Genomic DNA, 71,216 nt, shown 5'->3' with positions numbered 1-71,216 from the left:
TGGCTCATGCCTGTAATCCCAGCACTTTGGGAGGCCAAGGCAGGTGGATCACCTGAGGTCAGGAGTTAGAGACCAGCCTGGCCAATATGGTGAAACACCCTCTCTACTAAAAATACAAAAATTAGGCAGTAGTGGTGGTGTGTGCCTGTAACTCCAGCTACTAGGGAGGCTGAAGCAAGAGAATCGCTTGAAACCAGGAGGGTTCTCCACCTCTTATATGGACTTCAGTCACACTGGTTAAGGGCCCACCCTATGCCACTATGGCATCATCCTAACTAATTACATCTGCAAAGACCCTATTTCCAAACAGGACATGGCCTGAGGAACTGGCAGTTAGAAAACATATCTTTTTGGAGGACAGAATTGAACCCACAACACTTGGGGTGTATTCTCCACAGTATCAAAAACATTGTTCTGCAGAAATACATATAAAACCAACCTAGTGGTTCCTGAGGACATCAGCATCACCTGGGAGCTTATAGGAAACGCAAATCCTTAGGCCCTGACCCAGAAGTACTGACGCAGAAACTGCGGAGATGGGGGAGAAGGGAGAGAAAGACAGCACTCTGTTTTTAACAAGCCTACAGCCCATTCTTCTTACCAGCTACACAGTTTGACTCTCAACTCTATCAGACTGTCTAGGCAGTTCTAAAACTCCCTTCAAGGCAATGAAAAGAGCAGGAAGAAAATTCTAAGCAGCAGGTGGCCTGGGTTACCCTACTCCTTACACAGGGCATTGAGACAGTGCATGTCTGTCCTCCTTTTCCATGTGGAGCTCCTTGTTGCTAGGGCTTCCATTCAAGAATCAATACCACAATAAACTAGAAAAGTCAACGAGGATGAATAAATACATGGTTTCTTACCCTGTGTGACATCAACTCACAGGGAGGAGCACAGATGGGTCAACCGTGCCAAAAAAGCTCCACACAAGCAAACTCAAACGAACACCTTCATTTTCACTTTTAGCGTGGGCACAGGTCTCTCCAAAGGCCCTTCCACACCATCCACCAAGTCGAGTTCACCAGAGCACCTGGAGCCCTACCCTGATTCTGTTTACTTCACTTGCATTTGGGGTCATTATGATGTCATTGCCATAGGGTCAGGGACTTAGTGACAACAGAATGCACAATCCAGCCATGACCAAGACTTGTGTCTCTGCAGTGCTGAATCCCACCTTACTCTTAGAGAGCCTCATTCCTTTGATTAAAGAATGCAGATCACGCCACAATTCTGCTTGCTTTCTAATTTGTATCTCTTCCCAGTAGTTCTGGTCAGCCTGCCTGGTTTTTCCCGATTTTACTGATTATGCTCCTTTCATGTTTTCAGGCCACTAACCTGCCTAGCTTTGCCATAGTCTGAGATGGCAACTGTAATCCATACATCTCATTTAACACAAGCTACAGATGTATTGGAAAAACTTGTTTAACAAGTACCATAACCTTTCATGAAGTTTCTCGGGGTTTTGCCTGTACAAACATCTCCTATAATCCTGATTATAGCCTATTGTGACCCTGTCTCTGCTTGCCTCAAAACAATACGCCCTCCCTCCCTCTTAACTCCACCGCTGAGTCTCTTGTAAGCTACTGTACACATTTCTCCTCGTTGCAGCAGTCATCTATCACCTGGGTTGCTCCTTGAAGATTTTGGTTCCTATATCATTATCATTCACTCCAGTTCTACTGTCATAACACTTGGAGCGCTTATAAATGACTCATCACTTTTCCTCCTTACTTCCAATTATCTTCCTCTCCATAGGATCAGAGCCACTCACCTCCATCCATGATCATATTTGCAACTTTAGCATTATCAATCCAACAATAGTCTCAACTTCAATCACCTAATTTTCTGATTATCAGCTCCTGTGTTTGCATCTCACTTCCTCTAGTGAACTAAAGTCAATAAATTGTCAGCTGCATCAAATAACTCGTGGATACTGCTACTCTCTCACTACTCTTCACCCTTCCTTACCAGCTTACATTACATGGTCCTACTTTTTCTTTTTTTTTTTTTTTCCAAGATGAAGTCTCACTCTGTCTCCAGGCTGGAGTGCAGTGGCATGATATCGGTTCACAGTAACCTCTTACCCCCAGGTTCAAGCAATTCTCCTGCCTCAGCCTCTCGAGTAGCTGGGACTACAGGCATGTGCCATCATGCCCAGCTAATTTTTGTATGTTTAGTAGAGACAGAGTTTCATCATGTTGGCCAGGATGGTCTCGATCTCTTGACCTCATGATCCGCCTGCCTCAGCCTCCCAAAGTGCTGGGATTAGAGGCATGAGCCACCACGCCCGGCCATATGGTCCCTCTTTTAATCATCTACTTGCAAACACCCTCTACTCCCACACCTTGCTATCACTTTTAAAATCAGCTTTATCAAGGTAAATTTACATACAACACTCATTTATTTTTAGTGTACAATTCAATTACTTTTAGAAAATGTGCAGAGCTGAGCAACTAACATCAGATGTTAGTGATAACACATCTAATGTTAGAACATTTGCACTACACCTTTAGCAAACTTCATTTCCATTTGCAAGCATCCTTCATTGCTACCGTCTTCGCCATAGGACCATAAATCTAATATCAGTTTCTGTAGACTTGCCTTTTCTGGACATTTCAAATAAATTGAATTATACAATATATGACTTCTTTTATTTACTATAATGTTTTTGAGGTCCATCCACATAGTCACTCATATCAGTACTTCATTCCTTTTATTGTTGAATAATATTCCATTGTACGAATATAGCAGATACTGTTTGCCCAATCATCAGTTGATGGACATTTCAGTTGTTTCCAGTTTTTGCTATTTTGAAAAATAACAGCCGGGTGCAGTAGCTCACACCTATAATCCCAGCACTTTGGGAAGCTGAGGCAGGTGTATCACCTGAGGTGAGGAGTTCAAGACCAGCCTGGCTAACATGGTGAAACCCCGTCTCTACTAAAAATACAAAAATTTGCTGGGTGTAGTGGTGTATGCCTGTAATCTCAGCTACTTGGGAGGCTGAGACAGAAGAATCGCTTGAACCTGGAATGCAGAAGTTGCAGTGAGCCGAGATCGTGCTACTGTATTCCAGCCTGAGTGACAGAGCAAGACTCCATCTCAAAAAAGAAAGAAAGGAAAGGAAGGAAAGGAGGGAGGGAGGGAGGAAGGAAGGGAGGGAGGAGGGAGGGAGGGAGGGAGGGAGGGAGGCAGGAGGGAGGGAAAAAAGAAAAAAGATGCTATGAATATTTACATGTAAGTCTTTATGTGGACACATATTTTAATTTTCTTAGGTATACCTCAGAGTAGAACCACTCTGTCATATGGTAAAACTGTGTCTAACTTTTTAAGAAACTGGAAAACTGTTGTCAAAATGGCATTTTACATTTCCACCAACAATATATGAGGGCTTCAGTTTCTTACATTCTCCCCTGTATTTGTCCATTTTGTGTTGCTATAAAGCAAGCTTGTCCAACCTGCAGCCCAACACAAATTCATAAACTTTCTTAAAACATTATAAGATTTTTTGCATTTTTTTAGCTCATCAGTTATGATTAGTGTTAGTGTATTTTATGTGTGGCCCAAGACAATTCTTCCAATGTGGCCCAGGGAAGCCAAATGATTAGACACTCCTGCTAAAAAGGAATATGCAGATTTGGTTCACAGTTCCACAGGCTGCACAAGTATGGTGCCAGCATCTGCTCAGCTTCTGGTGAGGCCTTAAGAAGCTTAGGATCTTCGCAGAAAGTGAGGGGGAGCCAGCACATCACATGGTGAGAAAGAGAGTGGGGTGGCAGTCAGGGCAGGTCTCAGACTCTTTTAAACAATTAGATCTCACCATGGCTCATTACCACCGGGAGGGCGCCAAGCCATACATGAGGGATCCACCCCCATGACCCAAATACCTCCCACCAGGCCCCACCTCCAACACTGGAGACCACATTTCTTTCTTTCTTTTTAAATTTATTTATTTTACTTTAAGTGCATACTATATCTGGCATTTCTCCCCATGTTTTCCCTTGGAGGGGACAAATATCCAAATTATACCATCCTTCAACACTTGTTACCAGCTTTTTATTACAGACATTCCCTGGGGCATAAAGTGTCAGTGCCATCTCATTGTGTTTTAATTTACATTTCTGTAATATCTAACGGTGTTTTCATATGTTTATTGAACTGTTTTTTTTTTTTTTGAAGACCGAGTCTCACTCTGTCACTCAGGCTGGAGTGCAATGGCACGATCTCGGCTCACTGCAACCTCTGCTCCTGGGTTCAGGCGATTCTCCTGCCTCAGCCTCCCAAGTAACTGGGATTACAGGCACACACCACCACACTCAGCTAATCTGAACTTTCATTTACAGTCATGCACCATGACATTTCAGTCAATGACAGACTGCACATATGACAATGGTCCCATAAGATTATAATACTGTATTTATTTTTACTGTACCTTTTCTATGTTTAGATACACAAACACTTACCATTGTGTAACAGTTGCCTGCAGTATTCACTATAATAGCGTGCCGTACAGATCTATAGCCTAGGTGTAATAGGCCACACCATATAGCCTAGGTATGTAGCAGGCTACACCATCTTGGTTTGTGTAAGTACACTGAGTGATATTCACACCATGAAATCACCTAATGATGCACTTTTCAGAACCTCTCCCCATCACTCAGTGACACATGACTGGTTCTTTGGTTTAATATCAATTCATATATTTTTAGACAAATTTATTGAGATATACTTTATATACATGTGATTCACCCATTCAAGTGTACAAGGCTTTTTGTATATTCATTAATGTAAATCACCACACCACATCACTACTAAGTCAATTTTAAAACATTTCATCACCCAAAAATGAAACCCAGTACCTATATCTACTACCAATGACCCCCCATCCCCCGACCCTTCATCCCCCAGCTCTTGACAACCACCAGTCTATCTTCTGTCTCTACATATTTACTTTTGTGGAATATTTCATATAAATGCAGTCACATAATACATGGTCTTTTGTGACTGGATTCTTTCATTTAGCATGTTTTCAAGGTAAACCCATGTTGTAGTGTGTATAAGCATTTGATTTGATTTGATTGTTAAACAATATTCCATTGTATGCATGGACCATATTTTATTTCTGCATTCACCAATTGGTGGACATTTGGATTGTTTCTACTTCGCAGCTATTAGAATAATGCTTCTATGAACATCTGTGTACAAGTTTGGGGGCAGGGGAAAGTTTTCATTTCTATGGTATATACCTGGGAGTGGAAATTCTGAGTCATATGGTAACTATATGTTACACCTTTTTTAACTACCAGACTGTTCTCCAAACTGGAAGGACCATTTTACATTCTCACTAGCAATGTATGAGAGCTCCAATTCCTCTACGTCCTCATCAACACTTTTATCATCTGTCTTTATGGTTACAGCATCCTAGTAAGTGTGATGTGCATCTCATTGTGCTTTTGATTGGCATTTCCCTGATAGCTACCAATGCTGTGCATCTTGTCACGTGCTTATTAGCAATTTGCATATCTTCTTTGGAGAAATGCCTGTTCAGATCTTTGGCTTATTATTATAGGCTGAACTGTGTCCCCTAAAATTAATATAATGAAGTCATAATATCCAATATCTCAGATTGTGACTGTATTTCGAGACAAGATCTTTAAAGAGATGGTTAATTAAAATGAGGTCATTCGGGTAGACTCTAATCCGATGACTGGTATCCATATGAGAAGAGGAGACGAGGACACAGACACAAACAGAGGGAAGGCTGTGTGAAGACACAGGGAGAAGCCACTATCCACGATCCAAGGAGAGGGGCCTCAGGAGAAACCAACCCTGCCAACAGGTAGACCTTAGATTTGTGCCTTCCAGAACTGTGAGAAAACACATTTTTGTTGTTTAAGCCAGTCTATGACATGTTGTTATGGCAGCCCTAACCAACTAATACAACTACTTTTAAAACGTCTTTGGGGTTTTTTTATTATTACTATTTTAAGACAGGGTCTGGCTCTGTCACCCAGGCTGGAGTACAGTGGTGAAAACATGGCTCACTGAAGCCTTGACCTCCTGGGCTCAAGCAATCCTCTCACCTCACCTTTTTGAGTAGCTGGGACTACAAGTGCCTGCCACCACACCCCATACCTGCTTAATTTTTTTCCCTTTATTTATTTATTTTCGTAGAGATGGCAGGAAGAGGTCTCACTATGCTGCATAGTCTGGTCTCAAACTCCTGGACTCAAACTATCCTCCCACCTAGGCCTCTCAAAGTGCTGGGATTACAGGCATCAGCCATCAGTCCCAGCAAAATGTCTTTTTATTACTGAATTGTAAGAGTTCTTGACCAGGCGCAATGGCTCACCCCTGTAATTCCAGCACCTCAGGAAGCTGAGGCGGGCGGATCACGAGGTCAAGAGATTGAGACCATCCAGGTAAACATGGTGAAACCCCATCTCTACTAAAAAATACAAAAAATTAGCTGGGCGTTGTGGCGCGCGCCTATAGTTCCAGCTACTCGGGAGGCTGAGGCAGGAGAACTGCTTGAACCCGGGAGGCGGAGGTTGCAGTGAGCCGAAATCGCTCCACTGCACTCCAGCCTGGAGCCTGGTGACAGAGTGACACTCTGTCTCAAAAAAAAAAAAGAGTTCTTTATATATTCAAGATACAAGTCCCTTATCAGATAAACGATTTGCAAAAATTTTCTGTCATTCTATGGGCTGTCTTTTCACTTCCTTGATCATTCAAATCTTTTAACTATTTTTAAACTATCTGTCTAGTTTAATAATAATTGGGGCCGGGCGCATTGACACTTGTAATCCCAACACTTTGGGAGGCTGAGGCAGGCAGATCACCTGAGGTCAGGAATTCAAGACCAGCCTGGCCAACATGGCAAAACCCTGTCTCTACTGAAAACAGTGGTGGCACACACCTTTAATCCCAGCTACTCGGGAGTTTGAGGCAAGAGAATCACTTGAACCTGGGAGGCGGAAGTTGCAGTGAGCTGAGATTGTACCATTGCACTCCAGCCTGGTGACAGAGCGAGACTCTGTCTCAAATAAATAAATATATAATAACTGGGTTGCTAGAGTTATTTGTATATTGTTGGCTACAATCCTATTTGAATATATGATTCATAAATATTTCTCCCAGTCTGTGACTTTCTAAATGGTGTCTTTTGAAATGAAAGTGATTTTAATTTGAATAAAGTCCAATTTATCTGTCTCTTTTTTTCCTTATTACGTTTACTTTTGATGCCATATCTAAGAATTGATTGTCTTGTAGGGTCTCGGAAAATGGTATCCGAAAATGAAGGCCACAGAAACAGCTCTCTCTGACTTTCTCTTACCCTTTCTGCCTCTGGCCCCTCCTTTAGGCTAGCCATAGAAATTAGAATCCCTCTTCCCCAACAGATCATAGAAACCAGAACTCCTTTTCTCCAAAGCCAGAATTAAAACCTAAACACATTACTCTAAATTTCCTGTATCTTTCTGTACAAAAACAGGTCATTAAAAATGATGTGACCTACCTTGTTTAACGGTATGTCTTAAGACCTTCATTCCAGAGAGGGTCCTGCCTGAGAGTCAAAAGGAAGGAACGCATGTTTAGGGAGGCCATGAACAATCTAGACAGACAGGCCCTGCTGTGTTTCCCCTTTCCCCATTCAGCCTATCAGTATCAGATCACACCCTTTGCATCCGGTCAGATTTCTAAATGGCTGTCCATATTTTGTTGAACCTGAGTGTAAAAATGTGCTCTATCACCTGTATCTTTGAGCCTCCTATTTCAAGTAAAACTATGATCAAACAAATGTGCATGCCTTTTCTATCAATCTGCCTTTTGTCAGTGATTTTCAGCAAACTTTCAGAGGGCAATGGGGAAGTTTTCCCTTCCCCTGTACATCCCAAACCAAATTTCTTGTTATACTTCTTATATTTAGGTCAATGATCTTTCTTGATTTTTATGTATGATGAGAAATGACTAAACTTATCTTTCTTACATGAGGATATCCAATTATTCCAGCACCATTTGTTGAAAAAAACTATCCTCTCCCCACATTGAATTGTCTTGGCACATCTGTCAAAAATCCATTGATAATGGGTTCAGGTGATCCTCCCATCTCAGCCTCCCATATAGCTGGGATTACAGAAATCACTTGAGCCCATTTAAAAAAAAAAATCCACTGATGGTGGGCACAGTGGCTCACACCTATAATCCCAGCACTTTGGGAGGTTGAGGCAGGAGGGCTGCTTGAGCCCAGGAGAGTTCGAGACTAGCCTACACAACATAGGAGGACCCCATCTCTACAAAAAGATTTAAAAATTAGCCAGTGTTGTGTCAGATGCCTTATAGTCCCACCTACTCAAGGGGTTGAGGTGGGAGGATCACTTGAGCCTGAGAGGTTGAGGCTGCAGTGAGCCGTGATCTTACCACTGCACTCCAGCCTGAGCAACAGCGTGAGATCCTGCCTGAAAAAAAAATCCACTGACCAAAAACATTCTAGTATTTATTTCTAGAATCTCAATCCTGTTTGATGGGTCTACATGTCTAATTTTATGCTGTGACCACATTGTCACTGCGCAATGTGGAGTGTCCCTATATTTATTTAGATTATTGAAAATTTCTTTCTGGAATGGTTGTAGTTTCCAGTGTACAAGTCTCACATTTATTTTGTTAAATTTATCTCAAATATTTTATTGTTGCTGTGGTTTGAATTTGTTCCCCCAAAATTATGTGTTGGAAACTTATCCCCAGTGCAAGTCTGGGGAGGTGGGGCCTAATGAGAGATAAGGTGGGTGCAGTGAACACTGTTAGCATTGCAGTGAGTTTGTTATAAAAGGAGGGAATTCAACTCCCCTTTTCTTTCACTTTCTCTCTCTCTCACCCTCTCACCTTCCACCATGGGATGACATAGCAAGAATGTCCTCACTAGATGCCAGAAACTTAATATTGGACTTCCCAGCTTCCAGAACTGTTAGCTCCAGTTTATCAGTTTTTTCCCGCATGGATTATGGTTACACTGTTGTGTCTAAAAATTCTGTACCTAACCCAGATCATGAAGATTTTCTCCTGTTTGCTTCTAAAATTTTTACACTTTTGTGCTCTACTTTCAGTTCTGTAATCCTTTCTGAGTTAATCTATGTGTACAGTGTGAGGTTTAGGTCAAAGATTATTTTTAATGCATGTCTAAATGCTCCAATACCATTTGTTGAAAAGGCTATGCTTTCTCTACTGCTTTTGCACCCACATTTAAAATATTTTAACTAGTCATATTTCTGTGGGTCCATTCTAGACTCTTTATTCTGTTCCACTGATGTATATTTCTAAACCACCAATACCAATACCTCCACCAATATCAGTCTTGATTACGCTATCTTTAGAGTCTTAAATTGTGTAAAGTGAGTCAAAGTTTTCTAGTTTGGGAAAATTTGGTTTAGCTATTCCAGTTCCTTTGTCTTGGATAAGACTTTAGAATCCACTTGTCTACATCTACAAAACAACCCTTCCAGGATTTTGACTAATTTTTTTTTGTTGTTTGTTTTTTTGAGATGGAGTTTTGCTCTTGTTACCCAGGCTGGAGTGCAATGGCACAGTCTTGGCTCACCGCAACCTCTGCCTCCTGGATTCAAACAATTCTCCTGCCTCAGCCTCCCGAGTAGCTGGGACTACAGGCGCGCGCCACTATGCCCAGCTAATTTTTGTATTTTTAGTAGAGATGGGATTTCACCATGTTGACCAGAATGGTCTCGATCTCTTGACCCCGTGATCCACCTGCCTCGGCCTCCCAAAGTGCTGGGATTATAGGCGTGAGCCACCGCACCCGGCCTGATATTTTGTTAAATCTAAAGATCAACTTACGGAGAATTGACAACTTGACAATGGTGAATCTTCCCATCCATGAATATAACATGTCTCTTGTCTATTTAGGTCTTTTATTTCTTTCATCAGTATCTTAGAGTTCTGAGTACAGGCCCTATGCATTTGATTTATACCTAAGGATTTCATTATTTTATAAACTATTGCAAATGACATTGTTTTTTAAGCTCAGCTTTCAGTCATACATTGCTATTGTATAGAAACAATTTTTGTGTATGATCTTGGATCCTAAAATCTTGCTAAACTCACTTATAAGTTCTTGGATTTTGCTTTATTTATTATTTATTTTTTTATTTTTTAACAGATTCTTATCATGTGTGGCTAATTTTTGTAATTTTATCCAGACGGGGTGTCACAATGTTGCCCAGGTTGGTCTTGAACTCCTGGTCTCATGCAATCCACCTGCCTTGGCCTCCCAAAGTGCTGGGATTAGAGGCATGAGCCAGCTTGGATTTTGCTTTTTACAGCTTCCTTTGTATGTTCTACATATTCAATCATATCCTTCACATACAGAGACAGTTACACTCTTTCCTTTATAATATGTATGCTTTCTATTTCCTTTTCTTGATTTATTGCAGTGGCCAGGATTGCCAGTCCTATGTTAAATAAGAGTAGTGACAGCAGACATCCTAACCTTGTTTTGATCTTACAGGGAAAACATTTGGTCTATCACCATTAAGTATGAGGATAACTGTAGTTTTTTCAAAGTTGCCCTTTATGAATGAGGTTGAGGAACGTTCCTTCTCCTCCTAGGTTGCTGAGAGCTTGTATCATGAATGGTTGTTGTATGTTGTCAAATGCTTTTTCTGCATTAATTGGTATGGTCAGATGGTTTTTCCTCTTTGGCCTTTAATCTTCCTTAATGTAGATTACATTGATTGATTTCCAAACACTGAACCAGCTGTAACCCCACTTGGTCATGATTCTTTCTGTATTATTCTTTCTATATATTGCTGGATTTTATCTGCTCATATTCTATTCAGGATTTTTGCTTCTATGCTCATGAGGAGTATTGGTCAGCTTTTATTGTTCTGTCTTGTCCCATTTTGAATAAACACTCTTTTCTTTGATAATGAAAACTTCTTAAATGAAATGCATGACCAAAAATCCTATAATTATCATTACTATTTTGAAATATTTTATTAGTTTTTATATGTTAACGTAGGTTTCCTCAATAAGACAAGCCACTACCCAGGCCTTGTTCATGGTGTTTGACTGCAAGTAAAACCATTGGCCCCTCTTGAGCCTTGTGTACACAACATAGATAATGGTGGAGCATGTTCTTTTGAGATCTTTAATCAATTCTGTCAGAGACCTCTCATATATATATATATATATATGAGAGAAATTTTTTAATTTTATATTTTTATGCAGAAATTTTAATTTTATATATATATATATATTTTTTTTTTTTTTTGAGACGGAATTTTACTCTTGTTACCCAGGCTGGAGTGCGATGGCGCGATCTCGGCTCACCGCAACCTCCGACTCCTGGGTTCAGGCAATTGTCCTGCCTCAGCCTCCTGAGTAGCTGGGACTATAGGTACACGCCACCATGCCCAGCTAATTTTTTGTATTTTTAGTAGAGACGGGGTTTCATCATGTTGACCAGGATGGTCTCGATATCTTGACCTCGTGATCCACCCACCTTGGCCTCCCCAAGTGCTGGGATTACAGGCTTGAGCCACCGCGCCAGGCCTAATTTTATATTTTTTAAAAATATACAGGAGGTATATATGTGCATATATATATATATATTTTTTTTTTAAACAGAAATGAGTATCAATAACACAGCACAAGCCAACATTTACCTTGCACTTCGCATCTGGTATTCAGCTAAGCAATTTAAAAATTACCTCTCTTAAACAAAACTAGGTTTTTTATCTGTACATGGTAGATGATTCAACAGGCTACATAACTAGCTAGTGGTTTCACAAAGTATATAAAGAGGTAAGCTACATCTTGCATCCTGACTCCAAAGCTTATACTTCTAAATTGCTACCACAAGCTTTCAGATACTGTTCTGTACCCTATTTTTTCATCTAACATCTCCACTTTATCCTTTTTAATGTTTGTATCATATTCCATGGTAAATGATGTTTTCCAAAATTATTGCAATATATTCCATAAAATATGCTCTCCCAGCAGTGTGACTCTGATACTCCTCCCAAGAAGCATAGTTTATGTTCCCTCCCCTTTGAGTTTGGATAGATTTGACCATGGAGAAAGAGACGCTAATTTTCTTTTTTTTTTTTTTTTTTTTTTTGAGACAGAGCATCACTCCAGTCACCTAGGCAGGAGTGCAATGGTGCAATCTTGGCTCACTGTAACCTCTGCCTCCCAGGTTCAAGCAATCCTCCCACTTCCGCCTCCCCACCTGTTTAATGTGTTTAATGTGTGTGTCACCAGACCTGGCTAATTAAAAAAAATTTTTTTGTACAGACAGGGTTTCACCAAGTTGCCCAGGCTGGTCTTGAACTCCTGGGCTCAAGCAATCCACCCACCTCAGCCTCCAAAGTGCTGGGATTAGAGGCATGATCCACCATACCTGGCCGAGATGCTGTTATTCCTGATGCTAGGTCACAAGAGGCAATAACGTTTTCTCTGCCTGGTTGTCCAGAACCCAGGCAACATGCTGAAGAGGCCCATGCAACCACATAAAAAGGTCACATGTAGATGTTCATATGCAATCGCCCTAGCTGAGGTCCCAGCCAAGAGCATCGACCACCCAATTTGTGATGGAGCCTTCAGTTGTGTTGTCTGATGGAAACATGAACCATACATGTAGGCTACATATGTAAATTTAAATTTTCTAGTAGTCACATTAAAAATCAATTTTAGAAATACATTTAGTTTAACCTAACATATCCAAAATATAATCAATATAAAAACCATTAAGATAGCTTAGTTTCTTTTTTCATACAAAGTCTTCAAAATCTGATGCACATTTTATACTTAGAGTACTATTTTCAATCAACACACTAGTCGCCATTCAGACTGGCCTCACTTCAACTGCTCAATAGCCACTTGTGTCTACCATTCTGTGGCCACTTCAGATGAATCCACTGACCAACTGTCAATTCTAGCCTTGAGCTTTCCCAACTAAAACCCCAGACATCATGGAGTTACAAAGCTGCTCCTGCTGTGCCCTTTCTGAATTCTTCACTCACAAAGTCTGTGAGCATAAAAAATTGGCAACTAAGTGTGTGATGGTTTATTATGCAACTGTAGTAACTGGGATACTAGCTAATGAGAGTTTTATAACTTCTTTAAACATTTCTCTACTTAGATGTTTCTCCCACCTCTTCCCAGGATATTATAACCAGTGATGATGAGCAATACAAACTCTGTAAGTTAGTCAAATTATTTCCTTAAATGTTTGAGGATGGCATTTCTGGGTCAACGAGAACATACATTTTGTAGATTTATATTCATGTTGCCAAACTATTATCCAAAGCAGCTTAACCAGTTCTAACAATCATGTATATGTGTGCAACTGTGCTTCTCTTGATTAAATCTGGCCCTTTCCAATCATTAAATATTTAGATCCTTTCTTTTCTATTTCATAACAGTCTTCTCTTAAGTTTGCTTTATTTCTTTTATATTTTGAACTATATCTGTGATATATTTTTATCACAAAATATTCAGGTAATGCATTGACTATACAAAAGAAGTACTATACCATTATTCTTTACTTTGGATCTTTTTCAACTTGATGTCATAAACAGCTTTCCCTGTCAGCTCATAAAAGTCTAACTCACCAAATATTAATTAATTAAAGGACTGCCTTTTAATAAAATGTTGAGTGACTGCATGGTAGTCCAAAGACTGCATGTATCTTAATTTAAACATTGCCCTTGTGATAGACATTGCAATGACCACCTCTTCACTTCTACGATTCTGTAAAGACCACCTTTACTTTTTAATTAGATTTTAAGTAGAAATGTTAGGTCAAAGGGTCGAAGTTGGTAGGCATTAATAATCATTTATATTTCTTTTTCTGACAACTGTACTTTCATATCCAAGACGCTTTCTCCACTGGAAGTTTTATATTTATTTTTAAGGACTCTCTAGATATTCTAAGTGTTATCTGTTAAATATGATGATGGTAATATTTTGTCCCAGTCTAGCCCTTTGTATTTTAATACTGTGAAGCCTCTAGTTGTAGAAACTGAAAGCTTTTCGTTTCTATGTGCCTTATTTTTATGACTTCTGAGTAGGAAGATAACTATACTAAGTTACGGAAGATACATGAATGATACTTGATTAAATATTTCATTTCAAAGAACACAGCCAAAGTCAAAATTTCACTTCATCATACCAATACAGGTTGAGTATTCCTCATCTGAAATGCATGGGACCAGAAGTATTTAGGATTTCAGACATTTTTGGACTTTGCAATATTTGCACACACATAATAAGGAATCGTGGGAATGCATTTTAACCACAACCCATCACATAAGGTCTGGGTGGAATTCTGCCCCTGTTGGTGCTCAGGACAGTTTTGGATTTCGGAGCACTTCAGATTTCAGATTTTCTGATTATGGATGCTCAACCTATCCTCCTCAAAGATAACTGCTGTTAGCTCAGTGTGGTAGCACATGCCTAAAGCCCCAGCTACTCCAGACACTGGAGTGGGAGAGTTGTTCAAGCCCAAGAGTTCAAGGCTACAGTGAGCAATGATCATATGGCACTCTAGCCTGGTGACAGAGTGAGAGCTAGTCTTTAAAAAAAAAAAAAAAAAAAAAAAAAAAGATAATTGCTGTTAAGTTTGGTCTTTATTTTTCCAGGTCTTTTTGATTGTATGTAATATAGATTTCCTGCAACTTGCTTCTTTAATTTAACGGTATCATGGGGATATTTCTACTGTTGGATTTTTTTACTTATTTTTAGAGATGGAGTCTTGCTGTGTTGCCCAGGTTGGAGTGCAGTGGCTATTCACAGGCACAATCATGGTGCATTACAGACTCAAACTCCTGGGCTCAAGCAATCCTCCTGCCTCAGCCTCCCAAGTATCTGGGACTAGAGGCATGTGCCACCATGCCTGGCTTTGTATAGTATTTACAGCTCCACCTCATTCTTTTCAGTCACCACACAGTATGCTATAACTATTTCCATACTGACATACATTTAGGTTCTTCAAATATTTCACTAGTATGAACCTCACAATGAATATCCTCACAAGTGAGATGTTCTCTCAGAAGTACACAGAATATTTCTGTTAAATGCATAATTTATTTAATGTCTCCTCCATGATGGGCAGAAGGAATAAACTACTCTGCACAATTTACCACACTAACTACATTCAATGGCTCTTTCTTTGTTATGAATTTTCTTATGTTGTTTAAGGGCTGAACTTTGGGGAAAAGCTTTCCCACATTCATTACATTTATAAGGTTTTTCCCCAGTATGGAGTCTCTGATGTTCAACAAGGCCTGAGCTGTGCCGAAAGGCTTTCCCACATTTCTTACAGTGATAGGGTTTTTCTCCAGTATGAATTCTCTGATGTCCAGTAAGGGTTGAGCTCTTTGTAAAGGCCTTCCCACAGTCATGACACTGATAGGGTTTATTTCCACTATGAGTTTTCTGATGACCAGCAAAGGATGAGCTATATCTGAAAGACTTTCCACATTTACTGCAGTGATAGGGTTTCTCTCCAGTATGCATTCTTTGGTGACTAATAAGAGTTGAGCTCTTCCTAAAGGCTTTTCCACATTCATTACACTGATATGGCTTCTCACCAGTATGGATTTTCTGATGTTCCAACACAGTTGAGTTATCCCTGAAAGCTCTCCCACATTCATTACATTTAAAAGGCTTCGCTCCACTATGTATTCTTTCATGACGAGTAAGGGCTGCATTCTGAGCAAAGGCTTTCCCACAGTCATTACATTTGTAGGGTTTCTGGCCAGTGTGAATTCTCTGATGACTTAAAAGGATTGAGTTCTTTCTGAAAGCTTTTCCACATTCAATGCATTTGTGGGGTTTCTCCCTAGAATGAATCCTCTGATGGTGAATAAAGGTTGAGTGCTTCTTCAGGAACTTCCCACATTCAACACATCTATAAGGCTGCTTGCCTGCATGAACCTTACTGTGATTTAAAAGGGATGAACTGTTCATAAAGGCAATCCCACATTCTTTACACTTATGTGGTTTCTCACTGGTGTGATTTCTCCGGTGGCTAATGAAGGACGAGTTGTATTTAAAGACTTTCCCACATTTCTCACATTTATAGTTCTTCTCTGTGGAGCTTCTGCCCTCCCAGTCCAGGCCTTTTTCCATCATGACACTTTTCATTCGCTCTCCCAGAACAGATCCTTCAGAAGTGCTTTGCTTTAGGGCTGACATTTTTGTTTTGAACCAGTAATCTGGGACTGAAAGAAAATTGAAAAGTTCAAATGTTCTTTACGTTGAAATGATGAGAGTAAGAGTTGTGCAAGGGCTTAAATAATGTCCTATTCTACATAACTAAAGGTTATTAATGTGTCCCACTGGTGATTCTTGCTAACTGAGAAAAGAAGGTCAGACGAAGGGCAGGATAAGTAAATATGATTTTAAAGAAAATAATCTATACTATAAACACCGCATTTAAATAATGCAGTGGGCACCTAAGAAGTTCCCAAGTTAGGAAGACAACACAGAAAACAGCCAAAAAAGAAAAAAGACAAAGTGAGAATAAACACAAAATTGAGGAGAAAGACCAGAGTCACAAAGCAAGCTGTAATTACTACTAGGGCAGATTTCTGCAGGTGGTATATTTGAGAACATTATGATGTCCCCAAGAACTTGAGAAAAACATTTCTGTGTGATGATTTAACAATGAACCAAAATTTAATGGCTCAGAGGAAACAAAGTAGAAAAAATATTCAAGGAACCAAAATAGTCTCGGTCCAAAAAGATTTTACTATAATGTAAACTTTTAACATATCTATAAAACAACATACCTAGGACAGGCATGGTGGCTTACTCCTGTAATCCCAGCACTTTGGGAGGCCAAGGCAGGTGGATTACTTGAGGTCAGGAGTTCAAGACAGCCTGGCCAACATGGTGAAACCCTGTCTCTATTAAAAATTCAAAAATTAGCCAGGCATGGTGGCACGTGCCTGTAATCCCAGCTATTTGGGAGGCTGAGCCAGGAGAATCGCTTGAACCCAGGAGGCAGTAGTTGTAGCGAGCCAAGATTGTGCCACTGCACTCTAGCCTGGGCAACAGAGTAAGACTCCATCTCAAAAAAAAGAAGAAGAAGAAGAACATACCAATCAACGGGTTAACTATGTGAATCTTCTCTGGCCTTTTACAAAAGTACAGACACCAGACCCAAGACAGACAAAACAAAATGATTCAGACAAAAACATTCTAAAAACTAATAGAGCCAAACTTGTAGTAAAATTAACAATCACCAACCAATTCTTTTATCTAAATGCACTTTTCTTTTAAACATAAGTTGTATCTATCGATACCTAAAGATATATATACATACGTATGTATTTATACTTAGTAGTCTGGGGAGAAATTCCATACAACAAATATTAGAAATAAGACTTATTTTTTTCAAGGAAATGCAAGTTGTTGTTGTTTTCTGAGATGGAGTTTCACTCTTGTTGCCCAGGCTGGAGTGCAATGGCACAAACTCAGCTCACCACAACCTCTGCCTCTGGGGTTCAACTGATTCTCCTGCCTCAGCCTCCTGAGTAGCTGGGATTACAGGCATGTGCTACTATGCCCAGCTAATTTTGCATTTTTAGTAGAGACAGGGTTTTTCCATGTTGGTCAGGCTGGTCTCGAATTTTCAACCTCAGGTGATTCACCCACCTCAGCCTCCCAAGTGCTGGGATTACAATTGTGAGCCACCACGTCTGACCAGGAAATGCAAGTTAAAGGTGAACCCGGTCAGAAACAGCCCAGAATATTCCAGTGGCCTTTGATGGGATATGTGTTTAATGTATAATGATCAACTACAGAAAATTTCAAGATATTGATTGTAAAGCTGGAAATGTGAAGACACATGTGGACACCTGTTCTATGATGAGGGTGGCCTTGCAAAGCAGTGAGGAAGGGGAGGCTCTGCATTAGCAAATTTTAGGAGGAAAAAATAAATATAAACCCTACCTCATATGATGCACAAAAATCCATTCTAAGAGGATGGTAAATGTAAATATAAACAAAAAATAATAAAGCTTCTAGAATTTAACAAGGAAGAATATCTTCATCATCTTGGGAAAAGAAAAATATTAGGATCACAAAAATAATAAATGTTAATAATTATAATTTAAAATAAACATTTTTAATAAACCAGGACACTAAAAGCACTGACAATAAAGAGATTAATCAATTGAAAGAACTGGGCTGGGCATGGTGGCTCACACCTGTAATCCCAGCACTTTGGGAGGCTGAGGCAGGAGGATGGCTCAAGGCCAGGAGTTCCAGACCAGCCTGGGCCACATAGCAAGTCTCCATCTCCACAGAAAAAAAATTTTTTTAATTAGCTGAGCATGGTAGCATGTATTCGTAGTCTTGGCTACTCGGGAAGCTGAGACAGGATTGCTTGAGCCCATAAAAAGGAAGAACAGCCATTCATCAAGACCATTAACAGTCAGTGACAACACAAACCATAAAGAGAGGAATGGTACAATACCTGTAATTAGTAACAGGCTCTTCAAATAGTTACCCAATCAGAGATGCTCTAAAGGACCAATAAACATTCTGAGAGGTCTTTTTTTTTTTTTTTTTTTTTTTTAACACGGAGTCTCACTCTGTTACCCAGGTTGGAGTGCAGTGGTGCAATCTCAGCTAACTACAACCTCCGCCTCCCAGGTTCAAGCGATTCTCCTGCCTCAGCCCCACAAGTAGCTGGGACTAAAGGCACGCATCACCACACCCAGCTAATTTTTTGTATTTTTAGTAGAGACAGGGTTTCACCATGTTGGCCAGGCTGGTCTCGAGCTCCTGATCTCAGGTGATCCGCCCGCCTCAACCTCCCAAAGTGCTGGGATTACAGGCGTTCAGCCCTAAAATGTCTTTAACCTCATTAGATATCAGGGACATGGATATGAAAACCACAATGAGGCACACTGCACATCCAACAGAATGACCAACTTCACAAGACTGACCACAGCAAGTGCTAGCCAGGACATGGAACAAGGAGTGTTCTCACCTACTGATGACAAAACTATAACAGGGTACAAAACTCTGGAAGATTATTTGGCATTATATACTAAAGATGAATACATGCCCAACAGAAATGTAGCCACATATGAACCAAAAAATAATGTATAAGAATGTTCACAGCACTTGTAATAGCCAAAAGCTGGAAAATGCTATATAAGCATCTGAATGTAAGAGAGAAACTGCTGTAGAATCACACAATGAAATACTCTAGAGCAGTGAATTTCCAAGAGTGAGCTCCAGCCCCGCAGCACCAGCAGCAGCATGTCTGAGAACCTGCTGAATAAAGAACTCTGCAGGGGGCCTTGCAACTGTACTGCAGCATGCATTCTGAAGCATGCTAGAGTTTTCAGAAACATTGATCCACAGAAAAGAAATAAATAAAAATGAATGAATTTGAGAAAATGTTATGCATATGCCAGACAAAAAATTATATGCACTATATGATTCCATTCATATAAAGTCAAAAACAGGAAAAAATAAACTATAGTGTTAGTTCAAGGGGAGAAGAATGGGTAATAGTTGGGAAGAATCACGATGTGATTTACTCAGGAATTGTCAAAGTTCCATTTCTTAACCTAATTTTTGTTTACATGGGTATTAACTTTAAAAATACTAATTTAGGCTGTATGCATATTTTATCAGCTTTTCTATCTATGCATTAAATTTTTTAAAGCTTTAAGAAAGAAAAGGGAAGTCTAGCTTATAAATCTCTTACTACTTCAATCAGAGAAATCGAAATACAAATTGCAAAATATACAAAAAAATTATAATGAAAACTCTACATATTATAACCTATTGAATACAACTAATACATTACACAGACAAAGTTTAAGGCTTTAAATATTTATATTACCTAAATAAGAAACGTCAATGAATGAATAACTAAAATGGTTAGGCAAAAGTAAATAAACCCAAGGAAAGCAAAAGAGAAAAGGAACTTAAGATTCAAAAGACAGAAAACAATAACACTAATAAATACATCCAAATGCTCTTCTTCAAAAAAATAAAACAGAGCTAATAAAGGGGAGAGATGAAAATATAGGAAATAGGAAAAAGACAAAGTAAGAAATCAGGGAAAAGTAATCAAAGATGTGGAGGATATTATAAAAAGAATCATAAAAAGCTACTTTGCTTAACACAAATAACTTCTAACCTTAAATTAATGGATACTTTTTAGGAAATTGTAAATTACTAAAACTGTTTCATAGAGAGAGAAAATCTACCTGGACAAGTCACTACTGCCAACACTGTCAGAAAAGTACCCCAATTCCTCCCCTTTGTTCTCCATCACAATAAATAAGTAAAAACAGGTCAAAGGACCCAAACCTTTAGGGAACAGCTATCATGTGAGTTAAACTAGACTAAAGGATAAAAATACAAAAGACCAAAAGTGTTTTATGAAAGTATGACAAAATTAAATCAAAGCCCAATGAAAATGGGCAGATGAAAAAGAAAATGTAAATACAGTTAAGTGTCAGTGCAAAAATTTAAATAAAAGATTAGCAAACAGAATCATCCACTGTCATATTCAGAGAATGATGTAATGTGTCATGGCCAAGATAATTGTGAATAAAATCTACCACAGAAACAGATCAAAACAGAAAAGACAAATATTTCCATATATCTTGAAAAGGCATTTAATAAAATTCAGCAACCATGCTTGATTTAAAAACTAAAATTTCTTAACAAAAGATGTGAATGAAATACTTCCTTTACATAACAATGTATGTGTATCCCAACTCGACAGCCAGCTCAACTGAGAAGCCCAGACACAATGCAAAGATGTAAAGACAAGCATGTCCATTATTACCTTTGTCAATAAGAAGTTGATATAAAACAAATTTTTTTTTAAATCTGTGATATGACATACAACTAATTTCTTGAATGTATAAAGAATCCTTCACATTGACAATAAAAAGATCAACAACCTAATAGTAAAATGGGCAAAGGACAGGAACAGGCAGTTCTCAGAAAAAGAAATACAAGGGTTGCTGAAAATGGTGAAACATGCTAAATTACACTCCTGATAAGAGAAAGCCAAATTAAAATTACAGTAAAATGCTTTCACCTCTCAGACTGGCAAGGATCAAAACTTATAAGACACTGTTGACTAGCTATGATAAGAGTGGCACTCATACATTGTTATTAGGCGTGTAAACATGTATTATCTCTATGAATAGTGGAAATATCCACCAAATTTGAAAATATACTTAACCTTTAACAATTCTTATAGGAATTTACTCTATAGATTTACTTGTACACCAGAGAATTGATGTGTATGAAGATAATCATTGCAACACTGTTCAGAGTCTTTATGTCCACTAAAGACAACTGGTTATATAAATTACAGAACATCCATAAAGTGGAACACTATGCAGGCATTAAAAAGAAAGACAGGCTAGTGTGGTGGCTCATGCCTGTAACCCCAGTACTTTTGAAAGCTGAGGCAGGAGGATCACTTGAGGCCACACGTTTCAGACCAGCCTGGGCAAAATAGCAAGATCACATCTCTACCAAAAAAAAAAAATTTAAGAATAAATAAAATTAAAAAATTGGCCTGGTGTGGTGGCATGTTCCTCTGGTCCCAGCTACTCAGGAGGCTGAGGCAGGAGGATCACGTGAGTCCAGGAGGTCAAGGCCATAGTGAGCCATGATCACACCACTGTGCTTCAGCCAAGAAAACAGAGTAAGAATCTATCTCCAAAAGAAAGAAAGAAAGAGAGAGAGAGAGTAACTCTAAACAATATAGTTATGTGAAATAATTTCTAAGATATAAATGCCAAAGTAAGAGGCAAAAGAGTATGCTACCATGTGCTTAAAGAATACATGGATACTCTCACAAAGTACATATCATCTGCAAATCTCCACAAGAAACTGACACAGGGATGCCTCCGGGGAGGAGAACTGAATAATGAGAAAGGTATGTGAAGGAGACTGCATACCATTTGAACCATTTGAATATGGTACCATAAGCATGTCTAACAACTAACAGAAAGGGAAATACATAAACAGAAAAAAAAAACACATAAAATACTGAATGGCTGTGAAGTCTTTGTAGAAAGATTTACTAGTCCTCTAAGTAGATGAAAGAAATACTAGGGGAAACATTGCTTATTTTCATTACATCTAAGTTTTAAACATTCTATTTCAAGTCACGACCAAAATTAGAATAAAGAATAGAAGACTGAGCGATTTTTGTTACTATATAAAGAACCTACACAAGAATTTAGGGAAAAAATGTTAAACATAGTAAGAATAAGAGGAATTACTTCAAAAGCATCCCACCCACAACCAGCAAAAGCCCAGGTTAATCAAGACTACGTATTACTGGTATTTTACACGAAATACAGTTATAAACATTCTCCTGAAGATGATAGAGGCAAAATAACAATTAGAGTTTTAGAAGAACAAATCCTGGCAGGATAAATATTTTAGGTGAGAGAAACATTCAGGCTTAGAGATTTAGGAATAAACTATGGCACAGAGAAAGTGACGTACAGAAACATATACAAAGTATACACAGAGAAAAATGAGAGCCAAGAGCAAAAGACAGTAGAAAAGAGAAATAAAAGAAGATCCATAAGAAAAGGGAAGAAAATGTTTCCCCATCAATGTGTTTGCCAAAAATAATTACCCAAGAGCTAGAAAACCATGCTGATGTTTGGAATCTGCCACTGCCACTAAGAAGTGTTATATAGCCAGTTAGCTACCTTATATGAAAGACTGGGTAAGGAATGGAAAATGAACAGGGGCCAGGCATGATGGCTCACATCTATAATCCCAGCACTTTGAGAGGCCAAGGTGGAAGGATTGCTTAAGGGCAAGAGTTCAAGACAAGCCATGACTAATATAGCGAGCTCTGTCTCTACATAAAATAAAAATTTAAAAATTAGCCAAGCATGGTGGTGCCTGCCTGTAGTCCCAGCTACTCCTACTCAAGAGCCTGAAGTGGGAGGATGGCTTGAGTCCAGAGTTTGAGATTGCAATTAGCTATGACTGCACTCCAGCCTGGGTGACAAGGCAAGACTCTGTCTCAAAAAATATGAAAATGGACCAGTAGTAGAAAGAAACAAAAGACAGCCTGATCAATGCGTGGAAGGACAGAGAGAAAAATCACATAAAGAGCCTGAGGATTTCAGGGGTCTGGGAAATGGCATGGAAGGGCCTATGCCCTCAGAAGGGAGCGGTGCTCCCAAATGCGGAAAGACTAAGGAGAAAAGCGGCCAGCCACTTGACAGGAGGATGACCTCAAAAGAGGAAACAGGGTCAGGGCCCCAGCCCTTCTGCACCAACAGGACACTCAAAGATGAGCTTTCCAAGCAGGAGCCCCTGCACTGCTCCATGTGCTCAGCTGCTGCTGGGATGGATCCCACCCACTCACCTGCACGCGTGCCTGATGGAGCCTCTCGCACCTCCATCCATGGCTCTGCCCCTTGCTCCAACTGCGCGATTAGTTTTGGTTTGGAAGAGAGAAGCCCTGTTTATAAAGAAAAAGGATCTTAGAGGAAGAAAAAAATTAATGAAAAGGAATGTGACAGTGGTTACAAGCACAAGCAGTCACCCCAGACCTCAGTGTCAATGAGCATCTGCAAGAAGCATGGACAGGTCAGGGAGGCCTAGAGGGTGGCACCCAGGATGTCCAACTCATGAAGTAAAGCAAACAGGGGGGGCAAAGTCAATGAGAAAACCAAGTTCTCCTGGAGGACAAAAAACTCCTATTTTAGGAGGCAGATGAATCATGACACAGAAGCATTCCAGAACTGTACTAGTTGGCACGACAAAGCTGCCCATCTTAACTCTGTATAGCTCTGATCTTCCTTGAGGTGGTGGAAGGAGGATAAACTCCAGCCTCTAAGCCCACTCTTAAGAAAAACAAAATAAACACAGCATTTAAAACTTTTCAATACCCCAAACCATTTACCCTGTGAAAACAAAGTTGCCCAGCAGGTCAATCCTGAGTCAAGGAGAAAGCCATCCTCACCCACAGACACCAGATTCCCATAGTTTTCCAGCATCACATCCCTGTACAGGGCCCGCTGAGCAGCATCCAGGTGTCTCCACTCAATCCGGGTAAAGGCCACGGCCACATCCCCAAATGTCAGCAGTCCCTGCAAAACCAAACCCAATTCTGCTCATCCAGGAACCCTTGAGGGAGGCATGCCAGGAAAAGGGAGCAAGGTGGTCAAGGCCAGCTTCTGACAGTTCTAACGGTGCTCATGGGAACCAACAAGTAAAAGCTGACGGCTGAGGGGAGGTGCAACCATGCCTGTCCTGCTTCCTCAGGGCCTGGCCTCTGCTCACCCCGCCCTTCATGTCACCTCATCAAAAAGGTCTTCTCTTTCTCCATCTCATCCTCTGCGACTCTGTCTCAAAACCCACTTCATTTTTCTTCACAGGATTTCTCACCACCTGACAGGAGAAGTTTGTACTGACTGTCAGCATCCTTTCTAATGTGGGCTCCAAGGGGGACAGTGTGGGTCACTGCTGCCTTCCAGTCAAAAATACTGCCTGACACACAGAAGTGTTCAGGCTTTGTTCAATCAACAAATAAATAGAAACTCTAAAAAGACATGGAAAGTGATCAGCTTTATCTGAGAATTTACAGGGAGTATGATCTGACTCTGGGGCAGAATATTTTTTGAAAAGAAAAAAAATTGCTTTCATAACTAACAACTCACTATGTATGAGGCACAGAGCTAAACCCTGAGATACATATCATCTCTCTAAATTTCTGCCATAACTATATGAAGTAAAATATATTTTGTAGCTAAAGATACAAAGGTTCAGAGAGTTGGAAGAATTTGCTCAAGGTCCCAGGGTGGTTGAAGGTACAGTAAAAAAGGAAGCTATAAAAAGTGGTAATGAAACTAGAACAAATTGGAATGGCCATGAAATATTAAAAGGAAAAAATGAGTAAGCCTTACAAAAAATGCAAAAGGTATTTCAAATGAAATTACTTGACTTGTTAGAGTAGTAGAAATGTGGGTGATTTTTAATTTTTAAAAATTTCTTTACTTGTATAATATTCAAATGTTTATCACTTCCTTTCAAAAATACCAGCTATTTAATCAGCTTCTTGAAATCTTTCAAAACCTTGTTTTCTCCAGGATAAACGCAAACTCCAGTCTGGGATTCTAGACAATGAATGTTTCCAACATTCTCACTTCAGTTTGTTCATGTTTCCGCCATAATGACCTCATTCAGGCAGCACTTTCCCCTAGTATTCTCTGCGATTATGCAAATCTCATTTATTCTTCAGGAAGAACGAAGGTGCCCACTACTCCACTCCTCCAACCCCACCCCACACTGTCAAGAAAGTGCTGCCATCACCCTTATCTTTATGGCCTATGTCTTTATACGCTAATGTGTATGTTTTTCTTCATCTGCCAGTTTGCAAAGTACTGTTCTGCTTCTAGCACTTTAGAAAACATGGGCAGCAATAATCTTCTTGGTGAATGACTGTGTAATGGGTAGAGAGGACAGAAATGAAGGATAGTGGGACCCAATCAGGATCACTTCGGATAGCTTGATCCACACACAGGGCAGGGCATCGTCTGGGCAAGAGGCATAATTCCCACCTCGCTGAAACCGGTGGTTTCTCAAGAAATGGAAAAATCAAACTTGCCTGGATCTGGGCTCTTGGGGCCATCTGTCTCCTGAACTGTTCTCCCAGGCAAGGGCAGAGAATCCTGCGTAAATCAATCTGGGAAAGAAGAGAGGAAATATGAGGAAGTCTCTCCGTGCCCTATCCTAGCTAGAACCTGCCCTCTGGACCAGGCCCCCACCTGCCCGCTCCCTCCACAGGTGGACAGACAGGTCCAAGTGAGTACGCTCGGGAAGAAAGGAAAGGGAACGGCTGCTGGGATCCGGCATGGACTGCAGCCAACTCCACGCCAAGCACCTTTGGCAGCACGGGGGGACGGCCTTGTCAGTGGCTCAATCTGTCGGCCCGGGCGCAAGCCTCGCGCGCTCTGTGATGCACCAGCTTCGGGCGGTCGCTCTACTTAGCGCAACCACTGCGGGTGGGTCCTGCCCACCGCTGCCGTCCCCTCCCACCCCGGCTCGCCCCTCGACCCGCCCCCGGGAAAGGCGGGGAGCACCCGCCAGGGACCCGAGGCTTCAGGGACCCAGCTGGGGGTGGCCGCTCACAAACCGAATCGAGCCGGCAAGGCTGCGGAGCTGCACGCCCAGAGAGACAGCGACCACGCCACGCGGTCCTAACGGTAGCAACCTGCCAGGGGCTGATGCAGGGCTCGCCCCACGGGGAGGTGGGCAGGACCGGAAGCGGAAGTGGTTGCGGTCGCGGAGGGCTCTGGGAAATGTAGTCTGGGCCGCTCGGGGGTCTTAGGGGCTCCATTCTCAGAGTAGGTTGGCATCACCCGCGAATCTTTGAAAAGTGAACATGCGGGAAGTGGAGAGCTACTGATCGCAGTCCGGAGGTGGTGGCTGACATGCAAAATCTGGTAGAAAGATTGGAGAGGGCAGTAGGCCACCTGGAAGCAGTATCCCATACCTCTGATATGCACCGTGGGTATGGAGACAGTCCTTCAGAAGCAGGAGCAGCTCCATCTGTGCAGGCATTTGACTCGCTGCTTGCCGGTCCTATGGCAGAGTACTTGAAGATCAGTAAAGAGAGTGGGGGAGACGTGCAGAAACATGCGGAGATGTTCCACAGGGGTTTGAAGTTGGAGCGAGCTCTCTTGGCTACAGCTTCTCAGTGTCAACAGCCGGCAGGTAATAAGCTTCCCGATTTGTTGGCACCCATCTCAGAGCAGATCAAAGAAGTGATAACCTTTCAGGAGAAGAACCGGGGAGCAAGTTGTTAAATCACCTGTCAGCTGTTAGCAAAGGTATCCAGGCCTTGGGCTGGGTGGCTATGGCTCCCAAGTCTGGTCTTTACGTGAAAGAAATGATGCTGCCGTGTTTTATACAAACCGAGTCATCAGAGTACAAAGATGTGGATAAGAATCACGTAGACTGGGTCAAAACTTATTTAAGTATACAGACTTACATTAAGGAGTTCCATACCACAGATTGGCATGAAGCAAAATGGGGCCTGTAGCAAAAGAACTGAGTGGACTACCATCTGGACCCTCGACTGGATCAGGCCCCCGGCCTCCCCCAGCAGTTCAGGCTCAGATAAGTCTGTTTCCCTCTCAGCACTGTTTGTGCAGATTAATTCAGGGGAGAGCATCACACATGACCTGAAACATGTATCTGATGACATGAAGACTCAAAAGAACCCTGCTCTGAAGGCTCAGAGTGGTCCGGTACACAGTGGCCCCAAGCCATTCTCTGCACCTAAACCCCAAATCAGCCATAAAGGAGCCAGCTGTACTTGAACTGGAGGGCAAGAAGTGGAGAGTGGAAAATCAGGAAAATGTTTCCAACCTGGTGATTGATGACACAGAGCTAAAACAGATGGCTTACATACACAAGTGTGTCAACATGACATTGCAAATCAAGGGCAAAATTAACTCCATTACAGAAGATAACTGTAAGAAATTTGGTCCGGTATTCAATGACATGGTGGGCATTGTGGAGATAATCAACAGTAGGGATGTCAAAGTTCAGGTAATGGGTAAAGTGCCAAACATTTCCATCAACAAAACAGATGGCTGCCATGCTTACCTGAGCAAGAATTCCATGGATTGTGACATAGTCAGTGCCAAATCTTCTGAGATGAACATTCTCATTCCTACAGAAGGCGGTGACTTTAATGAATTCCCAGTTCCTGAGCAGTTCAAGACTATGGAATAGATAGAAGTTGGTCACCACAGTGACAGAAATTGCAAAATAAGTGAAGTGGGTTGTCTGCCCTCCCTTCACATCATGGGATAAATCTGTATCAAGATGGTTTTCTAGATTTCCTCTACATTTCTGCTCTTAAAACTGCTTCTCTGCTCTGAGCAGCACAGCTATCTGCCTTCACTGAAATATACCTCAGGCTAAGAGTAAGGGTGGGATAGCAAGAAGGTGCAGCTTTTCCAGATCAGCTCAACCATGACCAGGACTGCCAACCAGAACTGATGATGCATTTTAGCTTTGAGCTGTGGGGGTTTAGTCTACCAAGAAACAGTCCATTGGGAAGAAAACAGTCCCAGGAATTAACAGATCAGAATGTTCACACTGGTTAATCTTTTTCTAACAGTGAGCATGAAGATAGCAGAAGCTGGTGTGTTTCCAGATGGTTCTTCTAACCAAACTAATTTTTCACTGTTGACAAATGAGGCAGGGGGTACCCGGGACCAAAGGCTGAGGCTTGGCCATCTAGCATTCCACGCAAAATTGTTTTCTATAACCATTTTTTTTTTATTCTCTATTCCATCCTGGGTCTGCCTCAACCATGAGATAGGGAGTCTCTGGTACTAGCTGCTGTGGCAGTGCCCTTCATCCAGGGCAGTTAAAGGAGTCTTGGACCCTGTCTTTCTCTGAGATCCCTGCCCAGTACCTTCCTACAGAGATGACTTTAAAAGGAAAAACAACACACCATTCCAAGGAGTCTGGCATTTCTGAATCCTCCTTCCCTGCTAGGTGCCTGTCACCTTCTTCACTGCCTTCTTTACCCTGTCACACTCATCAGCTATGGCTTCTGTCCAAGCACCTGAACAGGGGACTAAAACCTCCACTGCAGGCTGATTTTGGGTCTTGATTTATGTAATACCTAAATCTTACATAAATTTGCACAGCACTGCTAATGTAAATTTCAGTTTATTTCCCTCTAGGACAAACACAAAAATATAAAATGTTTTGGAGAGAAGAGAGATTGTCCTGTGATTTCTACCCTTTCCCTAAGGTCTGTGGAAATAAGCCTTTATATACTTAAACTTATACAGAAAATAAATACCAAAAAGAAAAAAAAAAAGTGAAGGTGCCAGGGTCCCAGCTTCAGAGATTCTGAATTAATTGCCCTGAGTCTGGTCCTGGCATCAGGATTTTTAAAAGCCCCCAAGTGATCTAATATGCTGCTTAGAATGACACCTGCCACCAGAAAATGGTAAGAAAAATGCGAGAGACATATTTTATGTGAGAAAATATGAGAGACATACTTTGGATAGCTGTTGATTTCCAAATAATCCTGTTTTTATTTCATACAAACAAAAAGCATGTTAGAAAATTATGGCACCTAGAACACTAAAAACATTTCCTCACCATTTGCTGACATAGAAAATAAAAGTAGGTTGAATCTGTTTTAACAAATATATTATTTTCTAGGAAAAATAAACATTTCAATTTATTAATTTCAGGAATTAGAAAACTAAGGGAAGAAAATGTATCTCTCTCATTCAATTAGGGCCTTTTAAAAAAAAGTTCTCAGGATGGTGCATTCATTTACCAATTTACCAATGATTGACCAAAGCCCCACTGTGTGCCACTCACTCCTGGATGCTGAGGATAGAACAGCTGACAAGCATCCCTTCTAAAGTGGAGTCAGCCTCCTTTGCATCCTCCTCTCAACTATGCCTGATGAGCTGAGTTTCAGCCAAGAATCCTACAAAGCCTCTTTATCAAGAATCACCCCACCTTTAATATCCAATTAAGCTCCTCTTCCTACACCCCAGATACCTAGCCAAGTGCTTCTTGGTAATTTTTCATCTACTCCCTTGCCCTGCCTATTGGTATAAATCCTCATTTGTCCCTGTTGTACTCAGAGTACAGTTCAATCTCTTCTCCTATGGCAGTAGTCTTGAATAAAGTCTTCCTTGCCATTTTCAACAAGTGTCAGATTAATTTTTTTAATAGAATGAACAAAACAAATAATTTCCATCTCCTCAAAGACATTACATTCCAGTGGAGTACAGGAAGACAGAGATTAAACAAAAGCAAAAAGATAAAGAAGTGGGAGAGGACTGTTAATACACAGCTGTAAGGAATGGCCTCTTTGATAAGAAATTATCTGAGCAAAGGACTGAAGGAAGTGAGGCACAGGAGTATTTGTGGGAGAGTCTGTTTTAGTCAGATAAAACAACAAATGCAAAGCTCCCACCTGGAATGCGTTTGGTTTACTCGAGAATCAGCAAAAAAGTCCATGGTTATTAGGGTTAAGACCCTAATAACAGGAAAAGGCCAGATCATGTTGGTCCATTTAGTCCACTGAATGGATTGGTTCTTATTTTGAATTAGATGAGAAGCCATCAGAATATGGAGAAATTGGAACCCTTATTCATTGTTAGTGGGATAGCAAAACAGTGCAGCTACTTTGGAAAACCATTTGACAATTCCTCAAAATGTTAACCATAGAGTTACCATATCACACAGTGATTCCAGTCCTAGATATGTACCAAAGAGAAATGAAATACACATCCACACAAAAACTTGTACATAAAAACTTGTTCATATCAGCATTATTCATAAGAGCAAAAACACTGATACAACACAAATGTCCATAACTAGCAAATGAATAAACAAAATGTGGCATACCCAAACAATGGAATAACATTTGTCAATAAAAGGAATGAAATACTGATACATGCCACAACATGGATGAACTTGGAAAACATGTTAAGTGAAAGAAGACAGTCACAAAATGTCACATATTGTATGACATGTCTTTATATAAAGTATCCAGAAAATGCAGTCCATAGACACAGTAAATATATGAATGGGTGCCAGTGGCCAGAGGGAGAGAAGGAGTGGAGGTGGTGGGGCCTGGGAGAAATGGGAGAGTGACTGCTGATGTGCCTGTAGTTTCTTTTAGGGGTGATGAAATGTTCTCAAATTGAATCGTGTTTGTATTCATTTCCTAGGGCTACTGCAACAAAGTACAACAAACTCCAACAACAGAAATTACTTTTCTTACAGTTCTGGAGGTAAGAAGTCCACAATCAATGTGTCAGAAGGGCTGGTCCATTCTGAGACTCTGGGTAGAATTCCTCCTTAAATCTTCTCAGCTCCTTGTGTTCACTAGCATCCTTAGCATTCCTAGCTTGCAGCTGTATCACTCCAATCTCTGCCAGTCATCACATGGCATTTTTCTGTGCATCTCAGTCTTTGTATGACATTTCCCCATCTTGGAAGAATACCGGTTATATTGGAGTAGAGCCCACTGGAATGATCTTGTCTTAACTTGATCACATCTGCAAAGACCCTATTTCCAAACAAGGTCACATTCTGGGTACTGGGGGCTAGGACTTCAACATATACATTTATTGGGGGGAGGGATGCAATTCAACCTCTAACACTTAGTGTTATATGGGTTTTGCTCTTTGTTTCCCCTTAATACTCTGTAATTTATTTGTATAAAGTTCAAATAGTGTAAGTGATAAGATGCAAGTTTATCTCAGATGACTGGATAATCATCCTAGCACCATTCGTTGAAAAGTCCATTGTTCACTCCAATAAAATGCCATCTTTATCCTATGCCACACTACACTGTCTTATCAAGTCAAAAGAGATTATTATCATTAAAAACCACTCTCTGACCTCCTGAAGAGACACAGTTGATGCTGACTGAGCACTCTGTCTCCCTTCCACTGTTCTTACATCACCTGCAAGATCCCTTCCTAGCCTCTAGGGAGAAGGGCTTGGGAGAGAAGGTAATGGGAGAGCAGAACACACTGGTGAAGTCAGTCAGTGGCCTCAAATCTAAAACGACAGGCCATGTGACCCAACACATGGTGGATAAACCCATTAGGAAACCAGGAGACCTGACTAAGCTGGGTCTGAGAATGTGGTTATGACATTAATGATTACTCTTACTAGTGTTTTACCAGGTTCCAAAGGGATCACCCAACTTTTTCCAGCAAGGGCACCTGAGGACCAGTCTTTCCTTACTTTGGGGGCCAGATCCAGAGCCTGCATTTATTTATATACAGCTAACATTTGCTGGGTCAGAGGACATGCAGACCCCTTTACATACATCACTGCACTGAGCCTTCACCACCAAAGAAGGTACAATTCTCATTCTCATTTTGCAGATGAGGAAGTTGGCTCAGAGAACGTATCTTGTCTTTGGTCCCTCACCTAGTAAATAGCAGAGCTGGGTACCAACAGTCATTGTTATATCCCAAAGCAAAACTGCCCCCATTGGCTTTCCATCATTCCTCAACTGTTTGAACTCCTTGCCTAACCCATGGGGCCCTCCAGCCTTTCCTGCCTGCTTTGCCATCCTCACCTCTCCCCATACCCACCCTGCTCACGTGGCACCCCACCTAGGGAGCTGGACCCATCTGAGAGCTGCCCTGCGCTCTTCCTTCTGCTTGCCTAACTTGGGCCCCCACTCTTGTTCTGACCAACTCCTCTCCATCCTTCCTATCTAAACTAAAATATCAATTTCACTTCTGTGGCTCAAGACTAAGAGACACCCTCTCTTAGTACACTCCTTAGTAAGTGCTCCTGTGTGGGGCCTGGACAGAGTATCAGTTGCCAGCAGACAGATGTAGGCAGAGCCTGCAGGAGTCACACCAGTCATTTGAAAAGTACACTATTTACTCATAATAGAGATTAAGGACTCAAAATGGGGAGTTCACTGTTTCAATCACTACCAGCTAAAACTTACAGAGACAGGCTCTGTGCTAAATGCTTAAATTCCTTACTTCTTTAGCCACTTGGCAATGTGAAGCGGATGGTGTTATCTGTCCCCATTTTTTTAGATGAACTCAAGGCCAAGTGGAGATGTGGTACTCCAGTCAGTGGGCGGCACCAAGGCTGGCAACAGGCTGGGCCAGGATGAAATTTGGACCTTTCCCAGCAGGTAGTGGGAAGCTTTGGAAAGTTTTACACAGGATGAGATAGGAGCAGGCCTTTTTCTCAAAATATCACCCTGTGGGGACTGGGGTAGTGAGAACTTTAAGGGAAGGGACTCATAGCCAGAAAGGTAAGGAGCATATTGTGAGCACATCCAGTGACCCAGTGAATGCCCTTCCACAGCTTCATCCTAAGGAGAAAATCAGCCAAGTGTCCAAAGGTGCATGTTTGAGAACACTGATTGACAAGGACCACAGGTGTGCACTATCACGCCCAGATAATTTGTTTATTTTTTGAGACAGAGTCTCACCCCATCACCCAGGCTGGAGTGCAGTGACAAGCCAAGGATTCACCATCAGACTGTACCTGTAATACCTGTACAAACTGGATAAATCCCTCTCTTCTTGAGGTCTCAAGATATCTTGAGGTTTCTGTGCCTGTCAGAAACTGATACTCTTTTCTTACCAAAAGGTCAGGAAGCTTGTAAGGGAACTGTGTAGACAAGGCACCAGGCCAGTCATGCCCCAACTCTACTGGCTTTATAAGTCAATTTCAGTTCTTCAAGGCAGTCCAGTCACATCAGAAAATATGTCATTCCAGTCAAAATGGTGGTTTTAAAGAAAAGCGTCTACAATTGTGTCCTGTTAAAAAGAAAAATAGATTCTTACAGAGCTTACGCAAATAACTATAGCTGTAATGTAAGAATACACACAAATAGTTTCTGAATTCTGGAGAGATCAGGTAAAGAGAAAGGTAAATGTCTCAACTTGCTCACAACTATATATTTTAGGCTGCGCATGGTGGCTCATGCCTATAATCCCAGCAGTTTGGGAGGCCAAGGAGAGCGGATCACTTGAGGTCGGGAGTTCGAGAACAGTCTGGCCAACACGGTGAAACTCCTCTACTAAAAATATAAAAATTACCTGGTGTGGTGGCAGGCACCTGTAATGCCAGCTACTCAGGAGGCTGAGGCAGGAGAATCACCTGAACCCAGAAGGTGGAGGTTGCAGTGAGCCAAGATTGCACCATTGTACTCCATCCTGGTCAACAAGAGTGAAACTCCATTTCCAAAAAAAGAGTATATTTTACCCAATTTCTGTGAGTTATAAATATCTCAAAAGAAAAAAGTTTTCTTGACTCCATAAAACAAAACATAAAAAGAATCAGCAATGTTTCAAACAAAAAGACATAAAAATTTTCACTCTTCCATCAGTTCAGTCCCATGTAATCAATTCTTGTTCTTCTTGATGTTGAGTTAGTGATATGGTTTGACTCGATGTCCCCACCCAAATCACAAATCGAGTTGTATTCCCAGTGTTGGAGGTCAGGCCTGGTGGGAGGTGATTGGATTGTGGGGACAGACTTCCCTTTTGGTGCTGTTCTCATGAGAATGAGTTCTCACAAGATCTGTTGTTTAAAGTGTGTCGCAGCTCCTCTCTCTTTCTTACTCCTGCTCTGGCCATGTAAGATGGGCCTGCTTCCCCTCTGCCATGATTGGAAGTTTTCCTAAGGCCTCCCCAGCCATGCTTCCTACACAGGCTGCAGAACCGTGAGCCAAATAAATTACACTTTTCTTTATAAATTACACTTTCTTTCAGGTATTATTTATAGCAGTGCAAGAATGGACTGACACAATAAGTGATCTTCATGAGCGCATCAGTTTTTTTATTAGTGTTCTGTATGTTTTGTTGTTGTTGTTTTGTTTTTATTTCTGTTTCTTTTGATATGGAGTCTCACTCTGTTGCCAGGCTGCAATGCAATGACATGATCTCGGCTCACTGCAATCTCTGCTTCCAGGTTCAAGCAATTCCCCTTCCTCTGCCTTCCAAGTAGCTAGAACTACAGGTGTGCGCCACCATGCTCGGCTAATTTTTTGTATTTTACTAGAGATGGGGTTTCACCATGTTGGCCAGGATGGTCTTGATCTCCTGACCTCTGATCTGCCTACCTTGGCCTCCCTAAGTGCTGGGATTACAGGCATAAGCCATTGCACCCAGCCCCTGTACGTTTTTATGTAGTCTAATAGTATGATCTCCAATGCTATCAGAAGCCTACATTCAAGAGTACAAGTCCTGGTCCTTTCCATGAATATCCTTGAAGACATAACACTTTAGGATTTGCATAGAGCTAAAAGCGCTATGACAAAAACCATCAGATTAAAGCAACTTACTACATGTATCAAGATACTAACATTTTTTAGAAATCTCATACAATTTTGAAACACATATTAGTAACACATTTATGGCACTGGGCTCTTTGCAGGCTTTCACAGGCCAAGCCTCTGTGCAGCATGATGCTGTGTGGAAGCAGCATCATCCCTTGCATGGCCCCTCCAGCCAGGCAGGCACCCGAGATGAGAACTGCACCCTGCCCAGCACCACAGCTCAGCCACCAGCAGAAGCCCCACCCTTTGCAGTTGGCTTTCCTGCTGCTGCACCTCAGTAGCTAGCTCTGATGGCCATCTCTGCAGCTGGCGCGGCTGTGGGCTCTACTGTTGGGCACACACTGGGGGCTTTAGCGGAAGACATAATGCTGAGCCTCCAAGGCCTGGCACCACTTACCACAAACCTCAGGGAACCCAGCCAGCACAGCAGCAGCAGCCTTGCTTCTGAGATCAAACAGTTTTTGGAGCGTGCCCAGAACTAGGGTGACATAAAGCTCTGTGAAGTTTCGATGAGGTGCTGAATCAGTACAGATGTGCAAATGGAATCGCCTAATCAAGAAGTCTAAACTGAAGAAATGAAAATGGCTCACATGACCAAGTTAATTTAGCATAAAAATATAACTGATAGTAAAGGTATAAAGTATAAAACCATCAGTTAAACTTCTCCTGTCATTCACATCTTTTCTGCTTCAGAATTGCAATGGAAGACAGTATTCTCAGTGTGTAGAATTTCACCGAGATGGTATAGAATTTTGGGCTTGACCTGTGGTCTCCTTAAACCAGCTGTTGTAATTTTATTGTTTGAGAGTTAATTCGAATAAAGTGACTTTCTCACCCCCCTCACAAAACAAAATTGACTTAGGCATGCTGGCTTACATCTACAATCCTAGCACTTTGGGAGTTCAAGGCTGAGGATCTCTTCAGCCCATAAGTTTGAGATCAGCCTGGGAAACATGGTAAACCCCATCTCTACAACAAATACAAAAAATTATCTGGGTGTGGTGGCACAAGCCTGTGGTCCCAGCTACTTAGGAAGCTGATGTGGGAGGATCGCTTGAGTACAGTAGTCCAGGCTGCAGTGAGCCATGACTGTGCCACTGCACTATAGCCAGGGTGACAGAGTGAGACTGTCTCAAAAAGAAAGTACACATTTATGCAAATACAAATCATAGGAAGTTAAACACCATTTATTTCTTCTGTAGACAGGGTCTCTCTCTGTCATCCACCCTGGACTAGTAGTCACTTCTCACTGCAGCCTCCACCTCCAGAGCTCAAACCATCCTTCCACCTCAGCCTCCTGCGTAGCTGGCACAACAGGCATTAGCCACCATATCCAGCTAATTTTTTAGTTTTTTGTAAAGACAGGTGTCTCACTATGTTGCCCAGGCTCTAAACATCATTTCTTATTTGACACTGCTTCCTATATGATTCTAACATACCAGGCCAGGCACAGTGGCTTACACCTACAGTCCCAACACTTTGGGAGGCCAAGGTAGGAGGATCACTTGAGTTCAGAAGTTGGAGATCAGCCTGGGCAACATAGTGAGACCTCATCTCTACAAAAAATAAACAAAATTAGCCTGGTGTGGTGATGCATGCCTGTAATCTCAGCTACTAGAGAGACTGAGGTGGGAGGATGGCTTGAGCCCAGGCAGTTGAGGCTGCAGTGAGCCAAGATCACGCCACTGCACTCCAACCTGGGCAAGAGAGGGAGATCCCGTCTCAAAAGAAAAAAGCCCTGAAAGAATTCACTATCACTAGACCCATCTTACAAGAAATGCTCAAGTGACTTTCTCAGTCTGGAAAAAAAATCACTAATGTGAAAAAAAATGGAAGTACAAAACCCACTAGTAAAATTAAATACATAGACAAACCTAGAATGCTCTAATACTGTAATTGTGGCATACAACCCACTCGCAATTTTAGTATGGAGCCAGTTGGTATGATAGATATGATAGATTTATATAAACAGTAATAGTTATAGCAACCTGTCAAGAGGTAAGTAATATAAATACATGTAAATTCAGAAAACTAAAAGTCAAAGTGGGGGATAGAGTTAAAGTGTAGAACTGGTCTTTTTTTCCTTTTTTTAAAATCTTCTTTTCTTTGTGATTAAAGTTTATTTGTCATCTGTTTAAAATAACTTGTTATATCTATAAGGTATCTTTGTGCAAGCCTCACAGAAATCACAATGCAAAAAAATATTCACTAAAAGTAAAAAAGCAATAAATTAAAACATATTACCAGAGAAGATCACCTAGCCACAAAAGAAGACAATAAGAAAGCAAGACAGGAGTTACAAAACAACCAGAAAACAACATAATGGCAGTAGCAAGTCTTTCTTATCGATAATAAAATGCAGTGTAAATGGACTCAGTTCTCCAGTTAAAAGGCATAGAGTGACCGACTAGATAAAGAAATAAGACCCAACTATATGCTACCTACAAGAAATCCACCTTACCTCTGAAGTCACACACAGACCGAAAGTGAAGGGATGGAAAAAGATGCTTCATAAAACTGGAAACCAAAAGAGATCAGGAATTGCTGTGTTTATATCAGATCAAATAGAATACAAAATAAGACTGTAGAAAGAGACAAAAGGGGTCACTCTATAACAATAAAGGGATCAATTCAGCAGGAAGATATAATAATTATAAATATCTATGTATGCAACACTGGAGCTCCTAAGTTTAAAAAGCAAACATTAATAGGTCTGAAAGGAGAGATAGAGTGCAATACAATAATAGTATGGGACTATCTCAGTAATGGACAGATCATCCATATAAAAAAAATCAACAGAGTAACATCACAATTAAACTATACACTATACTTAATAGGCCTAAGTGACATCTACAGTTACGCCCAAATGCCACATAACACACATTATTTTCATCAGCACATGGAACATTCTCCAGAATAGACCACATCTTAGGTCACAAAACAAGTCTCAATAATTTTTTTTTTTTTGAGATGGAGTCTCATTCTGTTACCCAGGCTGGAGTGCAGTGGCATGATCTCAGCTCACTGCAGCCTCCATCTCCCAGGTTCAAGCAATTCTCCTGCCTCAGCCTCCTGAGTAGCTGGGATTACAAGCACCTGCCACCATGCTCAGTTAATTTTTGTACTTTTAGTAGAGATGGAGTTTCACCATGGCCAGGCTGGTCTCGAACTCCGGACCTCAAGTGATCCACCCGCCTTGGCCTCCCAAAGTGCTGGGATTATAGGCATGAGCCACTGTGTCTGGCTTCAGTAAATTTTAAAAAGTATAAATCGGGCCAGGTGTGGTGATTTACACCTGTGATCCCAGCAATTTGGGAGGCTGAGGCAGAAGGATTATTTGAGGCCAGGAGTTTGAGACAAGCCTGGCAACATAGTAAAACTCCATCTCTACAAAATATTTAAAATTAGCTGGGCATCACGGCATGTACCTGTAGACCCAGCTACTCAGGTTGTTGAGGTAAGAGACATATAAGTCCAGGAGGTCAAGGCTGCAGCAAGCCATCATTGTGCCACTGAACTCCAGACTGGGCAACAAAGCAAGACCCTGTCTCAAAAAAAAAACACACACACAGTAGAAATCATATCAAGTATCTTTTCTAACTACAGTGGAATAAAACTATAAATCAAGAAGAAGAGAAATATCAGAAACTTCACAAACACATGGAAATTATGCAACATGCTCCTGAGTGACCAATGGGTCAATGAAGAAATTAGGAATAAAATTTTCAAATTTCTTGAACAAATGAACAGGGAAATACAACATATCAAAATCTATTGAATACAGAAAAAGCAGTACTAACAGGGAAGTTTTTAGCAATAAACACCTTCATTAAAAAAAAAAGCAGAAAGACAGGCCAGGCACAGTGATTCATGCCTATAATCCCAGCACTTTGGGAGGCCGAAGTGGGAAGTCTGCTTGAGGCCAAGAGTTCGATACCAGCCTGGGGAACAGAGTGAGACCTCATCTCTCCAAAAATATTTAAAATTAGCTATTGTAGTGGCACATACCTGTAGTCCCAGCTACTCGGGTGACTGAGGTGGGAGGATCGCTTGAGCCTGGGAAGTCGAGGCTGCTGTAAGCCATAATTGCACACTCCAGCCTGGGTGACAGAGCAAGACTCAAGAAGAAAGAAAAGAAAGAAAGAGAAAGAAAAGAAGGAAGGAAGGGAGGGAAGGAAGGGAAAAGAAAGAGAAAGAGAGAAAGGGAGGGAGGGAGGGAGGGAGGGAGGGAGGGAGGGAGGAAGGAAGGAAGGAAGGAAGGAAGGAAGGAAGGAAGGAAGGAAGGGAGAAAGAAGAAAAAAGGAAGGGAGAGAGAAGAAAGAAAGAAAGAGAAAAAGAAAAAGAAAGAAAGGAAGAAAGAGAGAAAGAAGGAAAGAAAAGGTAGACAGATTTCAAATTAAAAATCTAACAATGCACTCCAAGGAACTAGAAAAGCAAGAACGCATTGAATCCAAAATTAGAAGGGAAGAAAGAATAAAGATCAGAGCAAAAATAAATGAAGTCAAGACCAAAAAATATACAGAATATCAACAAAACAATTTGTTTTTGGAAAAGATAAAATTGACAAACCTTTAGCTAGACTAAGGAAAAAAGAGAAAAGACCCAAATACATACAATCAGAAACAACAAAAGGAGACATAATAACTGAGACCAAGAAATACAAAGAAACGTTAGAGACTATGAACAACTATACAACGACAAATTGGAAAACTTAGAATAAATGTATAAATTGTACACATAGAACCTACGAAGATGGAACCATGAAGAAAACATCAACAAGCCAATAACAAGTAATGAGATCAGAGCTGTAATAAAAAGTCTCCCATCAAAAAAAGTCCAGGTGGCTTCACTGCTGAATTCTACCAAACATTTAAAGAACCAATATCAATTCTACTCAAACTCTTCAAAAAAGTGAAAAGAGGAAATACTTCCAAACTCATTCTACAAGGTCAGCATTACCCTGATACCAAAACATACACAACAAAAAAAGAAAACGAGAAGCTAATATCACTGATGAATGCAGATGCAAAAGTCCTCAACAAAATACTAGCAAACTGAATTCAACAACAGATTAAGAAGATCATTCACCATGGTCAAGTGGGCTTCATCTCAGGGATGGAAGGATGGTTCAACATACATAAATCAATAAATGTTAAACACTTATTGATTTGTATGATGTATTATTTAATAAACATTTATTGATTTACATGATACATTAATGTGATACATTGCATTTATAGAACCAAGAACAAAAACTATATGATAATTTCAATAGATGCTGAGAAAGCATTCAATAAAATTCAACATCCCTTTATGATTCAAACATGCTCAACAAATTGGGTATATTTCATACCTCAAAGTAATACAAGCCACGTATTAGAGAAACCCAAAGCCAACATCATAGTTAATGGGGAAAAATTGAAAATCCTTTCTCTAAGATCTGGAACTAGACAAGATGCCCACTTTCACCACTTTTATTCAATGTAATTCTGGAAGTCCAAGCCAGAGCAATTAGGCAAGAGAAAAAAATAAAGGGCATCTGAACTAGTAAGGAAGAAGTCAAATTAGACTTGTTGGCAATAATGTGATCTTATATTTAGAAAATCCTAAAAACTCTGCCAAAAAACTCTTTGAACTGACAAATTCAGTAAAGTTCCAGGATATAAAATCAACATACAGGCCGGGCGCGGTGGCTCAAGCCTGTAATCCCAGCGCTTTGGGAGGTCGAAGCAGGTGGATCACGAGGTCAAGAGACCAAGACCATCCTGGTCAACATGGTGAAATCCCGTCTCTACTAAAAATACAAAAAATTAGCTGGGCATGGTGGCGTGTGCCTGTAATCCCAGCTATTCAGGAGGCTGAGGCAGGAGAATTGCCTGAACCCAGGAGGCGGAGGGTGTGGTGAGCCGAGATTGTGCCATTGCACTCCAGCCTGGGTAACAAGAGCGAAACTCCGTCTCAAAAAAAAATACAAAAATCAGTAGCATTTATATACATCAACAGTAAACAACCTGAAAAAGAAATTTAAAAAGCAGTCCCCATTTACAACATCTAAAAGAATTTAAAATACGTAGGAACCAATTTAACCAAAGAAGTACAAAACCTATATAAGGAAAATTATAAAACACTGACGAAAAAATTGAAAAGGACACCAAAATATGAAAAAATATTGCATGCTCATGGATTGGAAGAACTAGTATTTTTAAAAAGACAATACTATTCAAAGCAATTTATACATTCAATGCAATCCTATCAAAACACCAATAACATTCTTCACAGAAATAAGAAAAATATCCTAAAATTCATATGGAACCACAAAAGACCCCAAATAGCCAATGCAATCCTGAGCAAAAAGAACAAAGTTGGCTGGGCACGGTGGCTCACGCCTGTAATCCCAGCACTTTGGGAGGCCAAGGCGGGTGGATCACGTGGTCAAGAGATCGAGACCATCCTGGTCAACATGGTGAAACCCCATCTCTACTAAAAATACAAAAAATTAGCTGGGCATGGTGGTGTGTGCCTGTAATCCCAGCTACTCAGGAGGCTGAGGCAGGAGAATTGCCTGAACCCAGGAGGCAGAGGTTGTGGTGAGCCGAGATCGCGCCTTTGCACTCCAGCCTGGGTGACAAGAGCGAAACTCCTTCTCAAAAAAAAAAAAAAAAGAAAGGCAAATATTTAGTGATAGACATCCCAATGTCTTGCTTTGATCTTTATACATATTAATCAAATTATCACATGTACCCCCAAAATATATGCATTATATATCAATTTTTTAAATTAAGTTAAAAATTATACTTTTTGCATGTAAAATAAGAGAATATGGGAGAAAAGAAATTGTAAACATCACTTAGGGACAATTTTTTTAGGAGTTTTGCTGTAAAGCAAAGCAGAGAAATGAGGTAGTGGCTGGAGAGAAATAGGGTGCAGGGTAAGAGGTTTTATTCATTTTATGGACAATATTATAGTGTATTTACCAGTATGCTGATAATTCAGTGCAAAATGAAAATCTTGAAATACAGAAGAGAGAAAATTCCCTCATTCATGCGAAAGGTGTTAACATTCAGGGTGCAAGAGAATTTTCTTAGGAACTAGGAACTAGGGCCAGTCACTCAGAACGGAAAGTAGAGTATACAGGTTCTAATGCAGAGAGGAGGGCAGATGTGCTTGTGAGGGTACAGAAGTTCTCTTTTCTCAGCACCAGAAAGCAAAGTCATCTGCGCTCAGTGCAATAGAGGAGTTGTTGGTGGCTTGAAAAGAGAGTAGAAGGCCAGGTGTGGTGACTCAGTCTGTAATTCCAGCATTTTGGGAGGCTGAGGCAGGAGGATTACTTGATCCCAGGAGGTGGAGACCAGCCTGGACAACATGATGAAACCTCATCTCTTAAAAAAAAATCAAAAATTAGCCGGGCATAGTAGCACAAGCCTATAGTCCCAGGTACTCAGGAGGCTGAAGTGGGAGGGTCTCTTGTGCCCAGTAGGCGGAGGTTGTAGTGAGCCAAGATCACACCACTAAACTCCAGCCTGGCTCAAAAAATAAATAAATAATGAAAAGCTGTGAAATAGTCACTTAGGAGAATGGATGGACTAAGAAATGTAGGACAGCCAGGCAGCATGAAGGGCCCACTTGAACTTAATGGTTATAAACTGAAAATGAGACCAATCATGCCAGCCATGTGGTTTTCTCAAACCATCTCTGCCACACAGGAGCAGGCCGGGAACTGGATTCAAGCAGATTTGGGTTTCTATCAGGAGAATAAAACCAAGAAAGACTAGGGCAAGAGTTAAGGGTAACTGCACATACACAGGACTGGTCATAACCATGGCCCATGGCCTCTTAAGTTGCATAAGGAGGGTAGTGAGCATATGAGGAAGTGAGGGTCAGGGCAAGGGTAGTAGAATCTAAATACAGAAGAGCTCTGTGGTTTTCCATTGAAGAATGAGGAGAGGAGTAAGGTCCAAGGGAGACATTTTGTGTTCCCCAGGCAAAAGGTAAGAGAGCATCTCTTAGGAGGAGACTGAAGGGGACATGGGCCTCTCCAAGCATCACAGGCTGAAATAATAGGCCCCCAAATATGTCCATGTCCTAACCCCCAGAAGCTGTGCATATTAATTTCTATGGCAAGAAGGATTTTTTGAAATGTGATCATGTTAAGGATCTTGATGTCAAGAGATTATCCCAGACTGGCCAGCTGGGCCTGATGTGATCACAACAGCTGTTATTAGAAGGATCCAGGAGGAGTCAGTGCCTGAGCATGTGATGTGATGATGAAGGCAGAGACTACAGTCATGCACTTTGAAGTTAAAGGAGCAGGCCACAAGCCAAGGAATGCAAACAGTCACTGGGAGCTGGAAAAGGCAAAGAAATATTGTCATCTAGAACCCTTCAGGAGGAGCTGGCCCCACCAACATTGATTTTAGCACAGTAAAACTGATTTCAGACTTGGCACCTCCAGAAGTGTAAAAGAATAAATGTTTGTTATACTACTAAGTCGGTGGTAATTTGTTGTGACAGCAATTGGGAACTAATACACCAAGGAAGGCGGAGGATATAGAAGAGAGGTCCAAGCAACAGCTCTTTCCCCTCCAAAATAAATCTGAAAGTAAGAAATTGGGGAAGAGACCAAACGGGTAGCTCTGTTTCACTCCGTGAGAAGTGAAAGAAATGTAAAATTTTGGCATAAACACCCTTGTGTGCGTTTAGGAGAGATGGCTGCTGGGTGCCACTTGTCTAATTCCCTCACCTTTTGTGTTTGTTAAGATCCCCTGTTTAAAATTGCAAAGTGCACCTCAGCCCTACACACTCACACACGCACCCTGCAACCCCCGACCCAGCTCTATGCTTTCGTACCACCACATGATGACACACAAGACACCATTTACTATATTTATGTATTGCTTGTTTCCACTAGAATAGGGAAGTGACTTTTGTGCAAGCATCTTGAACTGCTCCTGATACACAGTTGGCTCTCAAACAATATCTGTTAAATGTATAAACTTCAGAGGTGAGACTGAAGATGCAGAAAGCCAAGTATTCACTTCAGAACCGTTTGAAAGGTAAAGACGAAATTATGGGTATTTACGTCCTTTTCTCCTAAGGGTATTTTAACAAATGAAAAAACACCTTAACAGGCACTCCTAAAATAATTCTTACGCGTTTGTAATAAAAATTGAGTAGGAGGACTTGAACACACGCGTCGCTAACTCACAAAACTACAAAGATGGTGCCCCTGCCAGGAATCCCGCTCTGCGCAGCGCAGAGCGCCGGGGCCCGCACCGGAAGTAGGCGTGGCTCGCCCGCGGCTTGCTGGGACTTGTATTTCTAAGCCCTCGGCGCGCGAGGCGTCAGCATCCGGAATCTGGCCCTTGGAGGTGTGGGGTTCCACGTGGGAGGTGAGACGGGCAGGGCTGCCCCGGCCCATGGCAGAGGCGTTCAGGGGTCAGGAAATGGGTGTGCCGCGGGAAGGCGCAGGGCCGCCGAGCCGCGGAAGCCTAGAGGGCGGCGATGGTAGGGTATGCGAGCTGCGGAGGCGCGGCCCGCGGCGGCACGTGTGTCACGGCGCCGCATTTCCGAGCTGCTGCGCCCCAGGGGCCGGGCTGCGGCCACACTGAAGCCTGCTGGGCCCTGCGGCTGAGCGGCCGCGCTTCCAAGGGCCCCTCCTCTCACCTGGCCAAGCCCTGGCCTGGGCCGGCTGGGGGCTTCGTGATTGGCCACGCCGGCCTCTTTCTCGAATGTGACGGGCGTTATTGCAAGGGGTTTTCGGTGGACGTTAAGCGACGTAGCGGGGGTCCCGTGAGAAACTGAGGTGTCTGTCCGCAGCAGCACTGCCCTGGCTGAAAAGAGCTTGCATCTGAGTCCCCGCACTGCAGGAACCAGCGAGGCTCCTGAGAATGAGATCTGGGAAGGCGTTTTGGGCAACCGAAATCCATCCTGAGAGGCGGTCATATAACCCGAGAGCTCCTGCTCTTAACTAGAACTTTAGGGCAGAGATCAGAAAGTCAGAGGAAATGGGCATGACAGAGCTGCCGGCTGCTGCGGGATTTACTTAGCCTCTTGGTTTTAAGGGGAAGACTTGTCTTGTTTAATTGAAAGCACTGTGGAGAGAGGTGAAGGTGGTGACAGAAAAGGCGTCACCTCTCACCTAATGGAGGGAGTGCGAGAGGAAGGGTTGACTGACGAGGCGTCAGAGGCAGGAGCGGAGTAACTTTTTCCCTGCAGTCTTGCTGGGCTTGATTTTCATGGCTTTTTCTCTTTCCCTAACTGCCTTTCCAGGAATCCGTCCTCCCTGGGAGTAAGAAATGACCAAGATCTGGGTGAGTTGGCGTTCCATTTCTCCTAAAATGCCATCTCTCTGAAATGTCCCTGTGAGGTGCGTTGTTTTATTTATTGTCAGGCCCCAGAACGGTGTTTTATAGTTATGGGTGTATGGACATTAAGATACTAAGGGCATGTAGCTACCAGATGATGTCACCAGGCTCTGCACAGATAGTTTTCACTCACCTTGCCTCCGTGAATTTATTCCGCTGCTCAGAACACTGGGCTGTGCTCTCACGGGAAGCCTCTCAAAGACTACCTTTTCCTGCCAGACATTTCACTCAGGTTGAAAGTCATTCCAAGCTATTCCATACTCATCCCCGTGCTAAGCGGTCTCAGCAAAACAGATAGAATGATAAACCACCGTGCTTTTCTTCAAGGAGCTTACTGTCTTGATGAGCGTAATATGTTACCTGTACACAAAAAGTATGCATATTCATAATGATCATTTATTAACTGTGAAAGAGTCAAAAACGAGGAAATGTGTTAAATGGCAGCACAGTGGTTAGAAAATCACTCGTAGAAATGCTTTTCAACCAGGCTATGCATCAGAACTCTGTGGCGTTTTTTTTGTTGTTTTTTTTTTTTTTTTTTAATTTTTTATTGGATTATAGGTTTTGGGGTACATGAGCAGAGCATGCAAGACAGTTGCGTAGGTACGCACATGGCAGTGTGCTTTGCTTTTCTTCTCCCCTTCACCCACATTTGGCATTTCTCCCCAGGCTATCCCTCCCCACCTCCCCCTCCCACTGGCCCTCCCCTTTTCCCCCCAATAGACCCCAGTGTTTAGTACTCCCCTTTCTGTGTCCATGTGTTCTCATTTTTCATCACCCACCTATGAGTGAGAATATGCGGTGTTTCATTTTCTGTTCTTGTGTCAGTTTGCTGAGGATGATGTTCTCCAGATTCATCTGTGGCGTTTTTTTAAGAACTAAGCTTCATCCTCTCTTTTAGACAGAGTGAAAGGAAGAGTTTCACTCTTTTTTTATTCTCTTGATCTTTGTACATCCAAAGGTTTATTGTGAAGTATCTCCCTATACACTTGATCTAAGTGTCTCTAAGGTAGGTCAAATGACTTATTCATCTTTTATACTCAGGTTTTGTTCTCTTTCATTAAGATGTCTACATATTTAACTGTTCCAATAAAAATTACCAAGTCATACTTTTTTAAAAAGAGAGTTCTCATTTGTCTTGGTAAAACCATCTGTAGGAGGTTACCTCAGAATTAACCCTTAGACTCCCAGGGTGTTTGAGATGGTCGGCCCCCACTTTGCCCTGTCCTGGCATTTTATGGTGGAGAGCTCGAACTCTGAGGGAGCTGACGGAAAGCGTCTTGTCCTTTGTTGCAGAGAGCAGCAAGCCAGAAGTAAACCCTGTGTTTTCTAACTTCAGCCTGTTCTTTCTCCATTAACTAAACAGGCCATCACACCAGAAGTGTTTGGAATAAAATATCAGACTAGGTTTTAAGGGGGAAAAAAATTGATTTTTAACACTACCAGCAAAGGCCATCTTTTTGCTGGTCAAATACAGCCGTCACACACACGAGCTCTTAGAAAAATCTGTTTTGGAGGACAGTAAGCTGTATCGGGGTTCTGAGAGCATGGCTTCTCTGTGGCCTCAAAAGTAACTGAGGACTTCAAGAGAGGTTAACCTGAGTAGAATCCATATATTTTCTTTCCTTCGCTTCTGCCTGTTCCCTGTTGCCGCTACAACTGGGTCTTGCGAGTTTGGTAAATTTTGAGATTCTGGTGTGTGTTTTCATTTAAAAAAAGGACTTCATTTCAATCACTGAGTGTTTTCTATGTACCAGACATTGTCCTTAGGTATGCTGAAAGGCAGGAGTCTTAGTTCACCTCTCCCTTCCTCCGTGACATTGGATAAGTCACTTCACCCTATGAACTTTGGTTTTTCGTCTATAAGCTGAGGGTCTTGGGTTTTACTATCTTTATGTTTTCTTTTAGTTGTATTATTATTCATTTAAATTGAATATGAATCTATATTTGTCTTTCAGATTCCAAGTCAATTGTGCTCGCTGGGGATTTAAAGACAAGTTGAGGACAGGCATGGTGGCTCACAACTGTAATCCCAGCACTTTGGGAGGCTGAGGCGGGAAGATCACCTGAGGTCAGGAGCTGGAGACCAGCCTGGCCAACATGGTGAAATCCCGTGTCTACTAAGAATAAAAAAAATAGCTGGGCATGTTGGCAGCTGTAATTCCAGCTACTCGGGAAGCTAAGGCAGGAGAATTGCTTGAACCCGGGAGGTGGGGCTTGCAGTGAGCCAAGATCATATCACTGCACTCCAGCCTGGGCAACAGAGTGAGACCCTGTCTCAAAAAACAAAGATGAGTTGAGTGTGGCCCCATCCTTCAGAATCTTACAGCAAACTTGGGAGACAGATTTGATAGCTGTAATAAAGGGATGCGAAAGATGCTCTAGGATCTCAGAGGAGGAGTAGAATTCTAACTCATCCCCATGCTTCAGAAAGAGGGTTATTGATTGTCTTGAGACTGAAAGCTCTTAAATGGATGGGAGAACTCCATAAGTCAGGGCATACTGTGGAAAGGACTGTGCTAAACTCGAGTATGATGTGTTAGATGACTCCAGGTAATCTAGTGTGCCTCTTCCTGCTTTTCCATTGCAAAGTAAATTGATAGATACAGCAGAGACAGGCTCTGCAAAGAAGTGGAAGGCCCCATGATGACATGTATATAGTTCTGAGGAGGTTGACATTTGTCTGATAGAAACAGGAAACAATTGATCTTGTGACTTTCCTCTTCAATTGGCCTTTAGAATATTGAGTCTACTCTCCCCACTGTAAGCAGGAGTGCAGCGTTGGAGTGAATCCTTAGTGCCACTGACACCTGAGAAGACTTGATTTTTCAGTCTTTCAGTCCCAGCTTTGTCTTGCTTTAACAGGAGCACTATTTCCTTTCCTTTTCTCCCTTCCCTTGTCACAGTGATTCCTCTTATTTGGTCTGTTCCTGTCATTTTTTTTACCTACCACCAAGTTAGTAATCCATCAGCATGTCCTTTCCCTTCCCAGCATGGAATCCCAGCTGCCACTTTATCTTCAGGACCTTAAGAAATTAATAACTCTGATTGTCTAACCTAGGGACTAAAAGATGACAAAAATTGTACTACAAAGAATTGGTAAAGAGTTATTCTGGCCTAGGTAAGAAAAAAAATAATCAAGAGTCTTACTAAGACTGGTAGTGGAAATGGAAAAGAAGTAACACACTGGAGGGAAATTTAGGAGGTAGAACTGACAGGATCTAAAATGGCTTGAATATTGTTGAGGTAGAGAAGGAAAGTTAGACAATCCAGATGGCTGGATGGAAGACAGATAAAAAACAGAGGAGATAAAAGTTATTGATGGGCTTGCATCTCTGAAGATAGAAGGGATTTGATCTAGAATGCACAGGAGAGATTAGCCTTAAACAGAAAAACTTTTTTCTCTGTGGTCTAAAGAGAAGGTCTGGTTGTGAATAGCGGCCAGCCCACTCACTTGTAATACGCCGTCATGCCTTGCTAAAGGATATGGTGATGGAGCTTGAAGGCAGCAACCTTTGCCTCTGCTTGTTTGTCCCACCTTTACTCAGGGGCTTGAGGCTTCTCTTCCAGCCCTCTTCCTCAGAGTGGAGACCAGTGACCTTGAACAGAAAGCCTGGGAGAAAGTACCCATCCTTACCTTTATCTTTACCCTCATTCTTCCCTTCCCCACTGGTGACGAGTTGGGTAAGTCATGTCACTCCTGCAGCGCAGGCCCAAGGAAGGAGGGAGTGGTGCCTCTTTAGACTCAGGCCCGAATTTATGAGACGGCCCTTATGACTTTTTACATATTCTATCACTCTGCTTTTGAAAATGTGCCTTAGAGAGTGGTGCCTCTTTAGACTCAGGCCGAAGCTGGCTTAGCTGATCGAATTTATGAGACAGCCCTTATGACTTTTTACATATTCTATCACTCTGCTTTTGAAAATGTGCCTTAGAGAGTGGTGCCAGCCCATGCACTGTGCAGATATAAGTACTAAAATTGAGAACTTGAAAAACAAAAACAAAAACTGGTTCTTCACCACAGGATGTTTAAGAAGCATTGTTTCATCAGACAGAGCCCTGGAGGGAACCAGATTTGCTGACATTGACTGAATAATTTGGACTCCTCTTAAGTCGCAGGCCCTATTTGAGGTTTTGAGGATGCAATCATGAACAAATGAGGCAGCCTCTCTGTTCTTGGGGAACTTAGCTCTCAGTGGGGAGAAACAGTAAATAAGAAAGCAAGTGAATAAATAAGAAAATAAAATGAGGCACAAGTCGTAAGAAGAAATTAATTAAACCAGGAAAATGATAGATACAGGGTACACCTGTGGATTAGATGGTCAGGACATGCTTTCTGAGGAGGCGACAGTTGGGCCGAGAACTGAATGATAAGGAAGGGAGAGGGCAGCTAGCACAAAAACTACAATGAATTTGATGTGGTTTAAGGGCCTGCTGGGCACCTGGTGCTGAGTATGATCATAAGAGAGGCCATGGTTGGGGAGGTGACAGGAGAGCCTCACGGGCCAGGATGAAGACTCTGGATTTTACTCAATAGCCCCTGAAAAGCCTTTGAGAGTTTCACACTTGGCCTAGTTTTTGTTTTAAAAGATCACCTTGGCTGCCATGTGGAAAACTCATGTTTGGGGTAGCAAGAGTAGAGACAGATCAAGCAGGAGGTTGGTTCAAGTGAGACACATGCCACCCAGGCGTGGAGAGGTGACAGTGTGGGGAAAGCTGGGTGGATGTCGATACGCCTTAGAGGTAAAGGAGGTGGGTGATGGCTGAGATGTGAAGATGAGAATGAAATGACTTCTGGGATTTTGGTTTAAGCAATTGAGTGGTTCTTGTGGCTGTTTACTAAAATGGGGACGATCTGGGGAAGGGCAGATGTTGATGGAGATTGCTGGGAGCAGGAGTTCTGTTGGGGCCTGTTAAGTTTTTTGGTTGTTTGGCCTACTGCAGCCACCACCTCCTGGGTTCAAGCGATCCTCCCACCTTAGCCTCCTGAGTAGCTGGGACTACAGATGCATGCCACCTCAATTGGCTAATTTTTGTATTTTTAGTAGAGACAAGGTTTCACCATGTTGGCCTGGCTGGTCTTGAACGCCAGACCTTAAGTGATCTGCTCACCTCAGTGTCCCCAAATGCTGGGACCTGTTAAGTTTTAAGCACCTTTATATGTCCCAGTGTAGATGTTAAAAGGTAGAAAGTCAGAGTCTGGAGGTGAGGGGAGCGGTTAGGGCTGGAAATAAATATTTAGCAGTGGATGGTATTTTAAGCTAAGGGATCCCTGAGAAGAGTGTTTTATGGCTGTGTGTGTATGTACTGTTTTATTTTCCCAGTAATGTTCAACTACTTAGTTTAGAAGAAGAAAGGACATATGATGGATACAACTAGGGAAACCTGGAGATCAGAAGCATACTATGGCTGAGAGGTAAAAAAGAGGAAGGGTTAAGGGTGATGACCTTGATGAAGCAAATATGAGCGAGGAGGAAAAACAGCATAGGAAGTGATTTTTAAGGTGTAGAATATTAGGGAGATTAATATTTTAAGAGCAGAGGGGTCCAGGTAGTGGACTCCTGATTATGGTCATCACAGTTAGATGAAATGTGGCTGAGGTCATTCGCCCTGTGGAGATGAAGAAACGTGAGGTCAGAGGGTTGAGTAAATTATTCCTGAGAATGTTAAGATTGTCAGGATAATGGTGGGAATGGGGTGAAGATGACAACTCAGCAATGACACAAGAAGACAGTGACAAGGAAAGAGTCGGTAGTGAGAACTTGAGCTTAGACATGTTTTGTAGGCACAAGGGAAATGATTTGGATGGAAGTAGCCAAGTAGGTGAAAAGGAAAGATCTTCCAACAGAATTTGACTTAGCTCACTCAGATCCCCTGAGCTACAAACTTCTCTACCTTTCTTACCTTTTCCAGTGCTGGTGACTTCACACCCCTTCCAGGGCATTTGTACAGATGGTTGTTTGTTGAGGAGGAATGTGCTTAATATTTTAGGAACCAGTTGCATTCAAGCATGGCTCTGTGGCCTTCACCGAGGAGGAGTGGGGCAACCTGGACTCTGCTCCCAGGAACCTGTGCAGAGCTGTGATGCTGGGAAACAATGGGAACTTGGTCTTGGTGGGTAAGGACATGTGGACCTGGACACCTGCCCATGGGCATCTTTGTTTCCTTCTTCCTTTTTGGCACAAAAGGATGTTTTCTGACTATTCTAAGAATTGGAGAATGGTAGTTTTACTGGGTTGTCTTAAAAACCATACCTGTTCCATCCTTTATAAGCTAGAGGTGGGACTGATTTTGCTTTTGCACATCACCCAATCCCTGTGAGTTTCCCAAATGTGATCTCTCAGGTGGAACGAGATAAAGATCATTATATAATGGCAAGTGAACCCCAAAGAGCACCAGGCATCATAGCAAGTTATAAGCCAGGCTAATCCACAACAGGAGTCCCTTTTCCAGTGTTCCAGGAGTTTTCTGATATCTTGTGGTCTGTGTCAAAAGCAGGGATTTCTGGGATGTTTCCCATGTGCTACTGTTTTACCTGATCTACTCACTTATGTCCCTTCTGCCTCTGCAGGAGGTTGTGGTCTTTCCCAGTAATGGTGACTTGCCTCTCTGTACTCTTACCTTTCCCATATTTCCCCCACATTGGTCTTGTGCCATCTAGTTTATTTTTCACTGAATGTCCTCTCCCTGCCTTGCAATATCTAGTTTCCATTATTTCTTTTCTTACACCTTCAGGAATTCATGCCCTCCCAAAAATAATCAAAACTTGTGGTGAGATATTCTCATACCCAGATAAAACATTTTTTTTTTTAGACAGAGCCTCCCTCTTTTGCCCAGGCTGGAGGCTAGGGTGCAGTGGCACAATCGCAGCTCCCAGGTTCAAGCGATACCTTGGCCTCAGAGTAGCTAGGATTACAGGCAGGAGCCAGATAAAACACTTTTTGACTGCCTGAATCAAGGAGATTCAAACATTTTCATTATTTTTTAGATATCTGTTCTAAGGCAATAATCAGTAACTCCAACTGAAAATTGTGAACGAAGATGCTTATTATTGAATTATTTAAAATAGTGAAAAAATTATTTACTCACTAAATCTATCATGGGATTGGTCAGGCAAATTATCATGGATCACAGAAAAGTGTGTAGTCATTAAAAAATACGTTGATAAGGAATTTTAATTAGATGGGGAGATGAATGTGTACCTACTAGATTGAACCATGTGAAATTGCCATTTTGTAGCCAAAACCATACATTCTACAAAAAAAAAACACTGAAAAGTGGCCAGGTACAGTGGCTCATGCCTGTAATCCCAGCAGTTTGGGAGGCTGAGGCAGGCAGATAGCCTGAGCTCATGAGTTCAACACCAGCCTGGGCAATACAGCGAAACCTTGTGTCTGCAAAATATTACAAAATGAGTCAGACATGGTGGCAGTTGCCTGTAATCCCAGCTACTCAGGAGGCTGAGATGAGAGGACCTTTTGAGCTGGGAAGGCTGAGGTTGCAGTGAGCTGAGACGACATCACTGCACTCCTGCACTGACGACAGTGAGACCCTGTTTAAAAATAAAACACGTACACACTGAAAAAGGTGCCATCATGGTAGCTTTCAGGGATTTTCCCTTCCTCAATCCACAAGGGGCCCTGGTTTTCTTCCCTCAGTAACTGGCCTTTCAATGTCTATTTTCAGCTAATCCCAGGGAGTAATGAGAGTGCTACAGGACGAAGTCGTTACCTCCAGGTGGTAAACCAGGCCTTTGCACGTTCTTTATGTAAACCCAGCACTTGTGCTCCCTTCTCATACCAAAATTGCCCCCTTGGAGGTTACCACTGAACTTTTGTCTCTTTCAGTTTGTTCCTTTTTTAAATTTTTCTTCCAGCATATTTACTCTTACCTGTTTTACTGATGGCTTCTATAGTGGTGACCTTCTCTGGAAATTCTTTGTCATGTATGAAATAGTTTTTCTGTTTCCTCCAGCTTCTCTCTTAATCCTCCTCCCTGCAGATTCTCTGGCTTCTGCCTTTTTTCTAACGTGAAATCCCAAAGGGCTCTTTGGTTTTAAGTCACTACATCATCAGTGTTTCTCAGCCTTGTTCTTTATCATTACTCTCTCCCCGCCAAAAGGAGACAAATTAAATTTCTCCTTTAGAGAAATTACATATGAAGGAATAAGATTTTGTCAGGTAGGATTGTTTTTGTGGGTCCCAAACAAGCATAATATGTAGGATTTGTTTGGCCAGGTACAGTGGCTCATGCTTGTAATCCCAGCATGAGCTGGGAGGTGAGGTGGGCAGAGGTGGGCAGATCACCTGAGGTTAGGAGTTCAAGACCAGCCTGGCCAACGTGGCGAAACCCATCTCTACTAAAAATACAAAAATTAGCCAGGCATGATGGCGGATACCTGTAATCCCAGCTACTCTGGAGGGTGAGGCAGGAGAATTATTTGAACCTGGGAGGCAAAGGTTATAGTGAGCCAAGATCACGCCACTGCACTCCAGCCTGGGCAACAGAGTGAGACGCCTTCTCAAAAAAAAAAAAAGAAAATTAAAAAGATAAAGCTTTATTGTGCCCCCTACAAACCAATTCTCACCCCTTGGAGACATTATTGCCCCTGAGAATGCATGCTATGTATGTCCACATGTAGGAGGAGCTGTTGTTAAACATTTAGTGGTGTTCAACTCTCCTTTCTATTTTGATAAGCTTAAAATTCTTTTCCTTTTTAAGTTCCTTTCTTATATTCCCACTTTTGTCAGTATTAAAGTTGTTCTAGTCTCCTAGTTTAGAAACAGGCCATGACCATATTAAATTTCTCTTGGGCTAGGCGCAGTGTCTCATTCCTGTAATCCTAACACTTTGGGAGGCAGAGGTAGGAAGATTACTTAAGCCCAGGGGCTGGAGACCAGCCTGGGCAACATGGCAAAACGCCCTCTACAAAAAGTATAAAAAAATTTCGGGCCTGGTGGCACATGCCTGTAGTTCCAGCTACTAAGTGGGAGGCCGAGGTGGGAGAATCACCTGAGCCAGGGAGGTTGATGCTACAGTGAGCGAAGATCTCTAGGCTGCAGCCTAGGCCACAGAGTGAGACCCTGTCTCAAAAAAGTTTCTTCTCATCCTCAGTATCTAAAATCTCCCACCAATTCTTTTTTAACTTTAACAACTTTTAAATTTATTAACATGCCTAGATCCCACAGATACTGCCCTAAAATGAGTCTATGTAATGAATGAAATAGGGTAAAAATTAGATTGTTGCCATTGTTTTTCAAGCTCAAATTAGATGTTGCAAGTCTCCCTTAAACATCATTTATGATGTAATTCTTTGGAGTATTACTATTCAGTTGGTAAGTCCTATGAAGGATGGAACACTAAGAGATCGAAGGCATGTGATGGAATGCGGGTTGTGAATGTGTCTTAGGGAGAGCCTCTGAAGTGACATTAAACTGGGAGCTAAGAGATCAATAGTTTAAGCAGGTGGCTAGGGAGGGGAAGAACATTCCAGGCAATGAGAAACACACAAGAGACCCAAAGACCTTTAAGGAGGAATGTGGTAGACCAGCAGGGTGCATCTAAGAACAGACTGAGAAGAGGTCGTGGGCAGGGCCTGGCCCAGTTATGGCATTGAAGGCACTGGGAAAAAGTAGATTTTTGACAAGTTAGCCAGACGTTATGGCACATGCCTGTAATCCCAGCTACTTGGGAGGCTGAGGTGGGAGAATCGCTTGAGCGGGGAGGTGGAGGTTGCAGTGAGCTGAGATAGCGCCACTGCACTCCAGCCTAAAAGACAGCATGGGACCCCATCTCAAAAAAAAAAAGTGGATTTATCTTTAGTGGGCAGCCATTGGATCAGGGAATGGTGTGCTCTGATTGACCCAGTATCACTGACTGCTTTGTAGAGAATGGTTTACAGGGAGACAAAAATGAAGTAGAAGATGGGCTTCCAGTTTCAAGCTCTGCTCTAAGTTTTCATTTTTATTGATATAAAATGGAACCTAGTTGTTCAACATTTTTCTTTTATACGGGTAAGATATAAAAGCCTCAAAAACATAGTATAATATGAAATAAAATCACTATGTACTCTATACTTATGTATGTATATTATATGTATTAAAATTTTATGGGATTGCACTGTGTGCACTTTTAATTTGCTGTTTTATGGAGTGTGAGTTAGAGCTTTTTTCTGCCATGTTAACTCCCTATAAAAGGACCCCTTTTCTCATGTCAATATTTTCTCCTAATGTTATACACTCATTCTTCATATTTTCTTTTCTTCTTCTTTTAGACGAAGTCTCACTCTGTCACCCAGGCTAGAGTGCAGTGGCACAATCTCGGCTTACTGTAAGCTCCACCTCCTCGGTTCAAGCAATTCTCCTGCCTCAGCCTCCTGAGTAGCTGAGACTGCAGGTGCCCACCACCATGCCCAGCTGTTTTTTGTATTTTTATTAGCAACTGGGTTTTGTCATGTTGGCCAGGCTGATCTTGAACTCTTGACCTCAAGTGATCCACCCATCTCAGCCTCCCAAAGTGCTGGGATTACAGGCATGAGCCACCGTGTCCGGCCTCATTCTTTATATTATTTTAAACATTTTTTTTTAAACCTAACATTACACTTTCATTACTGCTTATGAAAATGCACCTTTCGTAAAATTCCTCCCCCACTGATTTTCATATGCCTACAATTTCTACAACGACTAGCCATTTCCAACTGCTGTATGTTATGGGTGTTGAAGCAATATCCTTTAAAATCCATTCCATCATTTCAGCCCATTTTGTGATGTAACTGCCACAAACTGCCCTGTTTTTTGTTTTTTTTTTTTTGTCATTTTTCATTTTTGCCATTACTTTTGAAATTTGTAAACAAAGTAATACACACACCTGGGTAAAACAAGTCGTATGGACAGCTCATAATAAAAACGTTCCTGTTACCTGGCTCTGCTGCTCCATCAGCCACAATGTGGCTTCCCAAAGGCACTCCATTTTCATCTTTCTAACTCCTTATTGGATTTGTCCTACTCCAGACAGTATGTTTATATAGTTATTTTTCTCTCTCATGTAAACAATAAATGCATTCACATAGTCAAAAAATAAATATTAGTGGTTCACACCTGTAATCCCAGCACTTTGGGAGGCTGAGGCAGGTGGTCAGGAGATTGAGATCATCCTGGCTAACACGATGAAACCCCATCTCTACTAAAAATACACAAAATTAGCTGGGTGAGGCAGAAGAATCGCTTGAACCAGGGAAGCGGAGGTTGCAGTGAGCTGAGATGGCTCCACTGCACACTAGCCTGGGCGACAGAGTGAGACTCCATCTCAAAAAATAACAAATAAAACTAATACATAAATAAATATAAAAGGTGCACAATGAAGTTTCTTTCATGTTTGTAGCTCATGTTTTGGTCATTGGCCTTTACAAAGTGAGCAGTCTCGTGTAAATGTCATTTTACAAACTTTGCCTAGAAATCTGAGGAGTAAAGTTCTAAGCTGGAATACTGAGTGCATACATTTATGACATTGATAATTGTCAAAACGTCTGTCCATTTCAGTTTCCACTCACGAGCAATGTGTGTCTTCAGACGTCGGGTTTGTGCTAGTGTAACAGATAGAAAATGGTACCACAGTATCATCTAAATTTAAGTTTATTGTATTGTGATATACTGTTATTTCTCAATTTATCAATATTTTATAATTTCTATTGACTTTCTCTATTATAAATGAAGATGTAGTTTTTTTATGTTACTTCCCCAAATGCCTAGCCTCCCGAGAATTTATGTTAGAGTCATGTCAGTGATTAATGCTTACAGTGCTTTGACTTTGTAACTAGTTATTCACTATATAGTCAAGTAGTACAGTATGATTATAGTTCCTTTATTATTTTCCCTCTGAAGCTAATACTTGCTTTTTAAAAATATATTTTATTTGTGGGGTTTTGACTCCATACTGTTATTGTAGAGTTTTGCTTTTTTCTTTTATGTTTCAACAGTTGATTCAACTAACTATTGTTTTGGGGTCTGGGGTTTTCTTGTTTTGTCTTGTATTTTGTAGAGTTTTGCCATGTTGCACACACTGGTTTCAAACTCCTGAGCTCAAGCAATCCCTTCGCCTCAGCCTCCCAAAGAGCAGGAATTACAGACATGAAGCACCACACCTGGCCTAATTATATATTTTATTGACTTCTAAATGGTTAATTGGCTGAGTAAAAATTATAATTTCACAATCCCATTTTACCCAAAATTTGAAGATATTGAAGATTTGCAATATTGCTAATTAGTTGTTCATTGTCAACGTAATTCTCATTTATTTGCACATAACCTGGCTTTTCTGTTTAGAAACTTTTAGCATTTTCTTGGTTTCGTTTTGGTTTTTCCTTGAAGTCCTGAGGTTTTAAAAGGTTACATTTAGTTAGGGATCTTTTTACATAACATTTTTTAGCATTTATTGGGCCCTGAATCTTGAATTCTAGGAAACATTTTTTTGTTATTTCTTTGATCATTTTCTCTCCCTGTGTTCTGTCTTCACTGTCCTCATGCAACTCCTTGGAGATGGGCATTTACTTTTACCTATTTGTCTGTCTTTCCATATGCATTCTTAGAATTCCTCAATCTTCATCTTAGCCCTGTGTTCATTTTACTGTTTAACTCATCTAAATTGCAGGCCTTTGAATAAAACAGCCTGACACGTATCTATGAAACAAGTTCCCTAATCTATCATCATCTTCTATTATTTTATTAATTTAGAATTATTATTTTTCATGGCAATATGTTTCATTTTTTTTTTTTTTTGAAGGAGTGATGAGCGCTTTGTTAGCACCCAGCAGACAGGCCAGTGGGTTGGTTGACAGGCCAATGGTCGGGTGTTTGGGCAGGCAGCAAGGGACAGGTGGGCAGGTGAACGTGGCTCAGGCAGGTAGGCAGAGAGTAAGCAGGGAAGATGTAGTTGGGGCCTGCCCTGCGAAGGGTATGGCATCCCTCCAGCCACTGCCTGCTGGGGCCTCGGTCTGTGGCTTAGAACTCGGTGTCCACCACGCGGAAAGCTGGCCTGCCTGAGTCAGGCATTGATGAAGACCGAAGGCTGTCCTCCTTTTGTAGCTGAATCTCCTTTAGTGCAAATATGGAAGAAGTGTCAGGAAGTTTGTGGATCCGCTCCCCCAGACCAAGGAAGAATGGATGTTTCATGGCATCCTCTGCAGAGATCCGATTTCGACCCTCAAACTGCAGCAGCTTGGTAAGGAGGTCAGTCCCATCACTATCAAGTCGGGGTGTGTGGCTCAAAAAGGCCTCGGCTTGGTACTTGGGGTAGTTGTAGGTCTTGAACTTCTTATTGGACAGGATGCCTGGCCACGTCTCCTCAGTTGGGGTTCCTAAGATGTGGAAGATGAAATGCAGTTGTTCCTCCACCATGGAGCCCGGGAAGAGGGCCCAGCCTGTGGCCATCTCATAGAAGATGCAGCCCACACGCCACATGTCAATCTGAGTAGAGTAGTCCGTGGACCCAAGCAGGATGTCAGGGGACAGTACCACAGTGTCCCCACCTCATTGGAGTACATCTTTGTTGGGATTGACTTGGCTCGGGCCAGACCAAAGTCAGCCAGCTTGAGCTCTCCTCTCTCATTGATGAGCAGGTTCTGGGGCTTGAGGTCTCAGTGTAGTACCTTCTGCTGGTGGCAGTAGGCCAGGCCATGGAGCAGCTGGAACAGGAACAGTTTCATATTGTGCATGTTGATGATGTTCCCACAGTCATCCAGGTACTGCTTGAGGTCCTTGTCCAGGTACTCAAAGACAAGGGAGAGGGACTTCTCCAGGTGGATTATGTCACGTACCATAACAATGTTGGCGTGTTTGAGGTCCTTGAGTAGAGACACTTCCCTGATGGCCGTGCACGGTGTCCCCTCTCCATGTTCCAGTCTGGTCTCCTTGAGCACCACAAGGTTGTCTGTGAGCTTTTGCCTTTGTAGACGGTGGCATAGGTACCCTCGCCCACGTTGTCCAGCTTAATGTAAGTCTCCAGTTTCCCAAAGCCAGTCTCAGACAGGCTGACATGATGGAGGCGGCGGCTGAGTGACTTGTCAAAGATGGGGCTATTGAGGGTCAGCTTCTCAAGGTAGCTCTCAGGTAGCCAGGTGTCAGCTGGTAGTGATAGGTGCTTGTTGATGTCCTCAGTGGAGATCTTGCATGGGGGATGGTTGTGCATGGGCACTCTCACTGGAGACTGCACCTCGTCTGAGAATGTGGCTGAAGCCTGGTCACTCTCCCCATCAGACCCCATCTTCAAGTCCTCGTGCACAATCTCTGGTGCAGAGCTGAGTGGGCCCTGTGTAGAGCGAAGTTCTCCACGAGCAGCACGTGTGGGGGCCTCTCCAGGGTCACTGCCACCACCACCACCACTCTCATCCCGGCCTATCTGCTCAGTGGCACCATTGGTCTTCTCTATGCTTCGGCTACCTCAGAGTGTCATTAACAGCTGCTGTCTGATCTTCATATGATCCACGGCGGGGCGCGCAAGCAACCTCAGAGCTACGGGGCCGCAGAGGAGGCGCCTGGAGCGGCAGCCCGGGATGAGGCCATGCGACCTCCTCCTGTTCGCAGCAGGCGCCTGTCCCAGTAGTCTTCGGCCGCGGTTGCTGGACCCGGGCTGCCGCCGGCTGAGGAGGAAGCGGCGGCGGCGGCGGCGGCGTCCTGCTCAGTCAGACATGAGCTTGGCCGCTGCAGGCTATGCCCCCAGGCTCGATGGCGCCGGCTCAAATCCGAGTGCTCATGGCGGCTAGTGCCGGCTGATCGCAGAATCGCGGCGGATCCCAGGGCCGAACAGTTTAACGGCCCAACCGCTGCGCGCTCCGCGTATGCGCACGCAGGCGCTGGGAAGCAAGATTAATATTATTAGATTGTGTTTAAATGTGATGTCCACTCCAGTTTTTCTGGGATTTTAATTATGTACCTTTTAAATTTTGTTTGTCCGCTGGGTGTGGTAGCTCACGCCTGTGATCCCAGCACTTTGGGAGGCTGAGGCAGGCGGATCACCAGATCAGGAGATCAAGACCATCCTGGTTAACATGGTGAAACCCCATCTCTACTAAAAATATAAAAAATTTGCTGGGCGTGGTGGCACATGCCTGTAGTCCCAGCTACTCGGGAGGCTGAGGCGGGAGAATGGCTTGAACCCGGGAGGCAGAGATTGCAGTGAGCGGAGATCACACCACTGCACTCCAGCCTGGGTGACAGAGTGAGACTCCAACTCCAAAAAAAAAATTGTCTCCTTATATATTTTTTCAAAATTCTTGTGTTCTCAGTGTGATATTGGAGTGTGTCCTCAACCCGTGCCTGAGCCACTTTGGCAGGCATGTGTGTTCTACTTTAGGGGATACTTCTGCTGATTGGGCTAAGGAGGGAGGCAATAAGATCCAGGTGGTGGATATCGTAGGCCTTTTTTTTTTTCATTTGTGTGAGGGGGCAGTTGGCAGAGCTAGCTGAGGTTTTATTTTGGAAAAAAAAAACAAAATTGAATTGTTTTGTGGCTAGAGTCATGGACAAGGGGAGTACCCAGGCAGTAAACTCCCCGGGTGGGTGGGCTGAGGGCTAGGGCTGAGCCTCGATGGGCCTCCTAGTCCCCGTGCTCCCCTGCATAGCAGTGTAAGTCATTTTTAAGACCACCTCTTTTGACACTAAGTTATCTGGGGGCATGCCTTGCTTCTTCATTTCCAGCCCTGGGCATCTTCTTTGTCAGAACTACCATTAAAAGTTTAGCGTGAGGGCCTACCACAGTGGCCCACAACTGTAATCCCAGCAGTTTGGGAGGCTGAGGCAGGTGGATGACCTGAGCTCAGGAGTTCAAGACCATCCTCGCCAACATGGTGAAACCCCATCTCTACAAGAATTAGCCAGGAGTGGTGGTGGGTGCCTATAATCCCAGCTACTTGGGAGGCTGAGGCAGGACCCGCTTGAACCTGGGACACAGAGTTTGAAGTGAGCCGAGATTGCACCATTGCACCTCCAGCCTGGGTGACAAGAGGGAGACTCTGTCTCAAAAAAATAAATAAAAATTTAGCTTGAGGTTTTATTATTTGCACATATGTTGTCAATTGCTTCTTTTTTGTACCTTAATCATTGTGTTGGTTTAGCATTACCTCAACCTTTGTTCTCTCATTAGTCCCGTTAATACTATTAGCAGTCTTTCTTTAGCAGATTATTTAGTTTATTCTTGGGGCTTTATATGAGGCCACTGCTGTTAGCCATCCAGTATTTCTAAGAAAATGAGGGCAAGCTGGGAGAGTGCTACTAACAGCAGAAACTAGCACAGCTGTTAGGAATGCCTGGGTTGAATTAAGAAATATCTTACTTTATCATTGTTTATTTGTTACTTCCTGAGACACAGACTCCAGAGAAATGGGTCATTGTTCCCTTTGTAGTTATTGATTCTGAGTTTGGTTTCTGAATTTCTAAGATTTCGTAAGATGCTTTGCCCATGAAGAAGCCTCCTGTTATAAATAATTTGAGCTGTACATTTTTTCTCCTAGTTTCTCCATCACTCCTAATCCATCTGTTCTTTATCATTTAGGAGTAGTAAGTCTGAGGATTTTTTGTTTGTTTGTTCGTTTAATATACCAGTAAGTCTAAACTCTGTATTCCTAGCACAGTTCTCTCACAGGAGTTCCAGACCTATATATATATCTCACTGCTTACTGACCAGTGCTGCAAGGATATTCTACCAGCACCACAGATTATACAAGGCAGATTTGAGTTTCTGCCCCCTTCCCTACTTCAGCTTCTTCCTCTGGCATTTCCTATCTGATTACATAGCACCACCATACCCAGTCACTCAGGCTGGGATCCCAAGGAACAGGCTTGGTACCTCCTTTCTCTTCTAGGTTTAGTTTGTCATCACATGATCTGAATGAATCTCTCCCATTCTCTCCACAACCATTATCCTTACCGTTTTTCTTCTGATTTGTAATAGCAGCCATCTCGCTACCTAAAGTCTTGCTTTCCAGTGGTGTTTATAGTCACAAAGTCAATCATTTTACTCTGAATTTAAATCCTTAAATAGTTTTCAATCCCTGTAGAGTTTAACCCTAAGATCCTTATAATTAGACACTAAGCCCTTTGCGCTAGCTTCTTACTTCCCCTCCGGGGCACATTCTTCACCACTGTTACCTTTTTATCTTCTTTGTAAGAAGCCACTTGTAATTTTCTTCACATTTCACTTCTCTTTTTTTTTTTCCTGTCATTTTCTCCCAGAAGTCCTCCTAAGCCCCAGGGTCTGAGGTGAGTGTTCCTCCTCTGTGCCTTTGTGGCTGGTTGTGCATACTTTTCTTGTACTCTATTGTACTATACATTCATCTGTACCACTCACTTAGTATTATCATTGTTTGATATATTTGTCTTTCTTCCCAGGAAACTTTAGCTTGTTAAGCAAAAGGATTTCTGTTTTCTTCCTTGTATCCCCAACACCTATGAAAGCAGAATACCAGTTAAGTGCATATTTACTTAAAGGAAAGTAGGCCAGGAATGGTGGCTCATTACCTGTAATCCCAGCACTTTGGGAGGCTGAGGCAGGTGGATCACTTGAGGCCAGGAGTTCAAGACCAGCCTAGTCAACATGACGAAACCATGTCTCTGCTAAAAATACAAAAATTATCTGGGCGTGGTGGCAGGCACCTATAATCCCAGCTATTTTGGAGGTTAAGGTGGGAAAATTGCTTGAACTCGGGAGGCAGAGGTTGCAGTGAGACCAGATCACACCACTGCACTCCAGCCTGGGCAAGAGAGCGAGACGCTGTCTCAAAAAAAAAATAACATAAAATGATGTGAGATGAGATGAAATGTTATTGTCAGCAAGGATATAGGACTTACAGCCTTTTGTAGGATTAGTAAGAGAAGAATTTCCTTGGCTATGCTTAAAAGCCAAGAGAAGATTTCTGTCTTGTACCCAGATTCAAATGTACCTGACGTTAACCCAAAGCACATAAATGACTATAAGGACAAGCTGAATTTTTTCCTAGTTTTTAAGCCTTCAAGCCTTTGGCACTCACATTCTTGAAATCTTGAAGTCTACCCTTTGTTCTCACCACTGAACTCTCTTTGTTCCCTAGGATACTTGAGTGAAAATTCTGTGGAGAATCTTCAGCAGAAAGCACTCAGGATCTGTTACATGAGCTTTCCTGCTGGCTAATTTTGGAAGGGATGGCCAGTATAATTACTGGGAGTCGGGATTGTATTGTGAATCATCAAGGGGAAGTGGATGGGGAGCCTGAACTAGATCTTTCCCCTTGTCAACAGTGGGGAGAAGCATCTTCTTATATTTTGAGAAACAGGGACGATATGATGACTCTTCAAAGTGATGATTTCAAAAACATTGAAAGCGAAACATATTTGCCTTTGAAAGTCCCAAGCCAAATAAACACACAAAACTCTTCAGTGAAGTTCTGTAAGAATGAGCCTCAGGATCATCAGGAAAGCAAACATCTCTTTGTAATGGAAGAAGGCACTGAGAGAAAAGTGAGAAGGGGGGAAAGTTGTTCAGAAAACCTTCAAGTTAAACTGGTGTCTCATGGACCAGAACTGGCCTCACCATTGTTAAGTGGTGAGGCAACTTGCCAGAATGGCCAGTTAAAAGAATCTTTAGATCCCCTTGACTGTAACTGCAAAGACATTTATTTATGGAAATCACAGGTGGTCAGTTATAGTCAGCAGAGAGCTCATACAGAGGAGAAACCCTGTGACTGTAATAACTGTGGGAAAATACTTAACGGCAGCCCAGATGGTCATCCAGATGAGAAAACCCACACTACAGACAAACAATGTGAATGTAGTCAGTGTGGTAAGAACTTCAGTCAAAGCTCAGAGCTACTACTTCACCAGAGAGATCACACAGAAGAAAAACCCTACAAATGTGAGCAGTGTGGGAAGGGCTTCACAAGGAGCTCGAGTCTGCTTATCCATCAGGCAGTCCACACAGATGAGAAGCCTTATAAGTGTGACAAGTGTGGGAAGGGCTTCACCAGGAGCTCAAGTCTGCTCATTCATCATGCTGTCCATACAGGCGAGAAACCTTATAAATGTGACAAGTGTGGGAAGGGCTTTAGTCAGAGCTCCAAACTGCATATCCACCAGCGAGTCCACACTGGAGAAAAGCCCTATGAGTGTGGGGAGTGCGGTATGAGCTTCAGTCAACGCTCAAACCTGCACATCCACCAGCGAGTACACACAGGAGAGAGGCCCTACAAGTGTGGCGAGTGTGGGAAGGGCTTCAGTCAGAGCTCGAACCTTCACATTCACCGGTGCATCCACACGGGAGAGAAGCCTTACCAATGCTATGAGTGTGGCAAGGGTTTCAGCCAGAGCTCGGATCTTCGCATCCATCTCAGAGTCCACACCGGAGAGAAGCCCTATCACTGTGGCAAGTGTGGGAAGGGATTTAGCCAGAGTTCCAAACTCCTCATCCACCAGAGAGTACATACTGGAGAGAAGCCCTATGAGTGCAGCAAGTGTGGGAAGGGCTTCAGCCAGAGCTCCAACCTTCACATCCACCAGCGGGTTCACAAGAAAGATCCTCGTTAAGTGACATTAGCCTATTCACGTCTTCACAGTGCTCATACTGTAAAAACTGTTAAGTATTTTAGTATCACTCTTACTGTTATATTCTACAAAGGAGAGAGATGTAAGGGTTATTTCGATATGTTCTCTCACTGAAAAATCATTCATTGAAAGTATTTAAGTATCAAGCACTTTGCTATGCTGTACAACGGATGGATTGTTCTTGTTCTCAGATGGGTAGAGTAAAAGCATCTGTACCAATTCAACTACATGTTCTACTCAGCAGTTTAAGGGCAAGAACTTTATATTTATTCTCAAGCAGGGTATGTTACCCTTTGTTCACATTCTCTGAGAAATTGAAACTCTGTTCACATTCTCTGAGAAATTGAAACTCTGGTTTCTCTTCAAATTAAGTGCCTGTGTTTTTCATTTCTTTCCAGTCCTGATTAGCCCCCTCTAAACTATGATGTACAATGTGTCCATTTTAGGCCAAGGGGACAGTTGGAAATACAATTGACATGGAAATTCTTGTGTTTGTTGCAAAAAGGTACAATAGTTTGTAGCCACACAACAAAAAGCTGGAAGAGAGTTACTCATGTAGTACATTCCCATATACCATTTTGATAGGAAACTGAACAGCCCCTCCCAGGCAACTATTCAGGAACACAAGTAGTTCTTTTTGGTGATTACAGCTAGTTTATTGGGATACTTCCAGAGTGAATGCAAGGGAAGATCCAAAGCAACATGCCTAGCACTTTGGGAGGCTGAAAAGGGTATGTCTCTTGAGCCTAGGAGTTCGTGACTGGCCTGGGCAACATGGCAAAACCTCATCTCTTAAAAAAAAAGTAAAAAAATGAGCTGGTGTGATGGTACACACCTGCAGTCCCTGAGACCAGGTGGTAACAACAAATCACAAATAGCTTCCAGAGGCAGCTGGAAAAAGAAGTGACTGCATAAGGAGCAGGGGACAGCGGATCAGCAGAAGCTACAGAAATTGTGTTGCAGCTTGTTAAGCTAAATATGGCTAGCAGAGAAAGTATTCAAGAGTGTGCTTTTGTTAAACATGTCTCATCATTGGACAGCGTTAAAATGTGAGGAAAAAATTTTAATTTATAAAACTACAGCAATAAGGAGAATAGGAGAAAGACTGTCAGCAAATAAAAATTTGAAAGATGGAAAGATAGCTATTAGAGCAGAAGCAGGCACCGTTACACTGCTTGCATATGGAGATAAGGAAAAGAAGGAACCAGTTTGGCTTCAGACTCAGAAATGCTTAGTACCTTGGAGGATGTGAGTGAAACGTGAAGAGAAAACAATCAAACTAATGGCCAGTTGTATATGGAACATTCCCCCTCATTCCATAAACACATACTGCTCCCCAGCTCCTATACATGGCTGGCCAGGGGTTTAACATCCAACAAGAGATGGGAAGTTTCTTCTCAGCAGAAGTTGAATGACCCCAAGGGAAAGACCTCTGTATTATGGGGATTTGGGAATTGTACAGCAAAGCTGTCTTTCTAGCTTAAGTACACATAAAACAGCTTCAAAATTCATAAAATAACAAAATGGAAAGAGGCAAATTTTTTATTATAATTAGATATTTAAATAAGTAATTGATAGCACAAGTCACTTAGGAGATACAAGCTTTGAACAGCATTATCAACCGATGATGAATTGGCATTTGTAGAACACTCATTAGCTTGATATATTAATACATTTTTTATTTCTTAAGGACAGTGTGTAACTGTCATCCAGGCTGGAGTGCAGTGGGTGCAGTCAGTTACCTTCAACCTTGAATGCTGGGCTCAGTCAATCCTCCTGCTTCAGCCTCGGGAGTAGCTGGGACTATAGGCATGTGCCACCATACCTGGCTATTTTTTATTTTTGTAGAGCTGGGGTCTAGCTATGTTGCCAAGTGGACAAGTGCCATGTTCCTGGACCTCCCAAAGCACTGGGATTACAGATGTGAGCCACTGTGCCCAACCTGTATACATTCTTTTCAAGTGCACCTATTATAGACTGTAAAACAGTCTTAAATTTTTTTTATTTTTTATTTTATTTATTTATTTATTTATTTTTTGGTGACAGCATCTTGCTCTATCACCAGGCTGGAGTACAGTGGCACAATCTTTGCTCACTGCAACTTCTGCTTCCCAGGTTCAAGCAATTCTCCTGCCTCAGCCTCCTGAGTAGCTGGGACTGCAGGCGCATGCCACCACACCTGGCTAATTTTTGTAATTTTAGTAGAGATGGGATTTCACCATGTTGGCCAGGATGTTCTCGATCTCCTGACCTCATGATCCACCCACCTCAGCCTCCCAAAGTGCTGGGATTACAGGGGTGAGCCACCGTGCCCCACTAAAATTTTTTAAAGAATGAAAACCATGCAAGGTATATTCTCTCACCAGGACAGAAGCATACTCCTAGATGAGTAATAAAGAGAAAGTAACAAGAAAAATTTGAAAATATTTTGAACTGAATGAATATGTCAGAATTTGGGAAATACAACTAAAGCAGTGCTTAGAGGTGAAATCAAACCATTAAATACTTACATTAGATAAAAAGGAAGATTTCAATTCAGTAGTCTAAACTTCCACCTTAAGAAATGAGAAAAAGAACAGAAATAATCCAAAGCAAATAGAATAGGAGATGCTAAAGAGCTAAAAGTCACAAAATCACAAATGGACAAACAGAAAATTTTATGAACCCAAAACCTGACTCTTTGAAAGAATTCCTAGTATCAGGAATGAAAGTGGAAATATCACTATAGGTCCTATACACTAAAAAGGTAATATGGGAATTTTATTAGTAACTTAATGTCAATAAATTCGGCAACTTGAATGGAAAACATTCTTGTAAGGCATATAGAACAAAAGTCCACTCAAGAAAGAGAGCACTTGAATAGTCCTATTAAATTGAATTTGTAGCTGATTAACTTTCCCGCAAAGAAAACTCATGAGACCAACATTACCCAGATACCCAAGCCAGAAAGAAGATCGTAGGAAAAATCATAGATCAACATCTCAATATAGATGTAAAAATCCTTTTTAAAATAGCAAGTTGAACACAGCAATCTGTAAAAGGATAGCAGTAGCACACATGGCCAAGTAGGGTTTATCCTAGAAATGCAAGCTTTAACATTCAAAAAGCAATGTGTTTCATATTAATATCGTAAGAAAAACCACATGCTCTTTTAATGTAGGGAAAAAAAAAACACCCATTCATGATAAAACTGCTCAGTTGATTAGGAATTAAATGGAGTTTCCATAATCTAAGAAACAGTGTCTATGAGAGAACCTACATATGACACTGTACTTAATGGTGAAGTAAAAAGTGCTTTCCTCCTAATATTGGGAACAAGATGAAGATACCTAGTCACCACTTCCGGTCAACCTTGTAGTGGATGTCCTAGCCAGTACAATAAGCCAATAAAAAAGGTTGGGTGTGGTAGCTCATGCTTGGGAAGCCAAGGTGGGAAGATTGCTTAGGCATAGGAGTTACAGACTAGCCTGGACAACATAGTGAGACCTCATCTACAAAAACTTAATGGTGGCATGTGCCTGTAGTGCCACCTACTCGGGAGGCTGAGCAGGAGGATCACTGGAGGCCCAGGAAGTAAGGCTGCAGGGAGCTGTAATTGCACAACTGCACTCCAGTCTGGACGACAGAGTGAGACCCTGTCTCAAAGAGAAGGGATGAGAATGTGAAAGAAGACATGAGACTGCTGTGACACGATCGTCTATATGGAAAAGCATAAAGTGTCGGAAAAGTTTTTAAAACAAATAAATGAGTTTAGTAAGGTCACAGGATACAAGCTCAGTATTTAAAAAGTTGAAATAATGAAAACAACATCAAAATCATGAAATATAGGAGCAAAGTTATTAGACCTGTACTAAAGCTACAAAACGTACTAATGCTAGAAGAAAGTAAAGAAGTCCTGAAATAGATACACTGTGTGCATGAGTTAGAAACCTCAAAGACCTAAAAATCAAAGCAAGTTTTTAAGTGTTTTTTTTTTTAGAGGGGGTCTACCTCTGTCACCCAGGCTGGAGTGCAGTGGTGTGATCTCGGCTCACTGCAACCTCCACCTCCCGGGTTCAAGTGATTCTCCTGCCTCAGCCTCCCAAGTAGCTGAGATTACAGGTGCTCACCATGTTGGCCAGCCTGATCTCGACCTCCTGGCCTCAGGTGATCCACCCACCTCAGCCTCCCAAAGTGCTAGGATTACAGACTTTTTTCAAGACTGAAGCTATAGTGATCAAGATAGGATGGTACTGGATTTAGGATACACATGCCAATAAACAGAATTGAACTCAACCATATATTTTCAAGTGGCTTCAGCAAAGATGCAAAGATAATTCAAAGGGAAAGCATAGAGTTTTCAACACAGTTCTGTAATAGTTGAATATTTTTATGGAGAAGAAATGAATAATGTAAGCATGAAAACCATAAAGTGCCTAGAAAATCTTCATTAGAGAGGACACGGAAAACATAAATCTTAGAAGAAAAAATCAAGTTGGGTTTCATCAGTTTTAAAACCTTACATTGTTTGAAATGTCACATTAAGAAAATGAAAATTAGGGAGTGGGGGAACATTTATAGAAGAAATACTTGATGAAAAGGGACTTACCGAATATATTAAACACTCTTACAGCCCAGTAATTCAGAAAAACATTAAAAACTGGACAAAAGTCTGGGCACGGTGTCTCATGCCTGTAATCCTAGCACTTTGGGAGGCCAAGGCAGGTGGGTCACCTGAGGTCAGGAGTTCGAGACCAGCCTGGTCAACATAGTGAAACCCCGTCTCTACTAAAAATACAAAAAAATTAGCCGGGTGTGGTGCTGTGTGCCTGTAATCCTAGCTACTCAGGAGGCTGAGGCAGGAGAATCGCTGAACCCGGGAGGCTAAGGTTCCAGTGAGCCAAGATCGCGCCACTGCACTCCAGCCTGGACAACAAGAATAAAACTCTGTCTAAAAAAAAAAAAAAAAAAAAAAAAAAACTGGACAAAAGATTTGAATGGGCATTTTATGAAGGAACATATGCAAATGGTCAGTAACACATGAAAGGATGCTCAATATCGTTACTCATCAGAGAAGTACAAATTCATTTTATGATGCCAATATTTTTCTAATACCAAAGCTATCAGATAGTACTAAGAAAACTACAGATCAATATCCTTAATATTGAAAGATACAGGATACAGGTCAATACCCTTCACATCTTACACACACAAAGTCCTCAAAAAAATTAGCAAATTTAATCCAGAAATATATAACTTTTTTTAAAGAGTCTCACTCTGTCACCAAGGCTGAAATATAGTGGTGCTCACTGCAACCTCCGCCTCCTGGGTTCAAGTGATTCTCCTGCCTCAGACTCTCGAGTAGTTGGGATTGGATTACAGGCACATGCCACCACAAGCAGCTAATTTTTGTATTTTTAGTAGAGATGGGGTTTCACTATGTTGGCCAGGCTGCTCTCGAACTCCTGACCTCAAGTGATTTGCCCATCTTGGCCTCCCAAACTGCTAGGATTACAGGCATGAGCTACTGTACCCAGCCCAAAGTCCTTAATATTGAAGGATACAGGATACAGATCAATACCCTTCATATCCTACATACACAAAGTCCTCAAAAACATTAACAAATTGAGGCCAGGTGCAGTGGCTCATACCTGTAATCCCAGCACTTTGGGAGGCGAAAGCAGGTGGATCACCTGAGGTCAAGAGCTCGAGACCAGCCTGACCAGTATGGAGAAAACCTGTCTCTATTAAAAATTAGCTGGGCGTGGTGGCGCATTCCTGTAATCCCAGCTACTCAGGAGGCTGAGGCAAGAGAATCGCTTGAACTTGGGAGGCAGAGGTTGCGGTGAAGCAAGAATGCACCACTGCACTCCACCGTGGGCAACAAGAGCGAAACTCCATCTCAGAAAAAAATAAGTAAATAAAAGAGCAAATTGAATCTAGAAATATATTAACAGAATCTGATCCATAAATGTATCAATAGAATCATGCACTAAGACCAAATGAAATCTAGGAATACAAGAGTAGTTCCATCTATTAATCCACCACATTAATAGACCAATGAAGCAAAATCACATATCAAGTGAAGTATGAAAAAATGTAACAAAATTCAACACCGATTCATAGTAAACTCACCAAGCTAGGAATAGAGAGAAACCTCCTCAACTTTACACAGAGCACCTAAAAATATATACAATTACTATCATACTGAATGATTAAAAAAAAAAACAGTGCTTCTTCATAAGATTGGGAGCAAGACAAGGATTCCACTCGTACAACTCTTATTCAACATAGTACAGGAAGTCATAGTCAGTGCAATAAGGCAATAAAAAGGAAAAAGACATACAGATCTTTTTGTGTGTGTGTGACAGAGTGTCTCTCTTGTTGCCCAGACTGGAGTGAAATGGCAGGATCTCAGCTCACCGCAAA

The 71,216-nt window shown here is 41.9% G+C and overlaps 2 protein-coding genes, 1 long non-coding RNA gene and 4 pseudogenes across 20 annotated transcripts in view; 3 read left to right on the top strand and 4 right to left on the bottom strand.

Moving 5' to 3' along the window:
- The window catches only part of LOC118146245 (uncharacterized), a 13,254-nt gene extending 12,222 nt beyond the window's left edge, over nucleotides 1-1,032 (bottom strand). Inside the window, exon 1 of the long non-coding RNA XR_004731849.3 lies at nucleotides 864-1,032. This is a non-coding gene — a long non-coding RNA (uncharacterized LOC118146245). The remainder of the gene's footprint in view (nucleotides 1-863) is intronic.
- Nucleotides 1,033-15,079: 14,047 nt separating this feature from the next.
- Nucleotides 15,080-26,668, bottom strand: ZNF485 (zinc finger protein 485). Of its 8 annotated transcripts, none has more exons than XM_035267573.2 (5): nucleotides 26,546-26,668; nucleotides 25,658-25,735; nucleotides 23,954-24,140; nucleotides 23,414-23,509; nucleotides 15,080-16,238 (listed from the first exon to the last, which is right to left on the bottom strand). In XM_035267573.2, exons 2-5 carry the CDS (start codon nucleotides 25,679-25,681, stop codon nucleotides 15,160-15,162), a joined length of 1,386 nt encoding a protein of 461 aa, XP_035123464.2. In that variant the 5' UTR covers nucleotides 25,682-25,735; nucleotides 26,546-26,668; the 3' UTR covers nucleotides 15,080-15,159. The 8 variants fall into 8 exon arrangements, with proteins under 8 accessions (XP_035123464.2, XP_078200069.1, XP_009007748.3 ...); XM_078343943.1 differs by lacking the exon at nucleotides 26,546-26,668 and adding an exon at nucleotides 25,934-26,292 and having other exon boundaries at nucleotides 24,014-24,140; XM_009009500.4 differs by lacking the exon at nucleotides 26,546-26,668 and adding an exon at nucleotides 26,186-26,292.
- Nucleotides 26,092-65,175, top strand: ZNF239 (zinc finger protein 239). 8 transcript variants are annotated; one of them, XM_078343947.1, is made up of 5 exons: nucleotides 44,195-44,271; nucleotides 45,152-45,192; nucleotides 47,205-48,930; nucleotides 51,238-51,360; nucleotides 63,323-65,175. In XM_078343947.1, exon 5 carries the CDS (start codon nucleotides 63,414-63,416, stop codon nucleotides 64,788-64,790), a length of 1,377 nt encoding a protein of 458 aa, XP_078200073.1. In that variant the 5' UTR covers nucleotides 44,195-44,271; nucleotides 45,152-45,192; nucleotides 47,205-48,930; nucleotides 51,238-51,360; nucleotides 63,323-63,413; the 3' UTR covers nucleotides 64,791-65,175. The 8 variants fall into 8 exon arrangements, with proteins under 8 accessions (XP_035123467.1, XP_078200072.1, XP_078200073.1 ...); XM_035267576.3 differs by lacking the exons at nucleotides 44,195-44,271; nucleotides 47,205-48,930; nucleotides 51,238-51,360 and adding exons at nucleotides 26,092-26,255; nucleotides 30,780-30,842; XM_078343946.1 differs by lacking the exons at nucleotides 44,195-44,271; nucleotides 47,205-48,930; nucleotides 51,238-51,360 and adding exons at nucleotides 26,325-26,766; nucleotides 30,780-30,842.
- Nucleotides 26,325-28,784, top strand: LOC103796623 (adenylyl cyclase-associated protein 1 pseudogene; annotated as a pseudogene). The gene has a single exon (XR_624429.5). The product of XR_624429.5 is annotated as an adenylyl cyclase-associated protein 1 pseudogene (transcript).
- LOC128929258 (coiled-coil-helix-coiled-coil-helix domain-containing protein 2 pseudogene) lies at nucleotides 33,063-35,435 on the top strand (annotated as a pseudogene).
- Nucleotides 45,151-59,548, bottom strand: LOC103796627 (cyclin-dependent kinase 16 pseudogene; annotated as a pseudogene). The gene has a single exon (XR_013524360.1). The product of XR_013524360.1 is annotated as a cyclin-dependent kinase 16 pseudogene (transcript).
- On the bottom strand, nucleotides 45,151-61,377 carry LOC144578798 (uncharacterized; annotated as a pseudogene). Its single transcript, XR_013525243.1, has 2 exons — nucleotides 61,358-61,377; nucleotides 45,151-60,151 (listed from the first exon to the last, which is right to left on the bottom strand). The product of XR_013525243.1 is annotated as an uncharacterized LOC144578798 (transcript).
- Nucleotides 65,176-71,216: the final 6,041 nt, after the last annotated feature.

The sequence above is a fragment of the Callithrix jacchus genome, chromosome 12 (genome assembly GCF_049354715.1).
Source record: "Callithrix jacchus isolate 240 chromosome 12, calJac240_pri, whole genome shotgun sequence".
Lineage (NCBI taxonomy): Eukaryota > Metazoa > Chordata > Mammalia > Primates > Cebidae > Callithrix > Callithrix jacchus.
Note: the sequence above shows the minus strand (reverse complement) of the source record. Positions and strands in the feature narration are given on the sequence as shown.

Bases quoted from the DNA above. Each gene is read 5' to 3' on its own strand.
- ZNF239 (XM_035267576.3), top strand. From the start codon at position 63,414: ATGGCCAGTATAATTACTGGGAGTCGGGATTGTATTGTGAATCATCAA.
- ZNF485 (XM_035267573.2), bottom strand. From the start codon at position 25,681: ATGGCCCCAAGAGCCCAGATCCAG. The intron at 24,141-25,657 runs GCAAGTTTGATT...TTGGTTTTGCAG, and splicing joins CCCCAAGAGCCCAGATCCAG to GGACTGCTGACATTTGGGGA. The intron at 16,239-23,413 runs GTGAGTGGGTGG...ATTTTCTTTCAG, and splicing joins TCCATCAGGCACGCGTGCAG to TCCCAGATTACTGGTTCAAA.